The 72089-nt window shown below is 42.1% G+C and overlaps 1 protein-coding gene across 1 annotated transcript; it reads right to left on the bottom strand.

Annotated features, from left to right (window-relative positions):
- Positions 1-32454: 32454 nt before the first annotated feature.
- Positions 32455-60585, bottom strand: entpd3 (ectonucleoside triphosphate diphosphohydrolase 3; the record flags this gene model as incomplete). Its single annotated transcript, XM_080851767.1, has 8 exons — positions 32455-32646; positions 32747-32881; positions 44277-44387; positions 44972-45244; positions 45644-45871; positions 48045-48204; positions 48955-49114; positions 60288-60585. The coding sequence occupies 8 exons, from the start codon at positions 60583-60585 to the stop codon at positions 32455-32457; spliced, it is 1557 nt and encodes a 518-aa protein (XP_080707893.1).
- Between the last annotated feature and the right edge of the window lie 11504 nt (positions 60586-72089).

The following is a 72089-nucleotide window of genomic DNA, read 5'->3' as shown; positions in this document are numbered from 1 at the left end:
AGTAAGGTGCTGATTTGCCCAACACGGATCTGGTTTGATAAATACCACGGAAAATGCGGAAAAACAACGTGCTGTAATTTGCGTTTTGGCAAAAGCGCAGATTAAGCTGCGGTAGCAATGTTAGTAAATCAGGCCCTAAGTGGTTTATTTAATCCTTTCAGACCTGAATTATGTTCCAATGATGGAAAAATAAAACAAATAATGTTGTTTTCCTGTGGATTCCTTGGATTACACTCAAAAACAAGCCTTATAAAATATTAAATATAACAACTGTTAATGTTTGTTTGTGGTGGGTCTTAACAGCTGTTAAGTAATGCTATAAAACAGAATGTGTTTGTTTTCTTTCTGGACCATAAACTAAAAGTGCTATGCATATGATGTCCAACGTTAAGTGATTACCTATCAACAAGAAAAGCTATCAGAATCAAGAACAACTGGTTACCAACGGATCACTTATGTACTGTTTATTGTTTTTTGTCAGAGTCATAGCCTATGGGATGCCTTGAAGCAGTTTCTTTGTGGAAAGAAGCAGTAGTGTCCCTTGCACTGTCTCAGAAAACAAGGGTCTGCCCAGTGCACTGTGGCAATTTACACCTGGTTGCTTTTTCCATTCATCGGAATGTGGCATGTGGCCCATCAGGTCAGTGCGGTCGTTGTTCAGCAGCTTTCCCTACCTGATCCTCTTGCAGTGGTGGGCTTTGGGACGAGCTTGGGCTTCCTCTTTTCTTTGCTGCTCGTGGCTTTACTCTACGCACAAGGACTTCTGCTACTGGTAGCATTTTGAAGTGCAGAAAGAATGTGTACTTCTGGGGAATGCACTAGCATGCCTTTTCTCTTCGGTGCTCAAGCCAGCTGTTTACAACAGCAAGATCAAAGGCATGTATAATCATTCTAAGGGTCTATTTTCTGGACCTGATTTCAGTCCTGTACAGACTTGTCCACAACACCCACGACCTGGTTATATCTCATCACAACTTAAGGACCCACTACCTGGTTATATCTCATCACAACTTAAGGACCCACTACCTGATTATATCTTATCCAGTGGCGGACCTACCATAGCGGCGAATTAGGCAACTGCCTTAGGCCCCCACCCAGCAGAAGGCCCCCGATAAATTACCCACCCAGGCACCGATATACCGATGGGATGGCCCAAGTCTATAACCAACCGGCCCTCCCGCAGATATCGTTGGTCGCGACAGTTTTCCTTGCTTCACCGAATACATTATATACCTCTAATGATAACCAATGGGACTCACTGTCTGCTATTTATACTACTCCTAGTGACCTGTATTCACACTCATGGTTATTATTTTCTTACTATTTTCTAATCTCCTCCGTCAGTCTTACTATGTTTATTTGTTATTAAATGTCAATCACTCTAGCCTAATACTTGCGTGTCTCGCTCGTAGACACCTTTAACACCCCTACACACACACATAATCCCACACCCAGCATGCAACACTACCATTACCACTGATGTTTACACCCCATCGTATGTTCTGTTCTGTTCATTTCTACAATAAAGTTCAAACCAGTGGCGGCGGACCTTAAGGGCGATTGTGGCGACGAACTGCTTTCAGGAAAAGGAGATTTTTTTTCTCTGTCAGCGTACTAATTAAGATAAATTGACAACAAAACAATTAGGACTTCCTACACCAAATGTATCGATTCAACAGGTTTCTACAAAGGGTGGAATCCTACATCCAAGAATTGGAACGAAAGAAAATCATGGCTAGCACGCTGTGAAGTGGCTAACGCGGTCTGTATTTCTTTATTTGTAGGCTACCACTGTCACTTTTCATAGGTTGTACAGTGTGAATGTTCGCTTTTTGCCCTAACACTGAGTTATTTTCTTTGTGAAGACTTATTTAGCTTTTGTAAGCCAATACTTTCGAGATCAGTCAATAAATATAGTTGGTTTTGACTTATATGTTGCCCCCTTCTTTACGTTGTTACTGGACATATTTTATGTGTCCTGTAAAGCTATGGGAAAAAGTGGGATAATTTAATGTGGAGCCAAATCATGTTTGCTTGTGAAGGCTCCTTCCATATAACTAGCTACTGTAGCTATGTAGGTAGACGGGAAATATTTTGATTGTGTGCTGCCATCTACTATACAAAAAGGTATTGCTGTATGAGTTAATCAGCCTACAAAAAAAATGATATTGCTTAATGTAGGTCGCCCTAATCATTATCAAAATTGTGTACTCTGTCTCTGCTGACATTTATTCCTAAAGGCTCTGTAGTTATACATATAGGCCTAACCATCTGATACCAGCCCAGAGTTAAGCATATTCATCTAGCAAACTATACCTACCTTGGAGTGTTACAATAGCCAGTATCATTTTATTCCATGTGTCCATCCAGGCAAATTTGTGGATCCAAATGTTATTAAAAAACATATATAATGTTATTTCTTTGTAATCATCCAAAATTATGTTAAGTGTATGGGTATTTTGCATACATTGAGCGGGCAACGCGCCGTATATTAAGTGGGCCGCTCTGACAAACAACTCCCGGGCCACTTTTTTCCCCCAGTCCGCCATTGCTTTGAGGTGGCCCTTTTTTTTTGCATTAAAAGGACGGATGAAGAGGGCCCCTGGCTATGTTCGCCTTAGGCCCCCAAATGACTAGGTCCGCCACTGATCTCATCACAACTTCAGGACGCACAAACGGGTTATAGCTCATCACAACTTCAGGACGCTGAATTTTCACAAAGGATCCTTTCTTCTGATCCCATCTCTTATCTTGGTTTCCAGCTCAACCAAGGTTGAAGCCATGACCACAGCATGATTATCAAACCACCTTTCCATCCCTGCTCCGGATCTCATCATGGTTCCCTCTTTCTCCTTTAGACATCTCCTTTTCATTCATCAGTGGTGGGTTGGCAAAGCGGGACACCCTAGCTGTTCCAGCTGAATGTTCCTTCTTTTCTGTCAGCAATTCTAGAAGGTCGTGAAAAAGTTATCAAAGAGGATCTTGTGGACTGGGCTGTGCAAAAACATAGATGGTTTACCACTGAGGCTCTGTAGCCTAAGATTGCCTTATTCCTATCAGACAGCTTGGTGGTGGCACCTTAAGAAAATCATATGCTAGGCAACTTCTACCAAAGAGAAAGTATATGTTGCTGCCCCGTGGCTCTGGCTTTCCTATGATGTACTGAAGGCAGGAGTGTTTACCTCTGAACAGTACAATTTGTTTGTCTGTGTCTGTTTTCGTACACTGTCGTAGAGAGGTCTGACTTTATGAAACACGTCTTTGTTTTCAGAAGGTCTGTCATAATTGTTTGCGACATGTAGATTGAAGCGAAGCTGAACAAGTCTTGGGACAAGGTATCCCTGAGCTGCCCAAGGTTTACACTTGATTCCCGATACATTTGCACTCTGAGGAGCTTCAGCTCTCCCATTGCCATTGTGTGAGCCAACAAAGGCTTCTGCTTCATGCACTGAAGCATGTTTAAAGCCCACAGCATTTTGTAAAGCATATAGACATTAGTTATTGTGGTCATCAATTCAAACATCTTCTGGGGAATATACCGTTTAAAGACACAAAGAGGTAATGATTCAGTGATGTTTGTGATAGTATATTTCCATGTAGATGGCACAGGACCGTAGTGATGGCTAAATTAAGCTTCATGAACCCTCAAAGCTTTCCAGCCAGACGTGATGAAAAAAGGTTCACGACTCGAAGCGTCGTTTGCTCTCTAGTGACACCTGCAGGTCAATAAAAATACGGTGTAAGAAAGATTTTTGAATTTGTTAAATTTGTTGTGCTGACAAGGCCTGCTAAAATAACATGCACACAATCGTATGGTGGAATAAAACGTTTCTCCATTAATTCAAATTTCATTGTAGGCGAATACAATGACAATAAAGGCTTTTTTTTTTGTATTCTTTGTTCTAATAATAGTTTGATCTACAGATTAAGGATTATATGGTGGCACAACGGTAAGCGACGTTGGCTTGAACATTGGTCTGTTTAGTTTCGAATCCTGACCAAAGCGAATTTTAAACGATGCTTTAGATTAAAAAAAAAAAGCCTGTAAATTATCTTTACTCTCTATGCCGTTGGAACAGAGTGAAAGTGCTTTTGAAATACTGGTCAGTACTTTTGTAAAACCATTGAGTGCTTTTGGACAACTGGTCAGTGCAGGGCATTGAAAAGGGGGAGAAAGTGCTTTGTGCAACTGGATCAAGGTCTTTCTCGTCCTAACTGGCTCCATAATTATATCTCAAATAATCTATTCTACCAACAACACCAAACAATTTATATCTCCAACTATCGCTAATTCTCCAACCACTGACAATAACTACCACGAACGAAATCTTCACAAAATAGGACAATTTCCTTCAACCTTTCCTGTCCTGACCCTTCCTTATCATGTACGGTCTCAACAACAACTTCTTGTTCTATCAGTGGTACAGCCTCATCCCTGACATCTCCTGGAATTGATAACAAATATTACCTATTTATCTATATTATTTTAATAGTTATTTATTTTTTTAAGAACAGCTTTACTATACAGTATTAATCTTTCACAGATCATTGTACTCACTGACTCTCAAGCATTCTCTGCATCTTCTTCCCCATCATCACTAGCCAAGCTTTTCATGTCTGATGTTTCCACTGTCAACCATCCGAAACACGAAGTGCTTTGTAGAATACAAATGTTTTCAAGAATTTTTCATCTCACTATGCACTATAGTTTCAAGTTTGTATTTATTTTTATTTCAATAGATTTTATCAAGCCTGTGAACTTTACTTGGTCATTTTCATTTTGAATTGAATTTTGAATTGAGAGAAATGAGCTCAGCCACCCATTTAGTTTTGTGACAGGGTAAAAGTACTTGATGTTTTTCAGTACTCTAGACTAACTTTTTCAACAGTAGCTCTACACAAGAGTCACTACATTTATTATGAATACAACGTGTAGTCAATCCAACCAGGTTTAAGTAATGATAGTTATCCAAAAATTATCCGTTTTACAGCATTAATGCAGTATTTTTTTTGTGAATGTCCCTTTGATGAGATGACATGCAAATTACTGTTGAAACTTAGACGATATTCCTTTATTAGGTCATCAGCATCCTCTCCGAGGAAGATGATGAGGGTTTTCAGGACACATTCCCTTCGAAGATGAACGTCCTCAGTCTAGGAAAAAATTATCTTGATTAATTTAATCTTCAAAATCTCTGAAGACGGGTGTTCTTGCCCCTAAAACTTAAATAGTTCAATATTTAAAAAAAATTGCGCTTTGCCTCAGTCCGGCTAAATATAAGGCAACAAACAGAGACCTTCCCTTTAACTGTGCATGCTTTTTAATTAAGTAAGGGGCATGGGTCGCTCATCCAGGTTAGCTTAGCTCCAGAGCTGGTAGCTAAAAGGGAACACAAAGCCTGCCTCCGCTTACAGCAAGAAGATATAACTTATCAACAAACGCGTGTGTGCTCGTTTATTACGTTGCACTCGTGATTTTTGGCACGGTGTGTGATTTTAGAACCAAATACATACCGGTAGGAAACGGCACAGCGGGCATACCCAAAATTTACATAGATGGGCTTTTCAGTTTGTAAACAAGAGGTAGGTAACTATATGGAGCAGAAGAGAGATTGCTGTGAAGATCCAGAACTGTATGTATACCAGAACACATGTGGGAGAAACTTGATGTTTTGGAAGGGTAGCGGGAGAGGAGAGAGAATGAGGCTGGTGAACAGCCTGGGGACGCGGGGAGATTCAGAACCAGTGGTGTGGATGTGGGCTTGTCAACATGCCAACAGAAAACGAGTGCCTTTGCTGCACTGAGTGGGACCTGAAGCTGCCATTGATGGGAAGACTTGACATATCAGGCGAAGAGGACAGTTCAACAGATTGTGTCACAACGAGTGACGATTTTCCAGCGTGTGTAACTGCCGCTGGAAAAAAAAAGTAGTCACTCAACCTGCAGTTATTGAGACTTTTTTCCATGTATCTACTCGGTGCAGCAGCCTCAGCCTCTCTCCTTGCTTGCTCCCCTTCCAAAACATCTAGTTGCTCCTTGGCTTATTCTGGTTCAAATCGATACGGTTCTGGATCTTCACAGCAACCTCTCTCCTGCACCCTACAGTCACTGAATTTTTGTTTACAACCCATCCCATCCTGCGGTGCATCTAGCACAACACAACGTAGTAAATACATTTCAGTAACGGTATTGCACCACAAGACTTAGTCCGGAAAACGGACGGAATACGCGGAATGGAACATCTGAAACGGAATGGACCATTGAAAACGGAATTGCAACTTTTCAAACGGAAACATAATTTTGTGCATCAAAATCGCCCAAAACCCCCTGCATTTTACCCTGTAAGACTGAATTTCTTTAAAATAAACACAACAACGATTGCAACAATGAACAAACATTAATTAAAGAACAAAAGCAGTCAGAAAATGTCACGTCTGCACTGAACTCTGCTCCGGCCACGCCCCCTTTTTCAACGGTAGTCACGTTAATTTGCTCATCTTCCCAATCGCATTAAAACAAGAAATGTTAAGTCTTCTGTTCTGTTGATGGCTGGCAAACAACAATCTAAGAAGGGCACGTATTAATCACTGAGTTACCAAAGCAGTCTTTTTTACGGGGACTAATTAGCACTGCACTGAATTACATTAACATGAGTTATTGCTACACAATAACAATTACACAACTAATATTACTAGATACATAACGTGGACATTACTAGGGATGCACCGATCCGCTTTTTTTACCTCCGATACCGATACCGATATCTGAGGTTTAGTATCGGCCGATACCGATCCGATACCGATTAAAAAAACTGTGCGAAAGTATGGTATGTGTATGTGTGTGACCACACGTGTGAGAGGGAGAAAAGAGGAGTGCATGACATGAGATCTTGCTGCATTTTTTGCTCATTTGCTACTTAACATCATGTCTAGTCATCACTATCAATTCATAACATAGGATAAAAATAATCACAAATAATGTACGTTCTAACTAGGGCTAGTGTTCCTATTAGTTAGCAATCATATATCCGCTAGCGCGTTACATTGTAGAGGCTCAGCATGGTGACCTGTTAATGTATTTGCTGGTTCTAGTTTGTTAAAAGACCCACGATTACCAAAACAGTATTCTTTATCTCCCTTTAATGTGCATTCATCAATATCAATTACATGACGATGCATGTGATCCTACAGTGTCTGCAATGAGAATGGGGACTGCACTGAATTACTTTAACAATTACAGTACAACTAACATTACTCGATACATATAATTGTGGACATTACACTAGGCATTACACTAGGCATTACACTAGGCAACATGAATCTCATTCATAGCTCATCCAGTCGAAATCTTAACAGGATGAACCCATCTTTGTTACAGCGAATCAACATCAGAACATAACTAAATCTCCGCTTAGCATGCTAAACGCTACTAATAGCAACCTGCACTCATAATACTCTACCTATCACAGTCGTAACTTAATGAAACCCCTTACATTCATTATGTACGCACACAATGCCTCACATACATGTCGAACAATGATGATTTAAGCATTGGAAATGTATAAGACACAACTACTTTGCCACTGATGGGCGACGAACTGAACTTGTCACTATTCACTGAAAACTTAACTGAGCAGACAGCGTTGCTAGGCAACGTCACTATCAACAGAGAGTTTTTCATACAGTTAACGTGCGGGAAGGCTTTTTATGCCTGGTCTCTGGATTGTCCGCCACCGTGCAACCCTAAATCTTTGAATGTGAGTGTTTCAATATAATAAAAGTCAGTTTAAAACAATGATACCGGTGCTTGATATGAATTAAACAAAGAATCGATGTAAATACATAAAAATAAACATAAAAAAATATATATATATTTGGATCGGCCCATTGTCACCGATACCCGATCTAGAAATTTCTTCAATATCGGTACCGATACCGATACAAATATCGGATCGGTGCATCCCTAGCCATTACACTACGGCAACATGGATCTTATTCATATCTCACCCAGTCGAAATCTTAACAGGATTGAACCCATCTTTATTACAGCGTATCAACATAAGAACAGAACGTTAGCTAAATCTACGCTTAGCATGCATGCTAACACTAGCAGGTAGCCCAAAATTTGGTATTTAATACACGATCTATCACAGTAGCAACTTCATGAAAACCCTTACTTTCATTGGGTATGCACATAATGCCTCACATACAGGTCGAACAATGATGATTTAAGCATTGGAAATGTATAAGGCACAGTACGGTCAACTACTTGGCGACAAACTGAACTCTCACTATCTAAACTGAGAGAGCTGCAGGCACGCAAACAGCGTTGCTAGGCAACATCACTATCAACAGAGTTTTTCATACAGTTAACGTGCAGAAAGGCATTTTACGGCTGTTTTTTTTTTCTGACGCGGAAACACGGAATCATCAAAAACGTGACACGGAATTTGCTTTTTTTTGACGCGGAAAACTATTGGCCCTAAAGACTACAGCACGCAAGTTACTAACCAAAGGTTTACTCCAACTGCTCGCTAGCAAACTGACAAAAATGCTCAAAGTAATAGCAGCTTAGCAGCAGTGTTGTTTAATCAGCGGTCGGACTCACCACTGTGCGTTCACGAGAACGACCTGCATGCACCCTCTCTCATCGCCTGTCTCACTAAATACATACACGGAGACGGCAGTTACACACACAAACACACACACGTCTTAACAGAAGTGCGAGCGCGCGCAGCTCAGTTTCCAACACATGTAGGCCTTAATGTATCCGCGCTAATGTGCACATAAGCTTAACCAGTATATAGTATGAATTACGTTAATTTAGACTACTTTTTAGACTACTTTCAGTAACGGTAATACACCACGAGAGCCCCGTGTACAAGTAACTCACCGAGCATTTACTCTTACTGTCCGCCGTGTACACTAGCAAAATGCTAAATGAAATAGCAGCAGAGCCCTCGTGTTAACACTTCCAACCCAGAGGGCTTTTTTTGACTCTGTTAGGTAGTCTGCCATGCCTGATATTTTTGTATATTTGACCTAACTAAAAACCATTAGGCAAAAGTGGAATTTATGATTATATTCTAGAACAACTCAGCAATAATAAAATGAGAGTAAAAGAAATGTAGTAAAAAAAGTTTTGTATTCAAATTAAATCTAAAGACACTCAAATTAACTCTAGCTTTAGAGGTGCTCAGACTTTTTACAAAAAACACATTCTAAATATTTTGGAAGTTTTCTTTTTTACTCTGAACCTTGTAAACATATGTGTTTGCTCCACATAGGTGAGTTTAGAATTCAGAAAGTGTGTGTGATTTCTACACTAATTATAAGAATTTTACAAGGTGACACTTTTTTCCACCTAGACCACTATGCATATTGATGAAAGAGGTGTAAACTGCCCTGTGAGTGCCCCTCCCCAGTATGGCTCACCTGTCAATGGCCCTGGACTGTCATTGTGGCTATCTCTCCCCCACAACCATCAGCTTTGAAAGTACATACAAGAAATTGCAAACAAGCTTGGTGCATAAGAAGGTGAATTTAATAAGGTGCATACAAGTAAAGGCATAGTAGGTACATAAAATAAGGTGCATAAAAGTAGGTACATAAAGGTAGGCATCATTCACCATGTCCTCGCTTGGGTCAGTCATGTGCACATTCCATGATATGGTTTGGTACCTGTCTCTTACCATCACATCTGCCACAAAAGGGATGGACAAGATGGTGTTTCTCCTCCAGTAGTCAGAAATGTGATCCAGCTTGATCATGCACATGTAGAAACCAGTCCAATGTATCTGTAGAATTCAGCAACTCCAACATCCACCCATTTGTACTTTACACCTCTGGCAATGCTCCTAGCAGCTTGCTTGTTCGTGTTCTGGCAGAGGGTTTCCACAGCATCCTCTGAAAATAACAACTTGAAGAGGACTAGAGGAGTGTGGTTGTCTGCTGCATTCAGCTGCACACCAGGCTCCCTTGCAGGAAAAAACCTCAGTGCTGATGGAGTTGCATCATTGTCACCCTCTGACTTCCATGACGACAGATCTGGGTTAGGCTGACAGCGTGCTCTCTTCCTTGGCGGTGTAGGTGCAATGTTCTCCAAGTTTCTGTAATAAAGTAAAATAAAATTAACTGTTGCTCTTTCATTTTATGTTCGGGCATTGTAACACATATCACTTTAGCGCTCTAACGACTACAGTTCCGATCACAAACACCTCCTAGTTTTGATTCACACCTAGCCTACCATACGCGTCATAATAACACTACCCACAGTAGTAAGACACGTTTTTAGCGATTGCAATTTACATCATCTGCTGCAATATAGTCACCATGTAGTTCTATGTTTTACTAATCTCAGAACAGACAACAATCGTTTATATGTGTAGCCTGTTATCATTTACCCAACTCTGTTAATTAAATATGTTTTCTACTACAATAGTCTTAGCGACATAAAGTGATTGAATCGCTCTGCAAATAGTAGCATACTAAACATTCCATTCAACTCATAGCATACCGACGTGCATTTTACTCGCTATAACAGTAAGACACGTTTGCATTTTTACATCAATGGCTGTAATATAGTCACCAAGTATGTTTTACTTATATCAGCACAGACAACCAACTCGAAACGTCAATAACAATCGTTGATATAGCCTAACATCATTAACGCAATTCTGAGAATTATATTCTACCATACAATAGTCTTAGAAGCATAAAGTAATTTATTCACTATGCAAACAGTAGCATACTAAAATATTTCGTTCAACTCAGAGGAGCATTTTACTCCCTATAAGTTAATCAACAGCATTCATTACAAGAGCTAGGTGAACAAATAAACAAATAAAACTTACTCAACAGGGATATCCTCAACGGGGTAAAGACGAAGCTCAAAGTGCATGTGTTCATCTTCCATATCGTCATCGCTCTCATCCGAGGATGTGGTTTCCTCCTCGCTGACTAGGTCTTCTTGAATTTGGCGTAAGGCTTCGGCAGCAGAGAAGGAGTTCGCCATCATGTATCTCTTCAGTCCAAATGTAAACATCCTTACATGCTGCCTTGTTTATACGGAAAAATGGGGCGTTTTCTAACGTTTTACTGCAACGTCATTACCCAATAGCGATCGGAGATTTACCATGATCTTATCATATGAATAGCCCTAATCTGCTAATGGGTGGGCAATCACCGGTTGCTTATACACTCTGAGAGAGAAATATGCAAGGCTTTACCTGTATTCTCCTTACAAAGTGCTCATTCATTTGTTTGTTTCGAACTGGATATATTTGAAAACTAGAAGATTCAAGCTTTCTCAGGGTGTTAGTTTTATGTTTGGAGGACAAAATCTCGCGGAGATTTTACATTCTATTAATAGAAATACCACCAAACGCCCCACGGGCGCACATCGTTTTGGAAGGGTTAACTGCTACTGCTCAGTTAAACGCAAAACTAGTACTATATTTTAAATGCCACATTACCTTTAGCACACTACTGATTTCAACGTATGGTTAACACATTTCACAAAATCAGGTAAATGCTTCGCACATGTTAAGCTAACTTAAAGTTAGCATGACTTAACTAGCTGGTCCGGTTCAGTTAGTGAACTAACGTAAACCCTTAAGACGTACATTTTTTACCCATACAGGCAGAACATTTGTTATCTGACAATTACAATTAGTAAAATATGACTTTGTCTGCATTAAACTTACCGTTTTTCCGAGTCAACCGTGGACCGTTATGCGAGGAGAAAAGATGGCGGATTGAGAGGGGAAATCTAGCTGGAAAATACTTTGACGTACAACAAATTAACGTCTACGTCATGACGTTAGACGGGAAAACCCATAGATATCTATAATAAAGGCTAGATATCCTGCCTGCGTTTCTGGCCGACGGAGCCGAATGTCCGCACATTTCGGCCATTTTGAGGACAGTATAGCTAACTCCCCCTTAACATTGTGTTGGTAGTGGTACTTTTTAAGTAACCAGAACTTGCTCAATTTTAAACCGATTTTCAAACGGGTTGGTTTTTTATAAACGTAAGATATTTCTTATGGCACTACATACTTATGAAGAATTATAAACATGGGTTTTCATATGAAAATAACATTGACAGGTCTCTGACAGGTCTCGTTTCAAGGGAGTGTTCAATAGAGCAGGTTGCACACAATTCTGGCATCTTCATTGGCAATAAAGTCAGCAATTTCCTGTCGAAATCATAATGTAAGATGTTTAACAAACCAACCCGATTGGAAATCATGTGCAACTTCAGTTTTATTATGTGCAACTTAAGTTATATTGAAAAGAAAGAACAATTATGCCTCGCCAATTGATGTAAAATGACTGATACACAATAGCCGTGATACACAATTAAGCTGCACATTTCAACATGTTCAAGCATCCAGAATTATTACCAAGGTAATGACGATTGTAAATCAAGTCATTTGTAAATCCGTCAAAAATGTCCGCGAGATAAGAGTGTAAACGATTGTGAAGATCACTGACGTTACCTAACGTACCACTGATCCCTACCGGAAGCATACTGTCCTCAAAATGGCCTCCTGTGCGGACGTTCAAGAGACTGCCGTTGCACCCCCTTGGGAAAACCTAATTCTAAAGCTTTCATTTGCATAAGAATAGCAGGTCAATGTAGTGATGTACAATTTCAATTTGATATATTACACAAATGTACTTTGCCATCGCCAAAGCAGAAATCTGAATCAGACGTATTCAAAACAGTGCATTACTTCAACTTTTCAAATATATACTTTTTAGAGTGTAGCCAAGCTTTTCATGTCTGAGATGTTTCCACTGTCAACCATCCGAAACACGAAGTGCTTTGTAGAATAAAAAAAATTTCAAGAATTTTTCATCTCTCTTTACTTAGTTTCAAGTTTGTATTTATTTTAACAGATTTTATCAAGCCTGTGAACTTTACTTGGTCATTTTCATTTTGAATTTAAATAATTTTCTTTTCTTTTGATAGTTTTCTTTTTCTTTTTAGATTTATTTGTATTGCCATACATTTTTGTTACTTACTCATCCATTTGGTCTAATGTTCTGTATTTGAATTGCTTTGAATAACCTGGTAATGTAGCTTTTCTGTTTCAATGTCATCATATTTTCTAATTTTTGACTATGTCAAACATTTGTGTCCACTGCTTGAAAAGGTGCTGCATAAATAAAGTTTATAATAATATTATAATGCTTTGAAATCATTCAGCCTCAGAATAAGCTTTCTTGTACAGATGAAAGAAATTTGTCTCAAACACTGATTTTTAAAGAAACCCACATATTTGGAACTTATTTCAGCTCCTTTCCACCTACCATGCCTGCCATTGCTTCAATGTCCAGTTCTTCTGTCCAGGCCTATATATTGTGCACACCGAAAACACACAACATTATGATAACTGGCAGATGAAGCAAATAACACAGATTGTTTGTAAAAGAAAATTGTAAAATAAAAAAACATATTTAAGAGATAAAAAAAAATGCATAGTGCTTTCAGCAATATGGGTTATGGATGGATTTAGGATTATAGTAAAAAATAACATTTATCACAACAACAAAAATCAGTGGTGGTCCTGGTGTTGGTTCCTTTGTAGGTAAAATTGGTTCCATTCTCATATGGGAGTAACAGATTATGTAGGTATCTTACCCAGTGAGCAGGCGCCGGATGAATGTGGGTGCAATTGTGTATGAATTGCGATATTGACTTCACGAGGGCCACCAAGACACACTGGTGCTGTCCTTGCAACAGCAACAATATGTTGGTAATCTCACCCGATTGGACAGGGATCAACCATTCAACACAAAGGCAGATCAATTAAGTTGATAATCCACAAATCAGTCTCATTAAATATATCAGTCTCATAAAATATATTATACTATCAATTTGGAACAATGATTAATAATTAAATTAATAACTACAAACACAGTTACCTTATTAATAGTATGGTTGAAGGTCATTGGAGTTCTGAATAGAAGAGGTTGACAACGTCCATTCTTGTGTAACATTAAATAAACCAGCGTATATAAATCAAAGTATTTATTTACACAATGATAAGAGAATAACACACAATATGTAATCTAGCTAAATGTATCTAACTAATTAATTGAAGGAGTATATGTATGGGTAAGGGAGAGGGAGTGTGTGTGTTTGCGAGCGTGTACGCTCTGAGTTGCGCTGTTAGGAGCGCGCCTAAAAATATGTGTGTGCGTGTGTTCCTTTGTCCTGACCACCGTAGTTCCACGTGCATGTGTATGCACGTTCGTGAACATACATGTGTGGTGTGAGGAGGACGAGCCTATATGCAGCGCGAAGTTCGAGTATTTGCTTTGCGTGTGTGGCTATATGAAGGCCAATGTATTTGTTATCGTATGTGATTTAAGATGCCATGTTAGAAGAAAGAGATGGTTAGGGATGCATGCAAGACTCGTGTGTCTGATAAGCTACCCTAACGATTTCCCTTGGATGGTGTGGCGAAGCCAACTACCGACTAACAATGAAAGTATATAACAGTTATGTTCGGTAAACTGTGACACTAGGCCACATATTTAATACTTTAGGATACACTGTAAAAATATTACCTGGTTTCAATATGTGAAGAATGAACAGGTATAATGTGGGGATCCTAAAGTAATGTTCCTACCTTAATGTGTACCTGTGGCCTTATAATTATATGTATTTATTTTATATTTATGACTGTTATTGTTTTCTGACCGAGATCTGTGTTCCGCAAATCAGCTGACGTGCCTGTCAGCTGACGGGATGAGGTTCGAGGTTTTAAAATACAAGGAAGTGAATTGCCAAGGAGGGCAGGGAATGAATGAATGAATGGAGGGAGTCTGAGAGGGACCTCTAAAAAAACGCCAGTCCTAAGCCGGAGAAAGCTTAATAGTGGGAAAGCTTCAAGATCCACTGATGAAAAGTCGACAACTCTTGCCGACTCGTGGGATACGTCGGTAAGAGCGATCTATATTTTTTTTGCTGGAGGTTTTGTTACGACCTGGGTCATTCTTTTTTCCTTTACCTATATTTTTGCCCGGATTACCTATTTTTCCTCGGAACGTAAGAGACAGTTGGCTTGAGGAGTTTTGTTCGGGGACATCGGGGATTTCGTTTGGGTATTCTTTTCATTTGATTTGAACTAGAGGGAAAACGCGCGAGTGTGCGCAAGGGGCACGCAAAGGGAGGCCGCTTATTAGCGCGGCCCTCTGATCACATCGGGGAAAAAGACTTTTGGGGTATCTGGACTGTGGGTTTATTTGAGGGTTGTGTGGTGAATATATATGGAGATATAAACTATTTGAAAATATATGATTTAATGTAAATTCCTGAGCTACGTATATCCTCGTTATTGGTTGTATTGTGGAGTGGTCTCAAACAAAAACAAAATCAAGGTGCTTGGTTCTAAAATTTTGGAAACTCGCGTTTCTTTCGTAATAATTGGGCTAAAAAGATTAGTCAAAGTGTTACATATGGTGGCCAGTACGGGGACCGAGTTACATTGATTTTTGTTTGTGAAAAAATATTGAGATACATTTAATAATATGGCCCAGAGAGAGGATAGCAGCTCTTTGCCTAATCTAAGGCCTGTATTTGGTGATCCCGATTTTACTGCAGGACCTTTTGTTACGAGAAGATCTACTTCAGATATATCTTATTTATTGAGCTCACTGTATATTAGTGACAATGACAATAGTACACTTAACACTACACACAACATTGGTCATAGCCCTATTAATGTTCCACGCACTCCTGGTAATGTTCAAAATACTGTAGGTAGTGTTAGAATGGGTTTGGAGGATGTTGATAATGATGAAAATGATGTTGTTGATAATGAAAATGATAATGAAAATGATGATGATGGTGATGATGAAAATGATGATGATGTTAACAGTGATGAAAATAATGATGAGCATAACAGGAGGGCTGGTGGGGATGAAACGGTTACACAGGAAACACAGACAGAAAGTGAGGAATTGGCAAATAACATCAATAGCCTACAAGAACAAGTGGAACAGTTAAAAGCTGAATTGAGGGATTTAGCAACAAGTGCTGTAAATAGGGAGTTGAGTTTGAGAGGGTGGGTGGAAGAAAACCTGACTCAACTAGAAAAGTTCTTGGGCGATAGTATAGGAATGTTGGACAGGGAAGTGTACAATTGCCTTCTTCGAAGAGATGAACAATGGAGAAAACAAGTGCACAAGCTAAGGCCCACTAGCACTCCCATACCACTGAGAACTATAGCAGTCTCCACTAATGTAAGCCCAATAGCTACCCAAGCTAGCCCAATGGTTACCCAAGCTGGTCAGTATGTTGCAACACCTCCTGGCCGTATGAAGTCGGTTGCATCTCCAATGTACCACAAGCCTCCTGTGAACCTGGAGTTTCCCACATTCGGCCCTAGCAGTGAATCCTCTGATGTCATGCGGTTTATCGAACAGTGTGAAAACTTTCTAGAAATGAGACCCATTACTTCTCATGAGCTAATGGGTGCGCTATCCTCAGTTTTAAAAGGCTCAGCACTCAGTTGGTGGAAAGCTACCAAGAGTCAGGTACATGATTGGATCTCATTCAAAGAAACCTTTCTAGCAGCTTTCCTATCCACAGATTACTTGAGTGAAGTTGAGGAGAAGATGCGAACCACCGTTCAGAAGCCAGACCAGTGCCTCCGAGATTTCGCCTATGACTACCAGGATTTATGTCTTAAATGGAAGCAGGACATGCCTGAAGAAGAGATTGTAAGGCGTATCTTGAATAATAGCAATCCTAAGATAGCGGGGTGCCTCCGTGGGACGGTGATAACCGTGGCACAACTGGTGAAGGTGGGCTCTATGGTGGAGAAGGATTGCTCTGGAGCCAAGGAGTACTGGCAGAAGGTGCATGCTAGTTCAGATAGACAAGAAAAAAAAACATCAGATAAAAAGAGCAAACATGGAGCCGCTGAATTAACGGTAGTTCAACATCAAACACACAGAAATAAAGATCAACAGGGTCTACTGTTAGTTTCCATTACCATCAGAGGCATGCAGGGAGACGCTGTAGTAGACACAGGCAGCACTTTCACATTGTGGCGACAGGTGGCAGCAGCAGATGAAAACTTCCTACCAGCAGAGAGACAGAGGTTCGTCATGGCAGACGGGACCACTCACCAAGCCCTGGGGAAGAAAACTATTTGCCAACAACCTCTCACCACTCCTGGGTGGAACAACAACAGTCTTAGCTCTCCAGAGAGTGTACACCTCTACTATGCCCTGCCTCCGGGTGCTTACCATCAGTGTTGGGTCTCCTCTACAACAGACGCCCCATCTCCAAGGTATGATTCTAACTGGCCTGAAGGGCTTCAGCAACTTATGGAGAACTGGCCGACGTTACCTCTGGGAAGCTGGGAAAAACTGATGTGGAGAAGCATGCCATCTTCCTGCAAGATGAAGTTCCTGTCCGGAGCAAGGCATATCGGGTATCTCCTCTGAAGAAGAGAATAGTAGAAGAACATGTGGAGAAAATGCTGGCTGAGGACATCATTGAACCATCCCAATCTGCCTGGTCCTCACCTGTGGTTCTCGTCAACAAACCTGATGGATCCTATAGGTTTTGCGTAGACTACAGGAGAGTGAATGCCAAGACCTTGCCTGATGCATATCCAATGCCCATCATACACGACATTCTTGAATCCTTGGAGGGAGCCTCTTGGTTCAGTTCATTGGATTTGCAATCGGGATATTGGCAGATGGCAATGACAAAAGAAAGCAAGCCCAAGACTGCATTTATAACATCACTAGGACTGTTCCAGTTCAAATCCATGCCGTTCGGTCTCCAAAATGCTGCTGCGAGCTTTCAAAGGCTAATGGAGCGGGTCCTAGGGAATTTGAGAGGAAAGATATGTTTTGTGTACATAGACGACATCATTGTGTACTCTCATTCCCGCCACAACCACATACAGGATCTGGCTGCAGTCTTTCATAGGCTGCAAGAAGCAAACCTCAGCCTTAACATGAAGAAGTGCCACTTTTTCAAACAGGAACTTAAGTTTCTTGGCCACATTGTCTCAGACAGAGGGGTGGAGGTGGACCCAGCTAAAACACAGGCTGTGTCCCTAGTCCCAAGGACTTAAAGGCTCTGCAGCGCTTTCTTGGACTGGCGGGCTGGTATCATAAATTCATTCCCCGGTTTGCCGACCTTGCAGCCCCGCTTAACCATCTTAAGAGGAAAGGAGTGGAGTGGCAATGGACCAGTGAATGCCAGGCCAGTCTGGATGCCTTAAAGGAGGCCTTGCAGAATCCACCAGTGCTGGCACAGCCGGATCTATCCTTACCATTCCAGGTGCTAACAGATGCTAGTGACGTGGGCCTCGGCGCCATCTTGTCCCAGAACACACCAGAGGGGGAGCAGGTGATAGCCTTTGCCTCCAGGGGACTCCGAGGTCCAGAGTGCAATTATTCCACCTCGGAAAAGGAGTGCCTGGCAGTGGTATGGGCGGTTGAAAAGTGGAGGCACTACTTAGAAGGAGTGGAGTTCTCTGTCTACACTGATCATGCTGCACTGTCGTGGGCGTTCAATTGCCCAAAGACTAGCTCCCGCCTGACCCGGTGGACCCTACGATTACAGCAGTTCCATTTCAAGGTACATTACCGAAAGGGCTGTCTCAATTCAGCACCAGACGCGTTGTCCCGGGCTCACGAACCTCTCTCAATTCACCCATCACCGTGCTTGGCTGTCTCCACCAAAATCCACTCTGTGTTGCCTACTACCCTGGCAGAGATAGCAGAGGAACAAGAGAAGGACCAACGGGTGTGTGAGCTGAAGCAGGACAGTGCTCAGACAGATGTGCCTTTAACTCGCATTGGCTTTGTGGTCCAACAAGGGGTGTTGTACAGAAGAGTTCCTGTACGGGACCAGGGACAGAAGTACCAGATGGTCGTTTCACAATCCCTGGTGTCCGAATTTCTGAGGTACTTTCATGATAATCCCCTTGGTGGTCACCTGGGTCAGCTGAAGACTCTATTGAAGGTGTTGGAAGTAGCCTGGTGGCCGAATGTCCGCAAAGATGTGTGGGCACATGTCAAGTCCTGTATACCCTGTCAGCAGTACAAAGCGGATAACGCCAAGCCATCAGGACTACTGCAGAGCACAGTAGTTGAAAAACCGGGAGTGATGCTGGGTGTTGACCTCATGGGGCCATTACCTAGAAGTAAGAAAGCCAACTGTTACCTCCTGGTGGTGGTCGACTATTGCTCTAAATGGGTGGAAATGTTTCCCTTGAGAGACAGCAAGACACCCCGTCTGGTCAAAATCCTCAGAGAGGAAATCTTCACCCGGTGGGGGGTGCCGCAATACATGGTTTCGGACCGAGGTCCACAGTTTACTTCAAAACTTCTGACTAACCTCTGCAACACATGGGGGGTTGTTCAGAAACTCACAACCAGTTATCATCCACAAACCAATCTGACAGAACGATTCAACCGGACCATTAAAGCCATGATTGCATCATATGTCGGCAAACACCACAACACCTGGGACCATTGGCTGTCAGAGTTCCGTTTCGCCCTCAACACAGCACAACAGGAGAGCACTGGACAAACCCCTGCTGAGCTGGCTTTGGGAAGGAACCTCAAAGGCCCACTGGAACGGCTCATCTACAAGTCACCATCACCTGCACAGCGAGAGGCCTACAACCTGGTGGAGAGACAACAGAAAATGCTAGAGCAGGTCCAACGGAGAGTGGGGGTGCACCAACTTAGTCAAGCTAGGTATTATAATGCCCGCAGAAAAGATGCGCACTTTCAGCAGTGTGACCTAGTCTGGGTCAGGTCCCATCCTCTCTCTAAGGCCAGTGATAAATTCTCTGCGAAGCTAGCGCCTAGGTGGGAAGGGCCAGCTAAAATTATAAAAAAATTGGGGCCTATAAACTACAGGGTAGGGTGGAACAACCCACAAAAAGAGGATACAGTAAATGTGGTAAATTTGAAAAAATATTTTGGTGTCTTACCTGATTAGCCTCCGGCTGGAGGGGGGGTCTATGTGACACTAGGCCACATATTTAATACTTTAGGATACACTGTAAAAATATTACCTGGTTTCAATTTGTGAAGAATGAACAGGTATAATGTGGGGATCCTAAAGTAATGTTCCTACCTTAATGTGTACCTGTGGCCTTATAATTATATGTATTTATTTTATATTTATGACTGTTATTGTTTTCTGACCGGGATCTGTGTTCCGCAAATCAGCTGACGTGCCTGTCAGCTGACGGGATGAGGTTCGAGGTTTTAAAATACAAGGAAGTGAATTGCCAAGGAGGGCAGGGAATGAATGAATGAATGGAGGGAGTCTGAGAGGGACCTCTGAAAAAACGCCAGTCCTAAGCCGGAGAAAGCTTAATAGTGGGAAAGCTTCAAGATCCACTGATGAAAAGTCGACAACTCTTGCCGACTCGTGGGATACGTCGGTAAGAACGATCTATATTTTTTTTGCTGGAGGTTTTGTTACGACCTGGGTCATTTTTTTTTCCTTTACCTATATTTTTGCCCGGATTACCTATTTTTCCTCGGAACGTAAGAGACAGTTGGCTTGAGGAGTTTTGTTCGGGGACATCGGGGATTTCGTTTGGGTATTCTTTTCATTTGATTTGAACTAGAGGGAAAACGCCCGAGTGTGCGCAAGGGGCACGCAAAGGGAGGCTGCTTATTAACGCGGTCCTCTGATCACATCGGGGAAAAAGACTTTTGGGGTATCTGGACTGTGGGTTTATTTGAGGGTTGTGTGGTGAATATATATGGAGATATAAACTATTTGAAAATATATGATTTAATGTAAATTCCTGAGCTACATATATCCTCGTTATTGGTTGTATTGTGGAGTGGTCTCAAACAAAAACAAAATCAAGGTGCTTGGTTCTAAAATTTTGGAAACTCGCGTTTCTTTCGTAATAATTGGGCTAAAAAGATTAGTCAAAGTGTTACAAACAAAACAGATACAATACATGAACAATGGCATATGTAAACAGTCCTATGCTTAGCCAGGTTGTGAATAGCTAAATGCCCAGTTAATGTCAGTTTACCAGTCCTTTGGGGAAAGTTGTGCTGACGTAGATGAGGATGTCCGAGGATGAAGAAAGTTGTCCTTGCTTTGATGTCGTCGGTATAACACTGCAGTTTAGATCGGAGGATTTGATCGCTCGGAATGTTTGCAGAAACGCGAGTTCTCTTGTGCTTCGTTGTTCCCGTTGCGGAGATAGCTAGCTAGCAGGTCTAATGTTAGCTGCTTTGCTAAACTTACTTTGTCTCAGTTAGCGGGCAGTGTTTGGCTAACGACACATCTTAGAGTGTTGTCTTTGTTGAGAACAAAGAGAGTAGGCCTTCACCAGATGACGGTGGAAAGACAGATGCTCCTTGGTCGGCGCCAGGAGATAGAGAGATGTGAGCTGGCAAACGCCAGTGTAGAAAAAGTTGTAGCAAAGAAACAGATTTATGTTTAACGCAGCTTATAAGGGAAAAGGTGCATCACGGTTTTACCACCTTGTTTTCAGGCAATTGCTGTCTCAGTACTGAAATGCAGATAACAGTTTAGGTGATAAGGGAATTGTGGGTAATGAAGTCTTTTGTGGGACTACCGACACCTTAGACAAAGTACAAATGTTACAAAAAACAGACGTTTCACAGCTGGTAGCTTAAAGCTTATTTTTACAGAGCCTACCGTTTGCTACTTGCTTGCATCAACAGACTTTTGCCTTTTACTCCACTGGGATGGACTGTTTCGGTCCCTTCCACAGAGGCGGACTGAAACAAATGAACCACCCACCCAATTCACCTTGAGGTTCTGGCTAACATCAACGCTACCTCCTTCTTGTTGTTCCTCAGGCATGTCACAGCTTCTAGAGGGATGCCCTGTGAGTTGCACTCAGACCACAGTGCTAATTTCAAAGGCTGTAAGCATTCCATGCCTTGCAATGACCCTGCAATTGAACACTACCTTTCCTAAAAGTGTCTCAGAATCCACATCAATCTGCCTAGCGCTCCACACTTTGGTGGATCTTTGGAGAGGGAGGTTGAATCTGTGAAAGCAGCCCTATGTACCACCTTGGGATTGTGTCAGATGAAGCCCCCAGGACAGTCTTCATAGAGGTTTAGGGCATATTCAGGTCAGTCTTCATAGAGGTTTAGGGTATATTCAGGTCAGTCTTCATAGAGGTTTAGGGCATATTCAGGTCAGTCTTCATAGAGGTTTAGGGCATATTCAGGTCAGTCTTCATAGAGGTTTAGGGCATGTTCAGGACAGTCGTCATAGAGGTTTAGGGCATGTCAGGTCAGTCTTCATTTAAGCAATAAGCCCCAAGAGGCGTGGTTTGCGCTGATTTTAGAACAGGTAAGGGGAGTTGTTAGGCATGACGTGAAGCGGAGTGCCATTTGTTAGATTCCAGTGTTATTTCTCATGTACAGATATCTTGTGTATCTTGTGTATGACCCTCCACCCTTACCAGGCTTTCCCTAGGGAACCTGTAGGCCCAAATTCCAGTAAGGTTAGCAGGTTAAGCTTAATGGATGCAGGCCATATGCCGATCCAAGGGGAGACATCCCCGCTTGGTTCCTCTCTCTCGTCCCTATATGTCTTGTCAGGATTCCTCCTGGCGCCTGCCTCCTTAGGCTGAAGGACAGTGATTGACGCTCATTGTCATGTCCGCGTATGTATGTGTGTTAGAGATTGTTATGCATTCCTGTCAGTTTACGTAATGAGACCTGTTAAATTAGCCTGAGCCCGATGCCCCGGTGATCAGAGTGACGACCACGAGAGACGAACGCCATCTCTGTTGGTCCCAACAGACTCTGTTCCATTTTGGACTTAGAAATACTTAGGCTCTGAAAAGTACTTAGCGATATTTCTTGTATGCCACAATAAATATCTTTGGCTCTGATCCGAACTGCTTCAAGCTCCTTGATTGAGACTTCATTCTACAACCAACGAAAACCACCTTTTGTGATTAGGGATAGTTAGTCTGAATATAGAAAAGAATCTTACAGTGGTGCCGAAACCCGGCTTCTACTGGTTGCGAGGTGACCTGTGAACTGCCTGACCCGAGGACGGCGCATCTGAGTAGGCCCAGCCAGACGGACGGACGATCGCGCCAACACCGACACCACGGAGGACTCTGCCCTGCCTGACTGCTGACTGCCAAGGCGTGGCCCCTGGGAACAAGGTGACGTTCACTGACCTCACTTTGCTCCATTACGAAGCTAAAGAACTAGTTTAAATTCAGTCTGTTTGGCCTTTTCTCTTTTTAGACTGCTATTCAGTTAAAACAAAAAAGAGTGGGAATGTTGTACCATCAATGACTTGTTATTTTTGAAGTTAACCTGTATCAGTGATTCAAGTACTGGAGTCATTTGATACATTCTCTGTTTGTTATAAATGTTTGTTTGATATAGCTATTTGGTTGTGTATACACTAACTCTATCAGTCTTGCCGTATTCTGTCCTACACTTAATTCGACGGGGTTGTGTGAAGGCTGTTTCTATTTTTAGCTGGTTATAAGATTGGAAACCGTGGGTGAATTTTGTCTTCTGGAGGCTTGGATAAGATACATATAGTCGAGGTGTGGATTGGGAGAATCTGCACGGGGTGTCAAAGAATAACTCTACCTAGGGGGTTAAAGACACATTGTTTTTCACAGCTGCGCTACTCTGTCCTCTTCCAAGACCAGGAAGGAGGACGAGGTGTGGGGGCTGGTAAAGATAAGGGTGACCACGGTGGTCATAGAATTGAAAGAATTCCTCACAGGCACACAACCCCCGTTTTTGCTCCTAAGAGGAGAGAAGGAGAGAGAGAGGGAGGGGTGTGTGTGTGCGTGTGTGTGGGTGCGGGCTCAAGGCCCATAAGATAAGGCTGTGGATTTTTGCAGAGTGTGAGACACAGAGAAACGCACATTGAGGTTAAAATTACAGCTACTGAATTTGGAAAGTTTAATTGGATTTAATTTGAAGTGTGTTGCTAAGACACATTTTGGTTAAAATTACAGCTAAAAGAAAGTTGAATTGAATTTGATTTGTAGGGTGTGGCTATAAGAACACTTGGTAACGGCTGCTGAACCCACGGAAGTGGATAAAAGCACTGAAACCTTAACAATGATTGGAGAAGGGGATTTGTTGTTTGAAGACATCTTGAGTGATATGGATGGCTATCAGATTAATGAAGCACTCGTAGCATGGGCTGACAAGAAGGATAAATTCTCTGACAGCAGTCATGATTTCTGGCCAAAACGCAAACTTAAAAAGGTGTATAAGGCGGTTACAGGGAGAATTAGTGGAGCTACAAAAAAGATGTGCTTCTGGCTCAAACACCAAGCAGGCAATGCAGGTTTGAAAAGCTGCGGGGCAGGGTCCTTCAGGGGGGAGGGACCAACAGGGAGGGGCCAACCCACAAGGCAGTACCCAGATCTCCCAGCCCCTCCCGATTACGAAATAGGGACAGCGCCATCTGATGACCAGGGGGTGGAATGGGAATGGTCCTTCGACGCAATGAGAGCGACATGGTGCTCACACGCGGTGCTGATGGACCTTACGGTGCCGCCTCACGCAAGCATGTTTGAAACAGATGACGGCTATGCAGGAGCAATTCACGGGCCCTACCAAGCAATGCACCCGATGCAGTCACCTATGAATGTGGGTCCCCACCTGCCTCCACTGCCACTCACACCTCAACAGGGCTACCTGTCACCCCAACCCCAATCAGCCCCTCCTCCGCTTCAGCCACAGGCCAATCACCAACCACTGCATTAAGGATATGCAGGGAAATTTGATTTGGACACACTCCCCTCATCCAAAGAGACACTTCTGAAGGTCTTGTACTTGCAACAAGACCACCCCATGAGGGCCAAGGAACCTGTGATGTTGACTGGAAAAGTTCCTCCAAGTGGGAAACAATACCCGCTCAACCGAGCTGCTGTTGACGGACTGAAGCCAATCATCAAAGATTTGTGGGATCAAGGAATCATCTACAAGACTCAATCTGCCTCCAACGCCCTGGTGTGGCCTGTGAAGAAACCGAATGGATCCTGGAGACTGACGGTGGACTACCGTCTGGCCAAACAAGGCCTCGCCCACCTGAGTCCTGTTGTGGCCTCTGGTGACCAGTTCCTCAAGATCTTCACAGTGCTTGACGCCGTTAACACGGTAGCAGATCTCTTGGACGCAATGCTACTTCCCAAAGAACTGTCGGTGGTCAAGGTGAAAGCTCACACACACTTGGGCACCCCAGAAGCCCGTGGTAACGCGCTAGCTCATGACGCATCCAGAAAAGCAGCAAGACAAAAAGAGGGGAGGAGAAAAGGAAATGTTGAAATGGAAACTGACCTCGGAACGGAAAAAGACTACGCAAAATGCCTTCGATTGAAAAAGGAATCTGAAACCGACAACTGGCGGAAGGAAAGCTTAGCAAGCATAATGGAGATGCAAAATGCCTCAAGCCAAGAGGAGAAATGGGATTGGATGGGAAACAGTGCAAAACTACACGATGACAAGGTGTGGCGACATGGAACGAAAACGGTGGCCCCCCAGAACTTACTGCCATACCTCGCCACGCAACTTCACTCACTAGGACACGTGGGTGTGGAAAAGATGTGCAACAGGTTTAGTCAGGTCTGGTGGAATCCGAAATTCATCGGTGTGGCAAAAGATGTCGTTAAGCGATGTGTCACCTGTATGAAAAACAACCATGATCGGAAGGTAAAACTTCCCATGCTGAAGGTTCCTGCCCCCCCTGGTCCTTTTCGCTCCCTCCAGGTAGACTACATCACCCTGCTGGCGTGTAAAGGATACAGAGACGTCCTCGTGGTCATTGACAAATGTTCTTGTTGGATTGAAACTTACCCTGCCCGCCGAGGAACAGCTGCACACACAGCCAAAGTGTTGGTCAAAGATTTCATTCCTCGTTATTGCCTACCAGATCAGGGGCCGTATTCACAAAGAATCTTAGGGCTAAAAGTAGCTCATAAGTGGCGAATTTAGGAGAAACTCCTAAAAATAATGGGCGTGTCAGTCTTAAATGTAGGACTCCTAATTTTCTTTACTAAGAGCAATTCACAAAATATTTTATCCCTAAAAGTAGCACCTAAGTCTAGGACAGCTTAAAACTCCTCATGAGGACTCCTAAGTCACTAAGACCTATTCACAAAAAATCGTAAGATGGCTGCAGCCGACTTGGAATTGATAAAAGACATTGCTTAAACCGTGAAGGTATTGATATTGTCGTAGAATTAGCGTGGAATGCAATGACGCCTTTAAACAACGATGTGTCCCGAAGTGAAATGTTTGGAAACATAAAGATAGCCTATTTGGCTTCGCGTAAAACATCATTCAGCCGTTTAATTCATCAAACTATCAACGCACTGTAGACCCCACATCATCCAACAGTTGGATGTACCGATGACTTGTGCATTTCAACGGAGAGCGGTCTGCAGCAGATTTTTGAGAACTTACCAGCTGGATGCCGCTGGGGTGACCGTGGCTATTGGTCCTGGGACCAGTAGGCTTTCGCTTAGGCTATACGTTTCACGTTCGTTTCGCTTTGATCAATTAAGATTGGAGGGCTTAAAGGGCCGCATGTGCTGATATTTGAAGTGGTCAAGGGCTGGAAATATAATAGCCTTACAGTTTGCTGGGTGCTTTAATTATTACTGACTTGATTACATGCAATTGCCATATTTTATATTGATCGCTTTATATTTCTCTTAACGTGCAAAGTGTCATTCCCGTTGGATGCACAAACTTGTCATCATGCGTGTGCATTCTGCTAACTGCACTGTCCATAACTATTTAATATGACTTAATTTGAAGCCTAGGTTATTCTCTTATTTTCAGTCGATATAGTGGGATTGTTAGAGAGACGTCACAAATGAGTTTTTAATGAGAGAGCCTGTCAACAACCAATCACCGTCCTCACCCCTTCTAAACTCATGCATGAGAAGTGACGTCATCCATAGCAACGGAGTTTTTATCTTAAGCTTAGGAGTTGGTATTATCCTTAGTATGAGTAGGTCTCAGAGCTGTTGTGAATCACTTTTAAGAAATTACTCCTACGTAAAAGGTTTTAGCGCGAGTTAGGAGCACTCCTAGTGGTAAGATAAAAGGCTTTGTGAATACGGCCCCAGATCTGCTCGGATAATGGAAGTCACTTCACCGGAGCAGTCTGTGCAGAGGTATGCCGAATGCTGAACATCGAATGGTCTTTTCACTGTCCTTACCACCCGCAATCATCAGGACAAGTGGAACGAGCAAACAGAACACTGAAGGAAAGACTGGCAAAGATGCATCAAGAAGGAACACCTTGGGTGGACGCACTCCCCATTGCGTTGAGTAGCATGAGAGCTACGCACAACAAAGATGTGGGCCTGTCCCCTTAGGAAGTGGTGTTTGGCCGGTTCTTCAGCTTCCCAGGCTCAATTGACTTGCGCACAGCCGATGTGCACCTCACCTCAGACGCATTGATGAACTACTGCATCAAGCTCTCAGAGACCCTCCAGCTGACGTCCAACCAAGTCAAAGAGGCTTGGGTTGAGCCGCCAGAGGGAGGACACGCTCTGGTGCCTGGACAGTGGGTCATGATTCACAAACCACAAAGAGTTCCGCTAGAGGCCAAACACGAAGGGCCGTATTAGATACTGTTAGTTACGCCATCTGCCATTAGGGTTGCTAACAAGACGAAATGGATCCCTGCAAGCCATTGTAAATTAGTTGATGCACCAACTGACTGAGATTGACATTCATTGGGCTGGCAGAAAACCTCTTTCACGTCTGTTTTAATTTCTTATTTTTTATTTTTACGGAGGGCGTAGTGACGAAAGGAAGATTAGGGAATTAAAGTGCAGGTTTCTCCTCTGTCCTCTCGAACCAGTCCAGGTGAGATGTTGGTATAGGTCTTTGGTGGTACAACTTCTTAGATTATAATCACATTTGCTTATTGCTATAATAGTGTTCACTTTAATCAAGATAAATGTTTAGTTGCTTAGCATTAAAGCATGCCATAACTGTGTTAGATGAATACTGCTTCCCCCCCAACTGATACTGCTCTTGTTCTTTAAATCCTATGTACCCCGTGGCTGGAAACCTGAAGATCGTCATCACAACCGAGATCCTGAGATAGCTTGGCTATCTGCATCATCTGAACTGTGTTGCCATCTTTTGAACTTTCCACACCACAAACTGTTACCCTCCTCATCAGCCGTCCCAGGAGAAGACTCTTGAAACGACTGTTCCAAAATGAAATGCCATGTGTTGTTTGCCCTGTTGATATGTTATTTGTGTATAAAAGGAAATTGTGACATTGACAGCCATTATGAGGTTCACAGAGATAACACCTTCTTGCAGGCTGCGCACGGTTTGGCCAAGGCTAAAGGAGCGCAGGCCTGTTGGGTTTGTGGGTTAATGCAAACCTCCTCACAGGTACCACCTTACATTGCTGTCCCCTTCACAATCCCTGAGTACACTGCTGCCTATGGAACACCCTCCATAGATGCCCCCTTCTACACGGTGCCCATGGACATGGGTCCCCCCACTAAGATTAGATTGAGCTACGCCCCCGTAGGTATTATTTGTTGGGTTAACTTCGGCGAGGGACAGGTTATGGGTAATAGTACATGTACCTACACTGTTGACGTAGGCTGCCCTGGTATTCAGATCGAGCAAGATGGCGTCACGATTGAAGTCCCCCTCCCTACGAGGGTGGCCACTGATCAGACCAGATCCAAGCGTGATCTGTTTGGAAAAAATTCCCCCATTGCTACCCCAACTCAGAGATTCTTCTCTGCTCTCATCCCTGGATATGGAGCCACAGTGGCCCTCGATGAGATTAGAATCCAAGTTAAAACCCTGGACGCAATCGCTAACGATTCCGCCAGTGGGCTCAGCGACCTTAGTCATGAATTGCATGGACTCAGGACAATGGTTTTCCAGCATCAATACCTCCTTGACTTTTTAGCAGTCCGCTTGGGAGGGTATTGTTTTTTCATTAAGCAGCACTTGCATCAGCGTTGTTGTACCTATGTCCCTGATCTGTCCACTAACGTCACCAGCTATGTTAAAGATATTCATGCTAATGTTGCGAGGTTGACTGCTGAGACCACCCCGCAAACAGGGAACGTCCCCAGGACGTTAACAGGACATTCGCAAGGTCCCCAATCGTCCCCAATTGGTCCCCGGCACAACGTTCGCTAGAGGACGTTACCAGAACGTTTTTGACGTTCGTAGCAAGTCTACGTTTGGTCCTTCTGTGACGTTCGCATGAGTCTTATATCGGGCTTTTAGGGAACATTATAATTTGGTCTCTCAGCACACGTCCCCAGGACGTCCTTCAAAAACGATTTCGCGCTGCATTTGGCTGGTGGCGATTGTCATGATCCGCTGCCGTGTCGTTGGTAACTGCACCGGTCGTGGCTAGCTGCCCATGCACCTGCACGCTAGCTGTTGAGGCGGTGGAACTAGCCATAGCTCTGCTTGCTTCGTCACTTGCCTTGTGGCTGCTAGCATGACTAGCGATGCTGCTGCCCTCATCGCCAGTTGCGTTACAACGTTTTAGGTCATCTTCCTCTTCCTTTTTCTTAAAAAAGGACATCAAACTCATCTGTCGTTTAGACATTTTTGTAAAACAAATATTCTAAAGTTTCCGTTTTGTTCCCTTTTGGACGTGGTCCGCATGTCAAGCAACAAATCCCGACCAGTTAACATTGAATTTTAATAAAGACATGAACATAATTATGAAGATTTATTATTAGCACAAAATCCATCAATTTATTTTGAACAATTTATGTATAGATTTTATACATTTTAAAACGTTTTATTTTTTTATTATTATTTTTTGAATAAAAAAATATTATTATTATTCACGAGCGGTGGCGGATCAGCCAAAATAAGTCCCGGAACACAGGGGGGTCAAAATGACGAGGTCCAGGATCCTGTCCCGGCATATTCCGGCTCAAAATAACCCCTGCGCTAGAGTATTCATAGCCCCAGGGAGACAGTAGGCTTTTCAGAGTCTACTTTAGATAAACTTACAAAGAATTTGTGCTTTAGAATCAGTCAAAAGGTCATAACACTAATGGTTAACTTCCACGCCATTTTTGATGCAGCCTGGACGGTGTCGGTGATGAACAGATATTCTGAGGTGGAAACCACCCCGGCCCCCACCTTGTCACTTTGAAATAACATGAGCAAAACATCTCTGAAATATAGACTGTTATTAATCTGCATTGGTCGTGGTATCTGTCACCCCGTAACATAGATAGTAAATACATTTAGCAAAGCATAAATAAGAAAGCTCCAAGATGAATGTGCATCCACTTTATTTTGATGAGTAGAATAGTATTACATTTACTCAGTACAAGAGGAGGAGGATCCTCATAATATCAGTAGACATTAATAATACACCATGTTAGAAAGCTGCGTTATACAATTGGTGTTATATACAACCGTCCTCCCAAAACATCAATCAACAGTAATGTTTTCCCTAATATAATATGGTGAACTACATCCAAAAATGACTTGCAGGCAGTTAATGGGAGATGTAGTCAATGTCATGAGATGAAGTCAATGTCATGAGATGAAACTAACAGGATTGCACCCATTTCAGGCGTAAAATAGCGGGTGTAAACATAAAACGGTATTTACAAAGGAGGCGCATTTCAGTAGAAGCGTAGATTACCGCTGCTGGGAGGGTATAAGGAAAAGAAGGGTGTGTGCCGCAAAGAGGTGGGAGGAGAGGCGTTAAGTGCGCCTTATTATGTATTCCGTGGTATTTACTAAAACTGCCTGGCGAGAGTGCGTCTCATATTTGCGGGATAATTATGCGCCTCATAAAAGCAAGTCTTAACCAGCTTAACCAGGAAGCGCGTTTCGATTGAGTCTGAAAACTTGGATATGGCAGCAGTTATTAAAGCAAGGCGAAGACACAGACACAGACAACGCGCAGAAATAATTTTTTCAACACGACTGACACTTTTCCAATTTCCAAATTGTAGAGCCAGAGCAGCATATTCATTTCAACTTCCATGTTTATTTTGACGTTATAACCAAAATAAGTGCCAAGGCAACCGAACGTCTGAACTTCAGTTCCCCCTGCCCTGTCAACACTACAAGTCCAGTTTTCAAATGTATCCGCCGAGGGCAGCGTTTTTGAAAAGCATAGTTTTCAGTGTTGGAATACACCGTTTTAAAGTAAGGGGTGTTGTGTATTCCTACCAGACTATTAAACGGGATGCTATGGGCAGTTAACCTGGCTATTAACTACCCTAGCTATCTCTACCTTAGGGAACCATCTTACTGTAACAGTTTGCAGTTGCCTGTGTGTGATAAACTCATGTTAATATGTGTAAATATGAACTTGTGAACATAAACTCGTTAATATGAAGCTGCACAGGCAGGCACACTGAGGGGTAGCCATAGCAACCCAGAAACTCAATATTCATTGAAAAGTTTAATTTCCCAAAATCAGCTCACCAAAAAAGGACAGTCATGAACTTAAAGTGATCACAACTTTAAATGTGGACGGGAGGGCTAAATGGAAAAATATTATGAGATTCTATATTTACCCGGGTTAGTTTGCTGTAACCTTGTCAACCAAAAGCTCTAATTCTAATTTTAACTCATCATCCATGGTGGCAGGAAAACGCAGGCTATGTCTACCCTATTTTAGCGGGGCGCTATTAACACTAATGGGCGGGGTTAGGCGCTAATGACAAGTCGGCGTTCTTGTTTGATAAATATAAATAGGATACAAAACACTGTGCGGTATTTTGCGCTTTGGCAAAGGCGCAGATTAAGCTGCAGTCGCAATGTTAGTAAATCAGGCCCTTAATGCATTAGCCAAACAAAATAGATATACATATTTGTAATTGTAATATTAGATAAAAGTATTCCATTTCAAAGTAGTCAAACAATAGCAGTTTACTGCTTTATGTTTTGTCATTTGGGGGGGCTTTTTCAGGTGTCTCTCACCGCTTGCCCTGTTATCAGCCTTTCTTATTCATACATACAGTGACATGCAAAAGTTTGGGCATTGTCAAAATCTCTGTTAATGTAAATTGCTAAGTAGGTAAAAGCTTACCTGATTGTTTGTTAGTATTTAAAGCATTTGTTTTTATCTTTACCTTTTACAGTTTCAAAATAACAAAAAAGGAAAAGTTTGGACACCATGCATGGTCAGTATTTAGTTCCACCCTTGTTGGCAAGTATCACGCCCTGTAAATGCTTATTGTGGCATGCCGAGACTCTTTCAATGCTTGTTTGGGGGATTTCTGCCCATTCTTCCTTGCAAAAAGTTTCTTGGACCATCTTGCATGTACTGTTCTTTTGAGGTTCTCATGACCTTCATATTGGGTTTATTACAGTCATCTTCTTCCAATTGATATTAAAAGCTTTGTGTGTTTTTATCTTCATGTCAAGAGGTTCAAGGACGGGAATTAAGGAGCAATATTAGTAACACATTCGAATGAGAAGGATGATGAGAATCACAAGAGTGATAATGATCAGAGCTGAGAAGAGGAAGAGGAGGCCAGCAAAGAGGGTGTTGTCTATTGGGAGACGCACAAGTTTAGCCTCTGCTGGGATCATGTTGGAGAGCGTTAGCATGTAGCCCAGCGTCCAGGCAATACTTGTCTTCTTCACCTGTAAACATGTGAACAATAAAACTTACATGTTATAAACAGAAGTAAACTGTCTGTATATACTCTAAGAAATAAACTAAGGTTTAAAATGAATCAATTACCTGTCTTTCGAAATAAATATGATCCCATGACTCAGCATTGAATTTGTAGCCATCCACAAGGATTGTGTAGACGTAGTTTGCTGAATAACAGTAGGACTTCAGATGTTTTTCAGTTATGTTGTAGTTCTTCTTGAGCTAAGGGATTCCAAAACAAGCAACAGAATGAGTGATTGCAGAATCGATTATTTCAAAACTATAAAAAAAATGCAATTTGCAGTCAAGTATGGAATTACAACAAGCCCTTGGGGAAGAGTTTAGTCTGTCCTATACACAGGCTGAATAGGCAGGCACCTATTTAATCAGGACATAATAAAGATATTTGAGTTCAACAGCCAATCATATTATACCCTTCCCTTTCGTGCTCCCGGTCTTGGCCACTATGTTTGTTTCCCGTTTACAGAGCCAGGACGTTGTACGAGCACTGGAAGTTTTTTTTTTTTTTTGACAAGTTGATTTTTTTCTGCCAACAAGTTGACTCTTGTTTGTTTGACAAGAGTTTGACAAAAAGTGTATAGTATAACAATTGTGATCCCACCTTTAAATTGGCTTCCGGTAAGTCATAGAATTGGCTTTAAAGCGCTGCTGCTTGTTATAAATCACTTAAAGTAGCACAACTGATCAATAGCTATTCGCTAAAGGTATGCTAGCAGCTAAAACTAACGAAATCTCTTGAAATGGGCTGACTTTGACATTATGACAAACTAGTTACTCAACGACTGTCCTTACACAGTCAAACATCAAGCAAGTGCAACACAAGACCAAGTAAGACGGCCAATAAGCTACTTACTAGATCGGCAGAAAGTAAACAAGTCAGAGCGGCGGGCTGCGGCAGGCAAAACTACAGAACGCAGTTATATGCCTATGGACCCTGCTATGGCAATGGCACAGACGCAATTCTCCATATTAAAAGTCATTGTAGCGCCCCAATTTTTTTTTAGCTGTTATTTAACTGCTTATCCTAACCCTAATCCTGAAGTATAATTGTTGCATAATGGGGCTTTAATGGGACAGGACCAAATACATCTGAAATGTGTTTCAGCAGTGCCCACCTGCTAATACCTCCTGTCAGAACTTGCTGAAGCAGCAACTTCCGGGTGACATCAAATTCCTCTAACTATAGGGCGTTTCAAATCAAGACTTAAAACTCAAATGTTCTCTAATACTTTATTGGTAACTTATCAAATGCACCATCATTTTTCTGTTGTTTTTTATCTGCTCATTTGTAAAGCACTGTATGAACTAATTGTGCTATATAAATAAACTTGCTTTGTTTTGAAAAAAAATATATAAAAATTGTTATAATAATAATAACTGCCATCATCCTCTCTGTGACTTACTTGAAAAGCCAAGTAGTGCATTTAGTAACAGATATGACTGTGTCTGAATGACTAGTTGTCTCTGGAAAGCGACTTTGGGTGGTAAGAGAAGCGCTATATAAGATTGAATGATTATTATTATATTACATTTAAATTTGACACGGACAGCATTAACATTTATGGGACACAATTCCACCACCTTCAATGGTGAATCACCAAATTCTTAGTCCCATACTGTCTGATTTGGGCATTTCAGGAAAAGTAAACTAATGTCGTTAATCCTGTCTCCCACGATGATCACCTAATTCAGGGGTCTCAAACTCAAATTACCCGGGGGCCGGTGAGCATCTAGTCTGGTCAGTGGGGTGCCAGATTTTTTGGATCTGTTGGCTTGCACAATACTGTAGATACAACTTTTGAGTGAGGAAAATGACCATGTGTGATCATTGGAACAATAGTTATTGTTGTAAATAACAAGTAGCTGATTTTGGGTTTCAATTCCTGGGCATGACTTACATATACAGCAGTAATAGAGGGATAATGTCTTCATCGACAACTACATCTATATTTGTCCTTCATAAATACACATTTTAAAAGAAATGCTGTACTGCACCACTTTTCTATAGTTGGTAACAAGGCTGCAATCAAACAAAACAAAGCAGAAAACCGAATAAGGTTTCAGCAAAAATCTGAATTATGTTATTTTATAAAATATATTTATTTAAAATAAATACATCTCAAGTGTATAATTTCATTTGTCTGTCAAAATATAGCATCTTTCCATCTAAAATGAATAGTTTACTGATATTCTGAGCATTGATGGTGCACTGTTTGTTGCTATTCCTCTGAGCGACTTCCATGACAGACCAGGGCCCTGTTCGGCTTAGAACTGAATTGTCATTTTAGCACGTTAGGTTAATCTTGCTAAATGAGAACAGGCTATACCGGTCTGCCGACGGCAGATCCACGTCCTTATCATTTGGCTTAATGTTAACCAGGCTAAACTTGCTCGTGCACGTCCTATACTTCATATTATTCAAAAGGTACAAAATGTTTACCCTACTAATAACACTGTCATATAATTATAAGTGCTTTGTTCTCTGCATCGTCGACATTACAAAAATGTAGGCTACCACTCGCAAAAAAGCGCAAGACTGTGGTGTTTGCAATAAAATGACTCGAGAAGGTCTTGTAAATTAATTATTCCTTGTCGGCTGAATCGGTAGCGCTCATACAAGAACTCATCATGATGGAAAAATGGATTTTGGCGATCGCAAAGAACTCTGCTAATCAAACTATCTAATATGACTCCTTGGTCAATGGGATCACTCCTTTTGCCGGGGGTGTGGCAAGCTTATCTAGCTACACTGAGGTTAGCCTGTCCTTTTTTTAAAGCCTGGAATCTAGCTCGCTAAACCACTTAGCGAGCTACGCCGAATAGGGCCCTGCATGCTCAATTGCAGCACACAGTTGCTCAAATACATCCTTAGCTGTGGTACTGGGCCTCATTTCTAAAAAGTTGCGTAGAAACCATCCTACATTTTGTGTAAGTCATTTTCTGAAATGATCGTAAGTGAGATCCACAGAAAACAAACGTACACACAAAATTCCACGTGTGCGCCAATCCTTCGTTTATAAATCACAAATGACCGTGGAATTGTGCGCAACTGAATCTCCGCCCTCAAAACGCCTCTATTTAATCTAATTAGCATATTATCGATGCACAAACAGAGAGCATCCTCAATGCACAAACTCTCTGACAACGGCAAGCATGAAGGAAACATTTTAACAGTAGAATTATAGTGAGGCTAACATCGACGTTCTGCTGATGGAAGAGCAGATGCGGGCCAAAACATTGTTAGAAAGCCTGTCTGGTGGCGTAATGGCAAAATCAAAGTATGTGATATATAGTAGACAGGTTTCCGAAGCACCAGCGGCCGCATCTGCGGCAGCAGCACCTGCTGCTCCAGTATCGGGGCCTCGCCGGCCATCGCCACCTTCCCTTCAGCATGCCTTTGCTGCGCTCCACTGCCGACCGCGCCCGGGCATATGCTGTATTGAAGTGGGCTTCCTACTGTCTGAGTGTGCGCAATACATTGGGAACCCTGTTTTACGCAGGAAATCCTCTTTCACATGTTGCTGTTCCTGGGCACTGTATGGAAATAGAATAAATGTCGGGCATATAGAGGGATAATACTGCGAAGAACATTGTGCAAAAATTCTGCTGAATGATGACTGGGATTGCTCGGCTGGTCTCCAATTTCTCGTTGGAACGTTCCTGTAGCCAGGAATCCAAGAAAAGACAAAACCTGAACTATATGGCCTGGTTGCATCTGGTGCGCCTCTGTAGACGAGGGGCCATTTGGTCACAGAGCTTTAACAGAGCGGTTCTCGGCAAGTGGTACCTGCTTATCAGCCATACATCATCCTGTGTCAAAAAGTCTGCGCAATCACGAAAAAACCCTCTCTCTCCTTATTGCGCAGTTGGCAATATCCTCTAACAAGCCAATGCAGCCATATCTCCTACTGAAAACTAAGCCACTATTAGACTTTTTATAGGCTATAGTTTGAGCGAAATGTTTTACACTTGTGAAATTAAAACGGAATACCTATAAGACGTGAATCTCATTCATGTGTGAATTATTCTAATTGTTTAATTAATTTTATTGAGCGAAACATTAATTTGGCCTTTGACCATTAGCCCAAATGGTGACGGTGATGCTGACGATGATGATGATGAAACTGCGTGTCGGCTGTCGGCGCTCGGAGAGTTCTGAATTCCTGCAGTACTCCAGTATTGCCACAAGGAAATGTACTTATACAAACTGAAACCAGACGTAGAGATACGTCCATTTCTACATCTAAGACGGTTCTTATAAATCTGTACTTAGACGTGGATTTGATCGCACGCACAGTCTAAGATCAGTTCTGTGCGTTTTATAAATGAGGCCCACTGTCACGTCCCTGTGGAGCTCTGCTCCGGCCATGCCCCCTTCAGCTCACTAACTCTCCCAAACTGCACGTGCACCAGCTGCATTCCGGTCCACAATCACACAAACACATACACCTGTCCCACTCTCTAGCCTCTCTCACCTGCACCACGTTCACAGTCACGTAAGGACTTATCACTCACACCTGCATCCTCAATCACCTGCACCGCTTTTGCACTCACGTAATTACTAACCGCCCACACCTGTCACAGCCCTTTCATATACCCCACACTCCTTGCATTCGGTGTCGGGTATTGTTTGGTGTCACTACGCACTTCCACGGATAGCACACGTCTACGTATTCCCACAGCCCGCGTTTGATTGTAAGATCTGCATCTTCGTCTTTGTTAGTCTCAGTTTTGTTCATAGTCTTAGTTTCAGTGTTTATACTCTTATGTTTAGCGTTTCTCTCTCCGAGTATGACTTATATTCTTTCATTTCAGATATGTCCAGGCAGTGGCTTCGTCCCAGCCTGCGACGTTTTGTGCTAACCTTTTCACATTACAGTCTGTTGAGAATGGCATTCCCTACCAGGATCCCCTTTCGGCAGCGGCTCAGCATGGCTCTGTCCAGAGTTACCAGGTTAGCTCATTAGCTGGCTAGTCCACGGACTATCCTGCAAAGTGGGTCGATTCCTGACGACTTTCCCTCTTGGGAAGGTAAACAAATGTTTTTCTACCTTCACTCGCTACAGCCACGAGTTAAGGCTTATGGTCTTAATACTCAAGTTAGCTACTTAGCTCGTTAGCGGGCTAGCTTACTGAGACTTCATAGAGTTAGCTATCTAGCTCGTTAGCGGGCTAGCTCACCTTTGCTATGAATGTAAAACAACTCTGTCTACACCCGCGCGAACATGTGCCCGCGAGTAAGACTAAGGAGAGTTAGTAAGTAAGCAAGTAGGATTTGAGTTGGCTATTAGCTTGTAGCGGCCTAGCTCACTGAGACTTAATGGAATTAGCTACCTAGCTCGTTAGCGGGCTAGCTCACCTTTGCCTGATGGCTTGCCATTAAGGATATAAACAACTCTATCCCCGCCTCTACCGTGAGTGCGAGTTAAACTTCAGAGAGTTGTGTTGGCTATTTAGCTTGGAAGCACCTACTATCATACAAAAGCGCCCAGAGGCAATTGTTGGCACTATATAAATAGAATTGAATTGAAATTAATACTCTTGTCACTCCCGTCACTGGCGTGAGTCTGTGAGTTAGACTTCAGAGAGTTGAGTGAGAGGTCTAGCTTGCTGGCTTGTTAGCTTGCTGTCTAGTTTGCTGTCAACGGCAATGTTGACAAAGTTATTGAACTCGCTCTGCACTAATGTTTGTCTCGTTTTAGTGCCTCAGCAGGCTTAATGCCTTGCGTGCTGGGACTGCAGGGATGTGAGGCAGCGGATGTCTGCTCAAACTGGAGTGACGCTCTCAGCTGAGCAGTGCATGCCTCCGGCATCAAGTAAGCAGGGAGCCCGGCTGTAGCTTAAACTACTGCAGCCGCCCCCAGCTGTGCCACTCCAGTCCTCCCTCCCACCTGGGGACCGCACACCCAAGGCGGCGGAGCTCCCTCACTGCTTCCAACCAGCCCATTCCAGATGTGGATTTTCTGACTGGATACGGAGAGCCTGCTGGATGGAGAGTTCTACTGTGGCCCTCCTGTGTCAGCCCCCACCACTGAAAAAGACTGCCCGTTGGCACGTGTGACCTCAGGTCGAGCATGGTGTGTTCTCCCAGCTGAGCAGTGCACGTCTGCGCCAACGGGTAGCAGTTTAAACGGCCGCAGCCGCCTCACCAGAGCGCCCTGATGTCACAGGCACCAGCCCTGTAGGCTCACTTGTAGTCATGCGTATGTGAATGCCCCCTCAATGCATTCACCACGGCACCCATATGCCCACATGTTTCAAGCAAATGATGCTGTTTTTTTCCCAGATCTTGCCCCCCTCCTCGGCGGAGAGGGGCACAGCTCTAGACAGCGACGGTTCTCTCCGCTCCAGCATTCTGCGTGCAGTGGGGGAAGGCTGAACAGGTTCCAGCGCACCTGATCGCCTGCCATTGAAGGGAAGGGAGGAGAGTTGATCCCCCACCGCCAGTAAGACTGCCTGCCGTTCACATGCAGCCTGCATGTAAGGCACAGTGTATCAGTCGGCGAAAGCATTACCCTTGTCACAAGCATAACCCATGTCACAAAACATAACATAAGTCATGCTTGGGTAAGTTTCCCCTCAACATTTCCACCACTGTACTCATTACCCACATTTTGTCCAGCAATGTGATGGTGTGCCCCAGATCTTGTTCCCCCAAAAAACGGAACATGCACAGATCTAGACGGGGTCTGATTGGCTATGAGCGGGTTCACTCCCGACCAATGGTTCAGCTCAACGCGAAGCATTTACAGTGGTCTATGCACTGCAGTTTGCCCACTAGTGAGGCGCGGGTCAGGTTTTTTTTTACACCCGCCCCAACCCGACCCGTAAGAAGATCAGAACCGCCCCGCCCAGCCCGCAAAAATATGCACTGATAATGACCCAAACCCGACCCAACCCGCGAAAAAAAAAAAAAATGCCAGTGAGTCCATATTGCCATGGAACCTAAATGGAAAATAAAGAGAACTCATTCAAGACACTGCCTTGTGCTAGATTCACAGTAGAGATTGTGATACAATTTCATGAAAGATTAAGTAGGCCTACCAAACAACAACAAAGAAACTGAAAGATCAATTTTTACGTCGTTATTTATTTTGCAGAAAATCGCATGGAATTGCGTTTCAACAGTTGCCGAAACTTTAACATCTGACATCAGGTCTGAGAACTTTATTAGATATGTGATATTATTAGATTTATTAGAAAGATGAACTTAGGTCTTCTTTTAACTTTAATTGGCAAATTGAACGATTAATGAATGGGAGCCCTGCATTTGCGACATTGGCGTGTATGTGCTTCCCAGAATGCCTTGCGTGTGTGAATGTTATGTGTAAAATGTGTAGTTAGCAACATGGATGTTAGTTAGGCTACTAGTTAGCGTGTGGTAATGGATGTATTCGTTACTGTGGTGTCTCTATTAGTAGCCTAACTCTCATGTGTTTACCCGATGTGTTTAAGTGAGATCACCCTTGTGGTGTGTTGCATCCGCATTAGTTAGTAGCCTGTGTTTCTCAGTAATTCTTACGATGATCATCATTATTCATCATAGAAATGATGGAACGTCTAAAAATTAGGTAGGACACTGCCGCCTGATTATCATCAGCTAATTTGTCAGTCATAGACCCAACCCGCCCACAACTGCAATATTTTACAATTATGGAACCCAAACCCGCCCGGATATCCGCGGGTCACGGGTCGACCCGCGCATCACTATTGCCCACCCTCCTCCCAGGCTTAACACAAACAATGTGATGGTTTTTGCCCTAGATCTTGTTTTCCCATCCCATAAAGGGTGAGTACAGATCTAGACATGGGCTGATTGGCTATGAGCGGGTTCACTCCCGACTAATGTTTCAGCGCAGGGCACAGTGTGAACAGCTGAGCGGCGAGCTGGCACGCAGGCACTGCGTTGCCAGGGATGCCCAAAACACTAACAGTGGTTTATGCACTACAGTTTGCCCACCCTTTTTCCAGGCTTAAACAAACATTGCGTTCGGAGGGAAGGCATATCAGTTCTGTGCGCTCCCTTCCGGTCTAGCTCTGGCCCAAGAGTATTTACGATATGCGTGAAGCAGCCATCGCTCCATTGGGGAGACAAGGCTTGCGAATTTAGAATTATCTAGATGACTGGTTTACTTGCTCAAATTTAATGGAAGCGGCGTTACAAGAGTGCCATCTAGTGGTTATGCACCTACATCGCCTAGGTTTTGTGGTGAACAAAGAACAAAGCGTTTTATTGCCCAGTCAGTCCGCCCTCTTCCTGAGCATGATATTAAGCTCCACCTCTATGAAGGTTGGTTTATCTCAAGGAAGAATAGAAGCAATCAGATCGTGTGTAAGTCAGTTCAAGCTGAAAGAGAAGGTCTCATCTTTTCTCTGCCAGAGGCTGATAGGGATGATGGCGTCGGCCGCTATAGCATTACCTCTCGGAATGTTACACGGCCCTTCAAAATGTGGTATCTCTCTTTGAAACTCAGTTCCGCCAGGAACAGTTACAAGAGGGTGGCAGTGGATTCCAGGTGCCTGAAAGACTGGGGAATCAGTACACGGCCTCTGGTCTGCAGCGGAGGCCGAGTCACACATAAATGTCTTAGAACTAAGGGCGATTTTCCTGGCGCTGCAGTACTCTCTGTCCATGACAAACGGTCAGCGCGTACTAGTCAGAACGGACAACGCATCAGCCCTGGCGTATATAAACCGCCAAGGGGGGGTGCGGTCTCCGACGCTGCATCACCTGGCAACCCGCCTGCTCTTGTGGGCGGCAACCCACATCAGTTCCCTCAGAGCAGTTCATGTTCCGGTCCACCTCAACTGGGGCACGGACTTGTTGTCGAGGGGCAATCCACGGGCTAGAGACTGGTGTCTTCACCCTCAAGTGATCGAGCAGATCTGGCTAAGTTTTCACAGAGCTCAGGTGGATCTGTTTGCCAACAGACAGGACACCTGCTGCCCGCTCTGGTCCTCGCTGGGAGGAGACAACCCCCCTTTAGATGTGGACACGCTAGGCCACCAATAGCCGAACATGCGTCTTTACGCTTTTCCCCCCGATCCCTCTCCTTCAGCAGGGGCTGAGCAGGATAATGGACGAGGGCAGGGAATTAATATTAGTAGCCCCCCATTGGCCCACTCGACCATGGTGCGCGGATCTATACAGGATGTCAGTGCGGCTTCCCTGGGTGCTGCCTCTACGGAGGGATCTCCTGACGCAGGCGCACGGCACGATAGGGCATCCCCGACCGGAGCTGTGCAGCTCATAGCCTGGCACCTGAAAGGAGCAGGCTCATAGCTTCGGGGCTGTCTGATGAAGTGGTGTCCACAATACAGAGTGCTTGGGCTCTGTCGACACAATCCCTCTATACGCTGAAGTGGCGCAGATTTGATCAATGGTGTGTCGCCCGTCAATGCGACCCCATCAACTGCGCTCTGAGCGTCATTTTAGAATTCCTGCAGCAGTTATTTGACGAGGGGAAGACGGCTTCCACTCTCAAAGTTTACCTGCCGGCTATTTCGGCCTGCCATGCAGATATTAATGGTAAAACCCCAGGCAAACACCCTTTAACGTCACGCTCTATGGCTGGCATTAGGCGTCTCAGAGTGCCTGAAAGGCACTTAGTACCCTCATGGGATCTGCTGTTGGTTTTACGCGCTCTCACAGGTCCTCTGTTCGAGCACCTTGAGACAGTAGACATGAATTTTGTCTCATTTAAAACCTCGCTGTTGTTGGCTCTGGTGTCAGCAAAACGCCTGACTTGCGAGCTCCGTCAGTCAGTGCATCGTGCCTACAGTTCGCGATTGCTGGTGACAAAGGGGTTATGCGTCAAAATTCTGCTTACACGCCTAAGGTGGTGTCCACTCCATTTCGCAATCAAGTTATTGAGTTGGCAGTATTTTCGCCTCCCCCTATCGCTTCGGTGGAGGAGGAGCGCTTAAATAAGCTGTGCCCTGTGCGCGCTCTCCGCCGTTATATAGAACGCACCAGTGCTTTCAGGAAATCTGACCACCTATTCGTGTGCTTTGGAGCACACGCAAGGTGCAGACCACTTTTAAAACCAAGCCTTTCCCGTTGGATTGTGGAGGCTATTGTCTAAGAGTTTATCTTTAGAGCCACCAGTAAAGTTGCGTGCGCACTCTACTCGGGGAGTCTCTTCCTCCTGGGCCTTATTGAAAGGAGTCTCAGTCCAGAGACTTACCTAACCTCGGTTCCTAGTGGGACCGCAGACATTACCAAGGTTTGAGTGTACAGTGTCCATTCTTCTTGGAGTGGGTGTTTTCTTATGTTACGCTCAAATTGTCCAAGAGGAAGTGACGCGTCTGCTGTGCGTATTTATGCGCTCCTGAGGGGGCGGGCTAAGGAGATGATTGACGTGTCTCAGCCTTCCAGGCGTGAATGAATAGTGTTTCGAATTGGATGCGTGACTACGTCACGTCCCATCTGGTAATGTCTGCGGTCCCACTTAAGGAACCGAGGTTTCGTAAGTAACCGAGACGTTATAGTTTATTGTTTGTTTATACAGAGGTTGCCTCTCCGTTTTACTTTCTGAGGTCGGTGAACCAGTTTATCAGTTCTAGGCAGTGCCTCGAGCCTGCGCCCCTCCGTGGGCTAAGTAGTCCGCTCAGGACAAACATTACCCTGTCGTGACATATTTGCATCCTGATATCCTGTTCTGTGATATCCTGTTCTCTGATATTCCTCTGTCACTTCAAACTGGTCGTTAACACCGTGGCAAAAATCACGAGCTGAGCATCATCATTTATGTTAGTGCTCTCGTCCAGAGCCACAGAATACGCACTGAAACTTTTGCCTTTGCCTAGACTTATTTTCTGATAATGACCACCGGACTATACATTATTCTGCTTATTATTCAGTTACTTGTCAAAATGATAGAAGACATTACTCCAAAATACCTATTACTATTAATGATTTTGTTGCCATTTCTTGACTTCCACTAAGACAAAATTGTTCTTCATGCAAATAGAACTTTATAGTTTCAGGTGTTGCGTAGCAATCCATTACCATGACGTTAAATGACTGGACTACTTGAATTAAATAAAACGTTTTAATAAGAGGTGCAAATCTAGTTGCCATGGCAGCGGTAAACGTTAGGGTGGCCCATTCAGAAAATTGGAACTTTCTGCAACATTCTGAGGAGCCGGCGGGCCGGATGAAATTGCTTGGCGTGCCGAGGAGCGGGAGTTTGAGACCCCTGACCTAATGTGTCTTGGCAGAGACAAGGGTTACCATTGCTTATCCTTCCCACAGAAGACTTCAGCCCAAATCTCAACTTATTATGGTACCTTTAGTAACAGCGAAGCCAGCTTCGCAACATAAAGTGGCTGTTATTCTGAGCAATACTTTCAGATTGGAATCTTTTGACCTTAGTTTATTCAGTGCTGTTATATATTGAGCCTACTATTCTGTGTTCCCTGAGAATGTATTCACTAATTCTGTGCTCGCAGTGGTACCTAGTAATCCCCTTTCAGTTGGTCAAGACTCTTTCTCTCTCTCTCTCCCCCCCCCCCCCCCCCCCCGCTTTGTGTGTCTGTTTAACTATAACAGATATTCTGTATTCCATCCTGGACTCTTGTAAAGCATACTTACCTTTGGCCAGTCCATAGAGCAGAATGACCACAGTGTAGAGTTGAACTGATCAAGGGTAGACGATCCTATAAGTCTTAAAGCCCAGGCAGTGTAGTAGAAGCCTGCATAGGCCTGGATCCAAGACCGCACATGGTGATGAAATATCACATAACAAAAAATATAAATAACATTAATCTCACTAGTTCACTTGTTTGTCAAAGAAAAATAATGTAACTGCCACTTACATTCTTTAGCTTTTCAAGCCAAACTGTAAACTACTAAGGTTGCATATTCAATTCAAAGACACACCTGCAGAGTTTCATGACTGAAGGAGTCCTGTACTCATTGCCATAAGGCCACAGTATATCAACCCTCAACTCCATTTGAACTGTTGGCAAATGGCAGGCCTTTTTAGATTCTACTTGTACAGAACATAGATTTTGTAGAACCCTTTTGGAATGCTTTGATAATCCGCTTCATAACAGAATTCAGTGTTCTTTAAGGTTTCTTTTATATACTGAAATTGGAAAATGGAAATATGTGAAATTGAAGAACCCTCTGTTGATAAAAGTAAGTGTTCCACAAATCAGAAATTTGCAATGAAGCTGATAGTTTCATCTGCGGTGAAATTACTCTTTCGTAAACAGAAAATGTATACTAGATGAAGTACATCATTTAATATTATTATTATTATTATAAAAAGTTTGAAATAGTACCTTGAACTGTCCAGACACTGGTGGCTGGTAGACTCCATTGAATGAGCAATTCTGGGAACCATCACAGGATCTGAGGTCAAATATAAGTCTCACAGCTTTTCTACACTCCGCTGCATCTCCTCCTCCAAAGATGGTTATGTTGCCCTCTGGGTTGTAGTTGGCTACTCGGAGGTCCTTAGTGCACTCACTGCCAAAAATGAAGTCTTGTCTCATAGTTATGTTGAATCCAAGAGGATAGCAGGGATTCTGAACAGTGTTGGGGTCTGGAGAACCCTAAAGAGCAGATCATGTAGGATCAGCAAATATAAACACCACACAGCAAAATAGTGTGTATGTATATAGATGGGGTGCTACTTCTAAAATGTCCTGTAACTCATTTTCTGTACATTTAGCTTTTTCAAATGAAAAAAAGCACTACAAAATGTTTCACTTTGTTTTCACTTCAAACATTTAGAGGTAAATTGATGTAAATGTATGTACTAACTTTTCCAAGAGTAATGTTCTGCAGTAACATAACTCAGCTAGTCCAGACTAGTGTTGCCAATGCTAAACTTCAACAGGGGGAATGCATTTATGGACAAACACACCATAACTATAAACGGTAAGAGCATAATTTGTCATATAACATGTTCCAATGTTAAATAACATTGAAAAGGTTACAATCTTGCATACCTGGACAAGCTTTGCAAGTACAGTTTTTTCGGCTTCATTTTTCCCAAAGCACAGAAAACTGTGCGTATAGACTGTGTACTCATATCCATAAAGAAGGACCTTCATCAGCCCCTCGCCCCTGGCATCATCAGTTGTTGCGAATGCTATTTGGGTGGAAGCTCCTCCCAGGTCCAGGGAGCCTGCAGTCTGAGCTCCATGAGGGCGCACCCACGAGTTCCACAGGTCTTTCTAAAGGCACACAAAACATCAACAGTATACATTTAGAAAGGAAGATATGTATTGAGAACATTTGGTTCAACCACCACATTTGTATACACTAAATATGTAAATTGGAATTGAGTATAAATCCATTTTTAAAATGCTAGGTAGCGGTGGCGGTCTGTGTGTCTTCTTAAATAACTACTGGTGCACAACACAAGCATTGACGAAAAGCTCTGCTGCTCCGAACTGGAACTTATGTTTCTGAAGTGCAGGCCCTTCTACTTACCGAGGGAAACAAGTATGGGAGGGAATAAGAGCAATCTCGGACTACAAAGGGACTGCGTCATCCCCCTAGACCAGCTGTGCTACCCTGACTGAAGAGCTGAATCAGTTCTATGCATGGTTCGGCAGGGACAACAATGGTCAGCTGCCTCTGCCCTTACCCTCTGACCATGCTGCACCCACCCCACAAGGTCAGAGTCTGCCTGAAAACCATTAACCCCAGAAAAGCGGCAGGACCAGATGGTGTGGCAGGCCGCGTACTAAAGAATTGCGGTGACCAGCTGACAGAGGTTCTTACAGATATTTTCAACCGCTCTCTAGCCCTTTCACATGTCCCCCCCATGTTTCAAAGCATCAACCATCATACCTGTGCCAAAAAAGACTGCAGTCAAGTGCCTGAACTACAATAGGCCAGTGGCCCTCACCCCCATACCTGCTAAATGCTTGGAAAGGCTGGTCATGAAACACATAAGAGGCATCACACCAGCTTCCTTTGATCAACACCAATTTGCCTACAAAGCGAACAGATCTACATAGGATGCAGTAGCCCTGCTGCTTAACACTGCACTGGAGCACCTGAAGTTAAAGAACACTTAGGCTACATCCATATTCTCTTTCTAGATTACAGTTCTGCTTTCAATACGATCCTTCCAGGCAAACTCATCTCCAAACTTCAGGACTTAAACCTCAATGTTACACTGTGTAACTGGGTATTGGACTTCCCAATCGCACACAGAGTGTACAACTGGGGAAGCATCACTCTTCAAATCAGACCACCAGCACTGGCGCCCCACAAGGTTGCGTGCTCAGCCCACTATTATACAACCTCTACACCCATGACTGTACTCCCTCCTGCCCATCCAACTACATCTTCAAATTTGCAGATGAAACAACAGTGCTTGACCTCATGTCCAACAACGAGGAGGCTGCCAACAGGCAAGAAGTGGGAAACCTGGCAGTCTGGTGTTCAGTCTGAACATAAAGAAAACTAAAGAAATGATCATCGACTTCCGGAAGTCTGCCCAGCACAATCACCATCTCCCACTCTACATCAACGGTGAAGAGGTTGAGCGAATCACCTATGTTAAGTTTCTGGGTCTTACACTGACGGAGGAGTTGTACTGTGTCAACAACACAGCTTCCGTCTTGGGGAAGGCCCAGCAACGTCTCTTTTACCTCCGGAAGTTGAGGAAAGAACACCTTCCTCAGAGACTGCTGTATAACTTCTACCGCTGCGCTATTGAGAGTGTGCTAACATACTGCCTGAATGTATGGTTCTTCCGATGCACAAAGGCGGAGCAGGCAGCCATCCAGAGGCTGATTAAAACAGCGGAAAGAATCATCTGAGCAGAGCTGCCCAACATCTTGTCCATCTCCTCCTCCCGTTGCCTGCAGCGCTCAAATCGAATCCTCACGGACCCTTCCCATCCTGCCCATCATCTGTTCACGTTACTCCCGTCAGGGAAAAGGTTCAGATGGACCAAGGCACGCACCTCCAGGATGGCAAAGAGCTTCTATCCTTGTGCAATAAGGCGCCTCAACAGCTTACCCACCCCACCCCCCTCCCCCCTTCATCTCCCCCCGGCCCAGCCCAGCCCCGCCCCGCCCCCCATGGACTGCACTCTAACACTCTACCCTGCAACTATTGATGCACCTCAATACATAGATATATTGGTTTGTTTTTATTTACTCAGAGATATTTATTAATCTATTTATGAATTGTTATTTATTATTATTTAGCTGTGGAAGGTAATGTTCACAGCATCCTACGTTTTTTTTAGCTGTCTGTTGCTGCCTCTTTTCTGTCTCGTTGTCTTTGTGACAATGACAATAAAGTACTTTGAACTTTAGGTAATGGTATAATGCTGTGTCTGTTACATGGATGAATGTTCTTTTAAAAAGAGTCTTAAAAACAAACCTCTAGAAAGTTATCCATTAGATAGTTCACTGTTATCCACCCATACAATCCTTCTTCTTCTCCAGAAATAATAGAGGCATTTTGGAAATGGAACGGCAATGACTGGAGGTAGTTCTTCATATCCAGCAAGATTTGATTTGAAGTGGTTTCATTCTGGAGCCTGCAGAGGGGTTATAAGTCAATGAAACACTTTATCCATGCCTATTTCAGAAATGGAATTTTAACACATTATAGGCCATTCAAACAGGCCATTTAAAGTCAATGAATCAGCATTGAACCATTTTCTGTGTATCTGCAAATGCTAACATAATTGAATTATTGCATTATATTATCTATTATCAAAATCATTTTGAGACACTACAGCACAATGAAAATATGAATAAAATATTTTGTTACTTGCACAATTTTACCAAAGTAACCATGACATTCTCGAATTCTCAAAAACCAGGGCTTCTGCTTCTTAATTTTATTCTGTCTAGAAAAAGGTATTACAGTGTTTTAGAGTGGAGTTTCCCTTTCATGTCGCTTTACTCTAAATATAGTTTGGTTTCAAGGGGGATTTTAAATTCCCTGCTTTACCTTGATTCTTTTACACATATCAGAATGTACAAGAATATCATTACAATCCACTGCATACATTCCATTCGACTAAAGTCCATTCTCCAGAGGTGCACTCTCTCTCACCACAGGATCGCCTTTCAACCCAAATCACATTCAATCACATTTCAAACAAACCTAGTTTTTTAAGTGCAGCAATGGCAGCCTAATCAATATGAAATGGGATTTACAGGCGTCTCATCAGCCAATTTTCTGCTTGGTAATACAGACTCATTGTTGAGAAAGAGGGGAAGTAGGCAATTAGACATTACTTCAAAGCATTAGTTAGTCTACATCATGCTGACAGACATACTGTAACAGTCTCATCCCAGCTGTGGCTCCCAGGAAGATGGGTGTTGAGTTATACGCGGAAGCAGGAATAATTTGTTTCACTAGTGCCATACAGTTCTTGAAATGTTTCCATGTCTCTTCATCTTGACTTGAATTAAGACCCAGGTCAGAGATGCCTGGACCTGGAAATGAATAGTTATAAATTAAATGAAGACATAAATATTTATGAAAAAGTAAATACATATTAATGTTCCGTACAATAAAACTGTTGACGTTGCATTGAAACCTGCAGAAGGAATTTGAATAATTGTGAAGAAACTTGGATAAGCAGGTTACCCTGAATTAATATATCCAATTAAATTAAAATGAACAATTCTGAATGATTTTCAACTTATGATGTTAATATGAAGATGGTCATTTTACCTTTAACGTTGCAATTCAGGGTTTCTCTAATGACCCCAGTATTATTCTCCTTCTCTGCCGGCCATTCATATAGATAGATAGTAGTGCGGGAGGATCCACAGTCTAGAACAATCCCATACTGCAGGAAGAGTAATATTAACATATTACTTAAGATTGTCTTTACATTTATGGTGGTAACATAAAAACTAACCTTCCTTTGTAATTTCAACATACTTTCTTAATTAGACAAACAAGCAATCATGTTGAAACATGTCTCTGTACTTTTTCAATATCACTTAACACTGTTAACAGCTTTAACATTGGTGTTATAAAGAAAAAAAAATCCACCTGAAAAATACAAAAGTACATTTTTTGGTATTTTTAGGTACCAAGCACTACACAGTCGTAATAGGCACGGCACACGTTTTTGTCTTTCTTATATAGGTAATTTATTCTTGGTACATCTTAAATAACCAACTAGTTATGGAGCTTTATTCCTATCTTTATTCGTAAGCGTGTTCTTTCAGTTTGCAAGCATGAAACCCTGCCCTCGCACTCAAAAAAACAGTCTTTGCACGCAAAATGTGCTCTGCTTACGCTCAAACTGTGTGCTCGCACTCAAAAACCTAGTCTTTGCGAGCAAAATGTGCTGTGCTTACGCTCAAACTGTGTGCTCGCACTCAGATACACCGTTGCGCGCACACATTTCCTGCTCGCACTCATATTTTCCGCGTGCTTGCGAAAAGTCTCCTTGCAGATTTTTCCTGCTTGCGGATTTTTTCGTGGGCAACCAATAGAATGGCAGATGTAGTGTTGACCAATGAAATGCTCGCTCGCCTGGTTGATGGTGCGTTCGCTTTAGTTCGGTAACCCATACCCATAAACATGAGTCCCAAAGACGGCACTTCAGTGAAGCCTCCCGCCATCTTTGTGACCGACTCAACCAGTATTCCCATTGTATTATACGGTTTTTGTACCCAATAGTAGCTTGTAAGCCATACATAATAATATATAGTAATCATATAATAGTAATAATAACGGTTATATATTAACTGTATTGTTTTCTATTGATACGCTCTTCAAATTTAAACTTTTTAAAAGTAGTATTTTCTAATTCCAGTGTTTAGTAAGTTAGCTTTCATAGTTAGCTAGCGAACAGTCATGACTAAGAACATAGCACATCTGAATGAGGCAGAAAGACGGCGATATTTAGAAAAAAACGATTATTGGCTGCGATCCATATTAACTACCGTCAACTTATTTTGCCCCTTAAAGTCTGCAAAACGTCTGCCACAACTGTCTGTTCCCGACTTATACATGTATCTGTACACAAGCCATCCCCATACACCGGAGATAGCCTGAAGGCTTTCAAGAGTACAGATGCATATCAATATGCAGTTGCAGGATGGGTGAACGACACCAATAAATGGCATCTGGAACATCACAGAACATCTAAGTTACTCAAACAGCGATTATCAACCGATTTATTTTAGTGGTGGTTAAGAGTGCCAAATGTGGGTGTAGCTACAGCTTTAGTAAAGTTCGTTAGCAGTTCGCTAACTATTAGCGCTCTAGCTTAGTCAGGAGAGTTTAGCTCTGATAAGGCACAGCGATTGTGGCAATAAATGGCATCTGGAGACAAAACACATGTATGTCATCACAGGACATGTACGTTACTCAAACAGCGGTTATCAACCGATTTATTTTAGTGGTGGGTAAGAGTGTCAATGTGGGCTAACTAAAAGTCTAAAGTCTTTAGAAAAGTTCGCTAGCAGCATGCTAACTGTTAGCACACTAGCTTAGTCAGGAGAGTTTAGCTCTGATAAGGCACAGCAATTGTTCACGATTGTAGTAACGTGCTGCATTTCACTTAACATGTCAGTCACTCCCAGGCTCTGAACACAAAATCAACATCTCCATGGATAGTGGTGCAGGAAAATACAAAGTGTTGATTGTACAATCGGGAGTTAGCTGTTGCTACTTGTCTCTTCTTGCAGCCAACCATTTATAGCTAACCATTTATTCCGTCGATCTAAATCTTTTAGTATACAATTAAATTGTTTATTTGGGTTATTTTCGCGACTGGTGTCGCATCCATCTGCAGAACATATGCCGGGCAACTTTCTGTGGGTTTGGACCGACTGTGTCTACGTTGTGAATGGCGCTCAGCTAGACTTTCGGTCACAAAGATGGCGGGGCTTAGACACAGTGACGTCACTTGGGATCTATGAATGGGTTACAGAGTAAGTCCTGAACTAAAGCGAACGCACCATCAACCAGGCGAGCGAGCATTTCATTGGTCAACACTACATCTGCCATTCTATTGGTTGCCCACGAAAAAATCCGCAAGCAGGAAAAATCTGCAAGGAGACTTTTCGCAAGCACGCGGAAAATATGAGTGCGAGCAGGAAATGTGTGCGCGCAACGGTGTATCTGAGTGCGAGCACACAGTTTGAGCGTAAGCACAGCACATTTTGCTCGCAAAGACTAGGTTTTTAAGTGCAAGCACACAGTTTGAGCGTAAGCAGAGCACATTTTGTGTGCAAAGACTGTTTTTTTGAGTGCGAGGGCAGGGTTTCATGCTTGCAAACTGAAAGAACACGCTTACGAATAAAGATAGGAATAAAGCTCCATACTAGTTGCTCTTAACATAAGCTTACTGATATAAAGTAAGGTTCAAAATAGAAAGTTCACAGCCTTCTAATATATGGTTTGGAAATGTTACTTATAGTGGCATAACAGTTCCTTTCAACTACTTCAAATAGAGTCGCATGCTTTTTGTTGGACCATAATGTGGAATGGAACACTCTTGTGAAGTCAGTAATGCAGGGATAATGTTCCTGTCTGAACACAACATTCAGAAAGCCCAGCTTCCCTTCGTGCTGTGGCTTCACTGTGAGGACCTCTATGGCTGGTTGTTAACAGACTTCCCCTCAGTAGAAAATTATAGCTTCAACAATGCACAAATATGACCTTTGATCCAGGCATTTTGCTTCAGGCATCAGAAATGATACAGATATTAACATTCTTTCCATGGCACAATTCCATGTCATGCACAACGGCGCTAAAGGAAGCACTATTTCTAAAAAGACTTGAGAGAAAAAAAAGCTTGGGCTCAAATGTTTTGGACCCAAATATATGGATTTAAAAGCTGTCTACTGCTTTTGATGCTGACATCTGAAAATAAATGCCATAGTCACTGCTAATCTACTTGAACTTGTTTTTTTTGTCTTTTTGAATTACTTGGTATTTTGTATTTATTGATAAAAGAAAATAGATACCTAAATAGATATACACAGTATATGTTGGATTTTAAATAGATAACGTAATAGATCCAAACATGTTGGATTGCTACTACAATACTAAATCCAGTTTAGATTAGGGGCCAAACACATTGACTGAATTTCATCATTGGGGCCCATTTCAAAATAAAATATAAGAATGGTACATGTTTTACTAACTACATAGAAACGATATATATCTATACTAAAACAATATATAACTATAATGAAACAATACATAACTATAATGAAACAATATATAACTATAATGAAACAATATAAAACTCTAATGTTATTTCACCAGGCGTGGCAGTGCATCTAATGATGATTTTGATAGGACAAAGAGGACAAATCACCGCTTCACTGATTACACATCAATAAGTCCTCATTGCTGCTATGAAGAAGAGCCACAGGATCAGCACCTGCTTCTACTTTCACCTCATCATTATTTGAAGTTCATTGTTCAGGTCTAATCTTCTTCTCATTCACTCAATTTCTCTGATAGACAACATTGGTTGTTGCCTTCTCTCCGCAGCAAAAGTTTGTAATCTAGACTTCTTACATTTGGTGTACCCCGGCTGTGGAATGACATACTCATTTCAATCCATTATAGAGAGTTTCTAAGAATTGTCTAAATGCCTACTGCCATCTCCTCAAAACTCATATTTTATGCTAATCTATTTGTGATATGCCCCTTTTTATATGAGTACAAACAGTATGTATAGGTATGTGAATGGATGATTAATATACCTTCAATCCTGGAGACAAATAGGTTATCTTGTAAATCTGGATTATAGCGATGGCAATGACCACTCCTACACTGGACAGGAGAAGGAAGGAAGCCAAGGCTGCCACCAGTTTGGATGCCATCGTCTGTAAACAGGCAAAACCCAGAACAGTATAGACCAGTGCAGAGTGAAAATGTTTTTATATTTATCCATTTAATGTTCTAGAATCCTGTTTTAGAGCACACCAGTAAAAGCACTGATGATAATTGATATTTGGTTTGTGTCATTATCAGTCCAAACATATTGTGCTATGGTGAAAATAAAACTCTTTACTATTGTGAATAATACATGAACTCTCTTTTCCATAATTGACATTGCTTTCTATGATTTTAAATATTATCTGGATAAGTCATTGCACAGAGCTCAACATGACAATATGTCTACATCACTCTTATTCATGTGGACATTTATGTCTGGTGATGCTAGGTTTCCTTTCAACTGGACAGTGGATTTAGTATTCTATCTGACTCTCCTAACCATATTCAATTAAACGAATCATAAGAGGTGATTCACATTACTTGTAAACCATTACTTACAATCCATACTGTGTACTATGTACACCCTTGACACAGTATACAGACATTGCCTGAAGTCAGACTTGTGTACACCCTTGTCCTCACTATAACTTAAAATAGTTATCAAAATACTATAGCGTGCGATGTCAAGAGTGTCTTCTGATATTTCCATTTGCAGGAGTCCTCTAATGTCATGTTTACCCACAGATCAGTAGATTTTTTCCTCTTCTTAAAAAAAGGTTTCTATTTAAAATTTCTACTTGAAGATTTGTAATCCCCCCCAATATCTACTCCCAAGTAATTGGCACAATTCCTGTCATATGTCAGAATACACTGTAGCGTTATTTAAGAGATGGAGTCATGCGCTTTGAGAAAGAAGACACTGGTGATGTCACCTACCTTCCCGTGTCAAACCAGTTGTTGGGCGGTTGAAGAGTAAAGCCTTGTGTTGAAGAGCCTGCCTGGACATGAGTATGTCTCTGGAGCAAATGTATGGGTTTAACTGTTGCTCTTGCAGACTACCTCATACCATTTCATCAACTCCACCCACATCGACAAACTCTTCCCCCTTTGGAGATCCTTGGTGAGATTTCCTGTTTGTACACGTATAAATCAAGAGGACCCAAGCACAGCTCTAAAGCCATCAATTGGCAGTAACAACAGATATGACAAGACAGAAACCCTACTGATTGTGTCCAATGAAAGCTCTTACATTCCTTCAACTTGGTGGCTTTTTCTTTTCCACTGTCAGCAGGATGAGGTTGCAGTGGCTGTAAGTCTGAGTCCTAATGGGGCACGTTTCATGGGCCAGAGAGTGAGCTCTGTGGTTTTAAGTGACAGGTTAAACAGGCTTGATGGGAAGAACAAAGCCCATGTGCACCTACAGCCATTATCAGCTTCACTTTCACAGTGCTATACATTTAGAAGACTATTGGATTGTTGTGATTTTTTGTTCCTCATGACAGAATTTCCCACACATCACCCAAATCAGATTGTTTTTACCCATTTCTTATAATATTAAAACATGAAATATATTACATAAATATTCCAATTAGCATCATTACTTCCATTTCAAAAACAGAATAATAGTTCAAGAAATTGAAAGATCCCTGGAATTGTCATTGACACTGTTTCTGCTTAAATCAAATACCGAACACTAGGGTTAGCAGACAGCGAGTCATTGCTTTCATATTATTGTTCAATCAAAAGGGAATATGTATCTTCAACCAATGACATCACCCAAAAAGAACACGTATAGCTGCAAATTATGTGATTGGACACCCAGTGGTCTGAGAATGCCGGAAAGGAAATCACTTACAATTAGATTTTGAGAGTGATACTGGGGTGTGATATATACTCTCACATCTTGCAAGTCTTCTTTCTCCGTCTGTTTGTCATTAATGACTGGACTAGATGATATACAGTAGGTCAGCCACTACACTGTACTGTATGACCCAACTAGGAAACAGGTTGCGTTAACTGAAATTTTCATATAATGTTCAATCACTACTATATTTTTGTCATTTTTGTCGTTTTTGTCATTTTGCAATTTTAAGTTTTGAGTGCTCAACCACTTTGACTCATTCCGTCTATTTGAATAATGAACAACAGTCCCTAACCCAACCGTCCCTGTCTGCTGCTCGCCTATGACAAATGGAAAGAACCGTTACAATTTTTTTTAACAATTTGGATATATTTGGTAAAGCACAAATGGTTAATGTTTTATTCTTACTTAATCAAAGTTTCAGGGACTTCTGTGTGAGTATTGTCAAAGACCTCTCATTTAACTCAGAGATCTCAAGGACATATTTTTTCATCTTTGCAATATTACCAAAATCAGAAAAGTCCTAACCCCTCAAGATGCAGAGAAACAAAACCACACATTTGATACTTTGCAGCTAAAAGTACTACAATGATCTGTCTAAATGTAGATCCAACTTCCTTAAAATCCTAGACTTGTCGCATTTTCAGACTTGTCCCACAGGCTTCCATGTCTGTGCATTGTGCTTGAGCAGGGTTCCTTACTTTTGAATCTATGAGCTCATATTTCAAATGGAGTTAAGTAAAACCTTCATTGCCATAGACGGATCACCAGATAGGAACGTAAGAAACAGCACAAACAGCTAGAGGTTCACACACTGCCTTCATCAAAGCTGGACCTGATACATTGGCAGTGAAGGACAAGCTATATTATAGTACTGGACATACAAAGGTCCACTTTTGTTGTACTTCTACTGATTTTCTGACGAATGCCTGACCTGAAAAGTGTATTATTACTGTGTCAGTAAAAATAATATGTTATATCTGAAACATAAAACAATATTTTATTCATAAAACCTGTTAAAATAACAAAAACCATGACAGACCTCAAATCTGTGCACAATGCTTACACTTTTGTCTGCAGTCACATTTTGACATTAGTAGCAGTGCAGCTAGCATCATTAGCAACTAACATTATGCATTTAAAATACTGTGTTGCATAGTTATGCATGGCTATCGGCCTGAATCAGCATATAGGTATTGTAATAAGGCATTTTCGTGACATAAACGTATACAGTCGTACGAAAAAGTGTAGGTACCCCTCTGAGCAGGCACGTGCACAGACATTTTGGGGGGCAGGTGCTCAACCCAAAAAAAGGACACCCATCGCCAAAGTTATTTATGAAAATTGATGGCCTGATCCAAGATAAAAGAGAGCCTCTACCCTGAGCTGCTCGCTGCAGTTCCCTGTCCTTCTGCTTTTGGAGTCTCTCTTTTCTTGGCATTAGGCTGCACCTTTTGTTAATTAGATAAATCAATGTTGTGCATGATAATCAAGAGTGACTTACACAATCTTTATAAAGCTGACAACACAGTAAACTATTTTTTTTTTTTTTTTTACTGTTTTCTGACAGAGTTCAGCAAAAGCAACATTACACTAATAATATACCACAATATACCTCACCAGACTGTCATGTACCTCAACTGAAGACCTACCTTTCATTTCAATAATTACGATTTTAAATTAAACTAAACTAGTGAACTTGTCTAATTTGTAGAACAGTAAAACTGGCTTTAAATTCTCTGCCTGCCTGCCTGTATGCCTGCCTGCCTGTCTGTCTGTCTGTCTGTCTGTCTCCCTGTATCTCTCTCCCTCCCTCTCCTCATTAAACATGACAAACGCCAGTAAACAGCTGGACAAGGCTTTGAAATTACGGATTTCGGGAGTTTTTTGTTTGTTTATTTTTAAGGAAACGTCGGACCAGTTGCGACGGAGTGTTTTCAGCGGCGCTAATTTTGTGATTAATTTATCACCAAACAACGCCAGGGGATTGCACAACCAAAGTCAATACCTGTTTGTCTGATGCTGCGGGTCAGAGAAGAGGTAGGCTGCAGCCTTTTGGCCTGGCGCTCAGCACTGCATGATAGTGAAGTGTCGTTCGTGAACGATTCGTTCATTTTCAACGAATTAGTGATGTGTCGTTCGTGAACGATTTGTTCATTTTGAATGAATCCTTATAAGGACTTGGGAGTAACAAGTCCTCTCAAAAAGATTTCTTCTTTTTCTCATGACCGTGCATCGGGACTGTTGCATAGGCTAGGCCAAGGAAACAGAAATGATTCGTTTAATGCAGGTCACGTGAAAAATTATCCAAAGCCCTGTATCCGAAGACCCAGTCGGAAAAAGAATGAATCATTTCTGTTTCCTCTACCAGTACTGAGCCTATGCAGGTCATGTGGAAAAGGATCCAAAGACCCGTATCCAGCAGATGAACGAATCATAGATCCAAAGACTTGGTTGGCAGAAGAACGAAACATAGATCCGAAGACCCGTATCCGGCCGATGAACGAATCATAGATCCAAAGACCCGTATCCGGCAGATGAACGAATCATAGATCCGAAGACTTGGTTGGCAGAAGAACTAAACATAGATCTGAAGACCCGTATCCGGCAGATGAACGAAACGTTGATCCAAAGACATGGTCGGGAGGTGAACGTAGGACGTGAATGACATTCATTCACAAGTAATAATTACAGGTTTCGTTATTTTATCTTTTTTGTACTTTACTTACAGTTCAGTGCAGCGTAATTGTTTGCCGTGATAATTAAATGCTAATGTTATAATAAATGACCATTTCATCCAAACTTTCATGATACATTATTTGAATGCAAGAATTTCTTTTACATTAGTATCTGCTGGTTTACATGCACTAACCTACATGAGAATATGATACGTGTTTGCAGTGGACGTATTTAGGCCAGGGAATTGGCTATAAAATGTTGAGCAACAACAACCCCCCCCCCCCCCCCCCCCCTCCGTTAAAATGACTATAAATGTGAAAAAAGATTTGTTCCTTTTACTGAACAAGATTCAAAGATTCGAGTCGGTAAAATGATCCGAACTTTCCATCACTAATGCATGAGCCCTAAGCAGAGGAGGAGGGAGGGGCGCGGCGGGGCTTGTGAGCGCCGGAGAGCATGTCGGGGCGAAATTCTCACAAGAACTCACAATAAATGCCCGTCAGATATCAAAACATTTGGGGGGAATTGATGACAGATAGAGTCATTTTTATTCTTAAAAATTGATGAATAAAGAAAAAAATTGGGCTCCACCAGAAGCGGCACTTTTCTCGCAAAAGGGCATCTTGTGGTTATCGCATTGAGGCATGATATTTCAAAATACTGTACTTGTTAAAAGGGTTAAAGGTTGAACTTGTGAGAACCCGTTGGTGATTGCGTTCACGTCATCTCTACAGACATCCTTCGATTGAAATAAGTATAATAATAATAAATACAAGAATATTTGTATATTTGTGTTTCACATTTATAGTCATGATTCTACGAGGTAGTATTTATTGTTACACTAAGTCTCTATTGCTCGTAGCTTGACTGTTCTCTCCCTTGTACGTCACTTTGGACAAAGGCGTCTGCTAAATGACTGAATGTGAATGTGAATGTAAATGTACACGAACACTGCAAATGTAAGTGAATAAATAAATAAACACTAAACCCAATCGCGTTTAAATAGCCATAGTGGAATAGAATGGACACATATATATCCTGCAGTAGGCTACCTCCATGTCTGCACCGGTTAAGCTAAATCTGCGTAATTGCTCACTTTCCGCATGACTTGCCTTACAAGGTGCTTTCGTGTAGAATCGGGAGATTCTGACATCACACGTTTCTACGATTGCGTGCCCTAATAAGGAGCTGGCAGGGCGTTTATGTATGCAAATCCACTTTCACGAGAAAGCGCATCAATTTAAGAAACTAATCAGAGGGAACACAGCTGAGAAGACTTTGGCTGCTTATGAACGCATTTTCAAGTGTGCGAGAATGCAGCGGAAGCGTTTCCCTTACGTTGTTTTTACGAAGTCGTGTAAGAAACATTTCTGAAGAATTACAGAAAATGATCGAGCATGAGGCCCATTGTTCACACAATTATCGGCACCCCTAGAAAATCTTATATTTAAAAGTATATAAGTCATGTTTTACATTTGTAGGTTCACCTGTTTGATTAGGAACTCTTAAGTGGTCAACCATGCCTTCCTGAGTGAAACAGGTCTCAGGTATAAATATGAGGTGAAACAGGCCAAATACCCTGAGTAATTCATCAAGATGGCAAGACAAAAGAACACAGTGTCGAAGTGCAACAAAAAGTTGTTGAGCTGCAGAAATCCAGAAAAGGATATAAGAAAATACCGTGAGGAGGATGGTTCACAGCTGGAGAATTGCAGAGGTAAATTGAGTCCTGGGGTCAAAAGAAAGTCTCCAGAACTACCATCAGACGCAACCTACATCACCACAAGTTGTTTTGGAGGGTTGCCAGAAAAAAGCCTCTGCTGTCAATCAACAACAAACTAAAGCGCCTACAGTTTGCCAAATGTAAGTCAGACTTTCAATGGGACCAAGTTATATGGTCAGATGAGACCAAAATAAGGCCATTTGGCAACAAACATCAAAGGTGGGTTTGGCATAGACAGAAAGATAGCTATACAGAAAAGCAGCAAAGGTGGTTGGTGATAGACGTCAAAGAGACGGCGCCGCGGATGGCAGCCTCGGTGTTTCGCTCTCTTGTACTTTTTCTGTTTTGTTTAATTGTGTCTTCAGTTCTCCCGTTCCTGACACTTTAACCAGGGAAGAACTACTGTATGCTAGCTAGTCCACTATACAAACATTTTTACCGGTGTTGACAAACTTAGAAACTTTTTTTAAAAGATGTTTTGGGTCGAAGGAGCACTGTGTCAGTGGCTGCAGTGGTGCCTGTTTCGGTTGTTGCCATGGAGATGACAACAAATGCAGTTTTCATTACTCCATCTTCTATCACTTTCACCAGGGAAGACCTACTGAATATCCGACAGTCCAGTCCAGTCCACAAACTTTTTCACCTGTCTTTACACTGGTCGGAGGAGCAGCAGCACTCTGTGGAGTTTGGACGAGTCGCAGGCGAGGGAAGCGCGGTGGAGCGCTGGTTAAACTGTGAGAGCGGGGGTTCCGAACTCCGCTTCCATCATTACACCTGGCGAATATCCCCTCTCTGCCCAACAAAATGGATGAACTGCTGCATTCTACACCTGCCAGGCTTCCAACTTGCCCAGGGAATTCTCTGCAGTCGCTATTAACGTTCGACCCAAAGCTGACACCTTCGGTCACATTCCACGCCTTCGCCTGCTTCGTGATTGTCATGTCCTGAGACTCCTGGCTATCCTTAGCGCCAACGCAAGTGGCAGCTTTTTCATGTAGCTCTGGTGTTTTGTATTCATGTATGTATTGTTTGTGAGTTGTATGTATTTATGTGCTGAGGTGTGTTTTTTGTGTTTGTCATGTCCTGGTAGCCTTCATGTCATGAGACTCCTTGCTATCCCTAGCGCCAACGCAAGTGGCAGCTTTTTCATGTAGCTCTGGTGTTTTGTATTCTATTCTTTTTTTTTTTTTTTACTGTTCCCACACTGTACTCCTCTAGGAGCATAGTCTGGGTGATGTCTTTTCTCTCCTCCCCTCCCCAATGTTATGCTGTAATCCTTCCCTATCTTTAGCCAGTTTAACTCTGGCAGGGGGACTGCCAATGAAAACTAGCCTTTTGGCTACAATTGGGTGCATTTACATTTTAATGTTTATTAATGCACACTGTCCCTCTTCATCAAATAAACAAATCAAATCAAATCAAACCTACCAGCAGGAAATGATCCAAAGCACACCTCAAAATCAACACAAAAATTGTTCACCGACCGCAGAATAAAGGTTTTGCCATGGCCATCTAAGTCCCCCAACCTAAACCCCATAGAAATTCTGTGGGAAGTGTTGAAGCCGAGTCTCCAAGCGTTGACATAAGAATCTGAAGGATTTGGAGAGATACTGTATGTAGGAATGGTCTCAGATCCCGTACCATGTGTCCAACCTCATCACGCATTATAGGAGAAGACTCAGAGCTGTTATCTTGGCAAAGGGAGGCTGATCAAAACATTAAATTAAGGGGTGGCAATAATTGTGGCACACCTGTTTTGGAGAATGATATTTATTTAATGTAAAAAAAAAAAAACTTTTCTTTCAATATTTTTACTTCAATAAAAAGGTAAGATTCTTGTAAATATTTTGAGTGAAAGACCGAGAGGAAAAACAGCATAGACATATTTTGTCATAGCTTGTTTTGGTCACATTCACTAATGGTGCCAACATTTGTGGATAATTGTACACCTCCTCTCTTCACTGAATGTTGTTGCATTCTATGTTGTTGCATCCCTTTCTCCTGGGGCCGGTATTTCAAAATGATCCGACAGGATTAATCCTCCTGGATTGGATTAAATCCTGATCAGATCCTAAAAACGGGTATTTCAAAGCAAATCTGATCCTGAAGATTCAGATTCAGATTTGGGAATCCAATCCTGCCTTTGATCTGGATTAAACACTGCTGTTGAGTATTTCAAAATTTAAGTGGGAAATCTGGATCAGTTTGATCCTTAAAATCAGGATCACCCTGATCCCACCTCAGAGGTGGATTTGAGGGAGATTACATGTAAAGGTTTGAAGAGTTTAGGTGTAACTGCTCCCAAAGTTCTTTGTTTGATACAGTAATTCACTGATGTTTGATCAATGTTTATTTTCGTTGCACTTTCCTTTCTTTTTCAGAAAACACAGCGAAAGTTTGAATATGAATGCCTTACAGTTTTTTGTTACTTACTGATAAAAGAATCCACTGAAAATCAGTCAATTTTATTTATTAACATGCATTCAGCACACACACTTAATTTTCATAGCCAAAACTCAAAAGGTTATGCCAATTGGAGCAGGTCTGTTAACTGGCTGTCTTCTCTTCCCACAGACATCTGTAAAGAAAAACTAATATTAAAGTTTTAGGGCTGTCCCTTTTGTTGACAACTGTTTCATAAAAAGATATGTACAACACATTTTGAAATCTACCCTCAATGCCTTGCGAGTGAATGCATTCAAATGGACTGTGGACCGCGACATACAGACGCTAGCCTATTTACTAGCTTGTTAGCTCCTTAACACAGGAGTCAATGGAGCAGCGTTAGCTCGCATTAGCGCGAACTCTGCTTAATTAGAGATCGCCGAGCTCTTCTTTCAACTTTGTGCTGATTTAAGTAATTGGTTAACTCAATATAATGATTGCCCTTCATCTAGTCTAAGGACGCATCAACACTGGCCAAGATTATACTTTAATTTAGAGACAAAAGTTGAGCTAGCTTCTCCTTTTCCTGGTAAAAAGTTAGCTCCCTTTCCTGTTTCCTGTCTGTGATCCAGGGGGCGGGACGGATTTGGACATCCCAATCTGCCGGTATCAAGATCACTCTGATCCAATCCAGCAAAGTTTTGAAATACCGGGATAGATCAGGTTGATCCGTGGCTGAAGACAGGGGGATTTGGTTATCCAGATCATTCTGATCTGGATTACAAGTTTTGAAATACCGGCCCCTGTTGATCAAATAAACATGAAGATATTAGTTTTAAAACACAGGTGGAGCAACATAGATCAAATAAACATGGGGCCTCATTTATATGTTTCAAATATTTTTATTGGGAAACACATCACGCAGTGAAATTGGCAGTTGACAGCAACATGTTTCCTTTTTCATTCACAAACAAAAACAACAGAGAAGACAAATGCAAACAAACACCACACATCATACAAAAAAAAAAACAATAACAAAAAATAAAATAAAATAAAACAGACACCCTCCCACCACAAGACCCCAATAATCTTGAAGTTTGGGGCAAAGAGCATAACTATGTGATAAAGTAGCCTCCATGGACTCACATTTATCACACAAAGGTGAGACCTCTGGAATAATGTTATGTAATTTTGTCTTTGAAAAGTGTAGCCTGTGCAGGATTTTAAATTGTATTAAACAGTGTCTGGCATTAATGGAACAGTCGTGGACGTATTCCAAACTCTCGTACCACACACCAGGATCTATAACGGCCCCAATCTCTTTTTCCCACTCCTCTTTTATTTTGTCCATTTTGGGAAGGCACATGCTTTGTGGTGTGTCATACAGTTGTGAAATTATGAAACGAGAGTTAGCAAACAGTTTAATAAAACTCTCTAACTTGTCTGCTACTGCCTTCTCAAAGTTAGGGAGATGTGTTCTCTAATCTGAAGGTATCTGAAAAACTGATTCTTTGGTAAGTTATATTTCTCTTGGAGTTGTTGGAAAGAAGCAAAAGTCCCTTCTATGTACATGGGTCTACAATCAGACGAAAATTGTTGGTTTTGATCTTGACAAAATAATTCTATCTCTCCAATCTGTCCAAAGAAGGGACTTCCAGAAGGCCTTTGGTTTATCCAAGTGCTCTCGGGCAAAGTTGAAACGGGCAGTTTTGTTCTTTCTTGAGAGCAGAGGCTTCCTTCTAGCAACCCGATCATGAATGTTATGTCTATTCAATTTTCGTCTGATTGTAGACCCATGTACATTTACCCCAGATGCTGCCAGAGAGGTCCGAAACTCTTTAGAGGTGATGTGTGGGTTGACTTTTACCTGATTTATTCTTCTTCTGGTGCTTCTTGGTGATGGTCTTGATGGGCGTCCACTTCTAGGCAGAGATGCGGTCATGTTGAATGCCCTCCATTTCTAAATTATTTGTCTTGAATGGATGGATGGAGCTGGAATCTTTTGGAGATGGTCTTATAGCTTTCCCAAGACTGATGGGCTGTCAGAACCTTCTTCCTGATGTTCTCGGATATCTTGTTTCCTTTCGGCATTGTTGATCTGTGTGGGTACACCTTGGCACTACAGTAGTTTGGTTGGTTTCCTCTCTCTTTTAATCTGTGTTGCCCAAACCTTTCCCTAAGGATGTCTAAGATGATCGGTTTGCTTAATTGACTAATTAAGCACCCAAATAAGTTTCACTGAATCTGTTACCTGCTTGACTTTACCAATTCAGCTGGGGGTTCACTTACTTTTGAAATGGACTAATTCCATGTTTCATGTAGTCTTTTGGCTACTCAAACAATTCCCTCTAAAAAAAGTACACGCAAATGATAAACATAAACCTGACATTCCTTCTATGGAAAATTGGTGATGAAAAAAATGAAAAATCATGGTAAAACAACAGAAAACTCCTAAGTGGTCAAGGGGTTCACATACTTTAAAGTGGCACTGTATATTGTATCCACCTACACCTAAGCCTAGCATGTGAGTCGTTCTTCAGGTGCGTTTCTTGTAAGAAAATAATGTCAACTTGTAGTGATTTAAGGTGTGCAAGCACTTTGCCTCTTTTAACAGGTTCGTTAACACCATTTACATTCCATGAACAAAATGTTATATTATCCCCCCTCTTCTCTTTAAGTGTTTTGTTGTGCATCATGTAAGCCAATTAAGGCATCTGTCCTTTGACTCTCTCCTCTCACCGTTGGGTGTATGTAACCACAAGCTGAACGACACTCCATCCTCCCTCCCACCCTTTCCCATTCCCTCCCCACCCCAAATACACTTACACATAAAAAAAGAAAAAAAACATTGATAACATTGATAGTTTAAGCAATTCTACTCTCTCTAAACCGAGAATGAACTCCATCTCTAGCAACCAACAGTGGTTGAACTCTTTATCCTACTGTGACTAGAAGCTCTACAGTTATAAAACTTAACAAAACCTGCTTTGGTCTCAAAATAAAGATTATGCATCTTCCATTAAGTAAATTAGGATATGTGAACTCCAAAGTTTTAGCAGATCCTATTGAAATAAACATACAACTCCCAGGCTAATACTTTGAAAATAAAAACTCTGGCCTTTAGTGATCCAAACAGGGAAATAAAGAAGAGCTGTTACATCCCTTAAACTCTCAAATTCAGTCACCATTCTATCAAAGTAAAATTGTTATCTTAAGTGTGATTGTGAATGTGTGCCTGGGCCTATTGTGTAGGCTTATTTGGATGACCACAATATCCCCCTGTTTAGTTGTCATTTGCCCTCATAAATGAATGTGCCATGCTTAACAGTGTGTGTCTCATTTGTGGCCCTGGCTAAAGTGGCGTTCAGCATAACGACGGGCCTCCTCGGGGTCTGTGAATGTGGCCTCGTTCCCATTGTGCGTCACTCTCAGCTTGGCTGGGTATAAGAGTCCGAATTTGACTCCAGGCTGGTCTCGCAGCAAATTCCTGGCCGGAGTGAAGGCAGCTCGGCGTTTAACTACTTCAGATGGAAAGGCTCTGAAAACTTGAATTTGCTGTCCTTGATAAATGAGGCGTTTGGTCTTCATAACCTTCTGCAATATGTCCTCCAGAGCATGGCAGTAGTGCACCCTTAAAATCAGATGTCGAGGTGGCCCATTACCACTGGGGCGCTCGCGGAGGGCTCTGTGTGCTCGGTCTATCACTGGTTTTCCGTCCAGCTTTAAAACGTCCACAAGCAGTTGCGCCACGAAATCCCTGGTTTTCTGACCATTTTTCTCCCCCTCTTTAACTCCAGCAATTCTTAGATTTTGTCGTTTAGACCGTCCCTCCAAGTCCAAACATTTTGCTGAAAGTTGTTCAACTTGGCTATGTCGTTGCTTTACCTTAGCTTCGAGTTCCACAACTGTGTCTGAGGTAACATTAGCTGACTCACCCAAACTTTTTAAAGTTTCATTTTGGGTGTCTAATCGAGCATTTACTGCGAAAAATGCAGTGTCGCTTTCCGTTTTCAGAGCGGCCATTTCACCTCTCAAAGTTGTACTCACGTCAGCAATCTTTTCGTCAATTTTATCGCAAATGTCTGATTTGGCTTGGGACAATTCCGCTTGTAGTGATGCTAGAGCGGCCAATACCGCTTGGTTGTCTCCTCTCTGCACGCTTGCCTCCGGGTCACCCTCTCCACTCTGGTTCAGTGCTTCAGTCGGGCCTCCTTCATCATTCGACTCAGCCTTGGACTGTCCTCTTATCTTCGGCGGCATTTCAACTTAAAGACAGGTACTAGGAGTGCTTAAGATGCAAAATCCGAAAAAAGTTTGATTCAAAATTGCATAGGTTTTGTATGATATGTAATTTTTACATGAAATCTGTAGGAGCTACAGCAAGGCCCGTCTTATCTCCTTATTGCTCAACAGCGCCCCTCCCCCCAATTTATAAAAATGTGCGTAGAATCCTTCATTTTGTCTAAGACATTTTCTGAAATGATCATAAGTGAGATCCACAGAATCTCCGCAATCAAAACACCCCTATTTAATCTAATTAGCATATTATCAATGCACAAACAATGCAAAAACTCAAGAATTAAAAATGGAAACAGAAGAATTATAGTGAGGCTGACATCAATGTTCTGCTGAAGGAAGAGCAGATGCAGGCCAAAACATTGTTAGAAAGCCTGTCTGGTGGCGTAATGGCAAAAGCAAAGTATGTCACATGTAGAAGACACGTCTCTGAAGCACCAGCGGGCGCACCTGCGGCACAAGCAGCACCAGAAACCGAATCTGCGGCAGCAGCAGCTGCTGCTCCAGCATCGGGGCCTCGCCGGCCATCGCCACCTTCCTTCAGCATGCCTTTGCTGCGCTCCACTGCCGACCGCACGGGCATGTGCTGAATTAAAGTGGGCTTCCTAGGCTGTCTGAGTGTGCGAAAGTCGGATGAGAAAACATTGGAACCCTGTTTTTACGCAGGAAATCCTCTTTCACATTTTGCTGTTCCGGGGCACTGCATGGAAATCTAATAAATTGCGGACATATAGAGGGACAGTGTTGGGAAGGATACTTTCAAAACGTATTCCGTTACAGAATACAGAATACATGCCCAAAAATGTAATCTGTAACGTATTCCGATACATTCACTAATCTGAGTATTGTATTCTGAATACTTGGAATACTTTCACATTGAATTGCATTTTATAAGTGTAGGAATGCGGCCATCAAATCCTGCATACTAAACAGGCTTATTCTGGTGTGTTCTACTGTTCCAACTGGCTGAATGTGTTAGGCCCAAGTCTCCCTGAAAGAGCAATTTTATTGTACTGTAATTATAATTTGCTGTAGAGGAACAAAGACTATAAGACCATGATAACGCAAAAGAGGTTTTACTTGGTTAAAGGCACAATATGCAACAATTATGCTTCAGGATTAGGGTTAGGATAAGCAGTTTAACCTTAAAATAACAGCTTAAAAAAAATTGGGGCGCTACAATGACTTTTAATATGGAGAATTGCGTCCGTGCCAATGGCATAGCAGGGTCGATAGGCATATAATCTGTAGTTTTGCCTGCCGATGCCCGCCGACCTGACTTTGATTACCTTCTGCCGAGTTAGTAAGTAGCTTATTTGCCGTCTTGCTTAGTCTTGTGTTGCACATGATTGATGTTTGACTGTGTAAGGACAGTCGTTGAGTAATTAGTTTGTCATAATGTCAAAGTCAGCACATTTCAAGAGATTTCGTTAGTTTTAGCTGCTAGCATACCTTTAGCGAATAGCTATTAATCCTTAATGCACCTTTAAAGTAGCCACAATTTTCCCTTTACAGTTTCTTTATTTTCTCAGCTGTGAAAAATGACACACTAAAAACTGTCCATCAAAACAAAACGTAAGCTCAAACTGAATGAGATGATGGCAAAGAATATAATTTTTTTAAACTATGCAATCAAATATCATTTTGCCCACATGAAACAATGTTAAACTCAAAAACCAATATTACTTCTTGGTAATATAAAAACAAAGGCTAGCAGCAAAAACCAATCCAAAATGTCAAAGATGTACAGAACACAGTTTGACAAAAGGTGTTGCTTTTATACGAATGTCAAATGAAAATGATAACAATTGATTTAACACAGAAATGAGGCTGTCAATTTACATGCATTGCCTGTGAATGCCTGTGAACCTAAAGACCAGTATGTTTTGAGCCACCTACCTACATATTTGACCCACCTACTCTACGTGTCAACACACCCCAGTAAAGTGCGGTTGTATCGCAGCAGGAGAGCCTGCTCAAAGTGCTTATAAGATAAATCTGTCATTTTGTTGCGATGTGGAGTGAAAATAAGCCGTTGAAAGACTGTGATTAGCCCTGTTTGACATGCTAGCTAACGTTAGCTAAAATTAGCCTGTGTTCGCTTAAACTGAGATAGAGTTAGATTTTTGAAGAAGCATCTTAAAGTAAGTTTATTTTGAATTAGCCAAGGGAAGTTGTAGTTTTACTGGTCACCGGGGCTAGTAAATCAGCACATAGGAGAATGTAAAGGCGCACATCTGGCTGATACAACTATGTAATAGCAAGATGACCAGTTAAACTAGCAGATGACTACGCTGGGCGAATTAAAAAATAAACTTACTTTTAGATGCTTTTTCAAGTTGGAGGTGGAGTCTTTCGAAGCCGAAAGGAGGTTGCACAGTTATATTCCGTCCTCCCTTCTCTTGCTTTAACATGAAATGCTTATTAAATTTCCAGGATAGAAACACATTCCTGCCCTGGCTCTCTTGTGCCCGCTCTGGCACCTGCTCCTCTTCAGACTCCATTAGCAGACTGATCACGCAAATAACATTTTCATTCGTTTTCATGTTGGGGCTTCTGGGAAATGCATAAAGTTGCCTTATTTTATTTAGAGAGTGAATAAACTCTTGAAATAGAGAAGTACCGTCATGTATTCCATTGATTTCAACAATGTAACTGTATTCTGAATACCATCGATTTAAATTGTAACTGTAACGGAATACAGTTACTCGTAATTTGTATTCTTAATACGTAACGCCGGTACATGTATTCCGTTACTCCCCAACACTGTAGAGGGATAATACTGCGAAGAACATCAGGCAAAATTCTGCTTAATGATGACTGGGTCACACTCGACTGGTCTCCAATTTCTCGTTGAACGTTCCTGTAGCCAGGAATCCAAGAACAGACAAAACCTGAACCTGAACGGGTATGGCCTGGTTGCATCTAGTGTGCCTCTGTAGACGAGGGGCCATTTGGGCACAGAGCTCTAACAGAGCGGTTCTCGGCACGGGGTACCTGCTTATCAGCCATACATCATCCTGTGTCAAAAAGTCTAGGCGATCACGAAAAAACCCTTTCTCTCCATATGGGGCAGTTGGCAATATCCTCTAACAACGCCAATGCAGCCATATCTCCTACTGAAAACGAAGCCACTAATAGACTTTTTATCGGCTATATATTGAGTGATGTTTTACACTTAAACAATTACTACAATTAAAACGTAATACCTATTAGACGTGAATTTCATTCATTTGTGAATTATTCTAATAGTTTAATTGATTTTATTGAGTGAAACATTTATTTGGCCTTTCACCATTAGACCTAATGGTGACGGTGGTGCTGACGATGATGAAGATGAAACTGTGTGTCGGCGCAGGGAGAGTACTGAATTCCTGCAGCACTCCAGTATTGCCACACGGAAATGTACTTACGCGAACAAGAACCAGAGGTAGAGATACGTCCTTTTCCAAGTCTAAGACGTTTTTTTATAAATCTTTGACGTGGATTTGATAGCACGCACACTCTAAGATCAAAACTGTGCGTAAGTACATTTTATAAATGAGGCCCATGTAGATATTAGTGAGTAAACACAGGTGGAGCAACAGAGATCAAATAAACATGGAGCTTCACACCGCATTTACACATAGCCGGGTATTTACAGAAACGAATATTTCTGCCCCTCCGTTTTCAAAAATCACGTTGTACACACAAGGTTGTTTCCAAAAAAGTTTCTGTTAACATGAACCCGCATATTCGCCCCCAAGCGCAATCATAACTATGCCAAATCTGTAGGTTTTCATAAGCAGGCTAATCCATTTAATTGGCTATGAGTCCTAGATATTTAAGTAGATCCTTTACGTTTATCTGGGCTACTACAACAGGTAGACAAGATGGAATGTAAATCTCGATGTCCACTGGTGGAGGTGCAGGGCATACCACTGTTAAAGCCAATAGTCACACACTGGGGAAGGGTTGAGAGATTCAGTTATAGGGTTGAAAGAATGCAATCCTGCGTTTGCATTTGTATAAATGAGCACTACCTTAACAGCATCCATGATCAGTAAGCAAACGAACTGTAAACATAGGACGCTCACATGACGTGATGCAGTTTTAGTCGCATACTGTGACGTTTGAGAACCTAAAACTCCGTTTGACCCAGTGCACACGCAAACACAAAAACAGAGTTTTCAGAAATCTCCACTTTGGCCGGAGTTTTTAGAAATTATCGTGTTCCGTGATAAAACCTCAATTTTTGTGTAAATGAAAGGCCAAACCGCATGAAAATATCTGCGTTTTCCCACCGTGTAAATGGGGTCTCAGTGAGTAAACACAAATAAACATGAAGATATTAGTGAGTAAACACAGGTGGAGCAACAGAGATCACTGAAGTCACTCAGCAATAGCTGCAAGCTTCTGTGTCAAGCTATGTAAATAATCAGTTGGGGCTCAATGTTTTATTAAGTAGGCTTTCATTAAGCTTCTTCTCACTTCATTTGGATATTGGGTAGATATCCACAGACATCCACAACAGCAGCGATTCAGGTCATGATTATCAATGAATAGCAAGATTCTATACTTGGACCATGACCTGCAAGTACACACCCTCAAATACACACACACACACAAATACTAAATGTATACAAGTTATGTGCGGTTTTAGTTTGGGTCATAAAGATGAACCAAGTTGGAAGCTCATATTTTGTGGGATAACCAGCATGGCTGGGAATGCCAGGAGTTCACTTCTTTTTTTTTTTTTTTAATGGGCTGAAACTGATGGTCATCCACACTGAAATATCACTGAGGCACTCAGGGTACAGCTGAGTATAATCATCATAACAGTGATAGGAGAACCCATGGGAACAGATGATCTGACGTAAAGAAGTGGCATTAATAGCAAATTGGAGCGGGCCAAGTACCGATTCCTGAGGTACACCAGCGGAGAGGTGGTGAGATTTTGACACTTGCGGTGCCAAGACCCACTGAACGAATGCCCACTGAGGTTCTATTCAAACTAATATGCTGACTGCCATACCAACGACCCTGGCTCTTTGTCATTGCAGTCAGAATATAGGTTTGGTACCCCATAGATCTGGGTTCAAGGCCAGGTTAGGTGACTGCTCTCTCCCTTCGCTACACAAGAACAATGATTAATCCAATGGCAAAATGACACACAAAATGACACACATCTCAAATAACTCATCTGATATTTGATCTCATGAATTGTGAATTGTCCTGTCAAGTTTTATGACTATCCGTCATACATTAATAGTATTGCCACATTATTCATCAGTCAAGTCAGGAATCAAGTTTACACAGTCCCTGCATTTAAGGGTGTGATCTGTACCTGTAAAAATCACTGACTAAAGGTAAAACACATGTTCTCTCTACACAACAGTACTAATGGATAGGTAGATATACCTGTAATGGTTACCTGAATCCTGTAATTAGCAAAAGAGATCATTACCTTCACTGTGCACTAAGATCCAGTGGCGGCTCCTGAAAAAATTCTCAGGGGGGGTAATATTTTTTGATAATGAATAAGGCGACCCATTCAGTAGGAACATTAAGTTAGCCGATTTACTCATACAGCAATACCATTTTGTCCGCTATTGGCAGCACACAATACTAATATTTCCCCTCTTGCTCCATAGCTAGAGTAGCAAGTTACAGGTGGAACGCTATGGAAGAAAGTTGCATCCAGGAGCCTTCATAAGCAAACATGATGTGGATACATATTAAATGATTCCACTTTTTGATTATCCACATGTCTCAAATGTTGTAT

The sequence above is a fragment of the Sprattus sprattus genome (genome assembly GCF_963457725.1).
Source record: "Sprattus sprattus genome assembly, chromosome: 14".
In the NCBI taxonomy this organism is placed as follows: Eukaryota; Metazoa; Chordata; class Actinopteri; order Clupeiformes; family Clupeidae; genus Sprattus; species Sprattus sprattus.
The sequence above is the reverse complement of the archived record's forward strand: the minus strand, read 5'-3'. Positions and strand labels throughout refer to the sequence as shown.